The sequence below is a fragment of the Acipenser ruthenus genome, unplaced genomic scaffold (genome assembly GCF_902713425.1).
Source record: "Acipenser ruthenus unplaced genomic scaffold, fAciRut3.2 maternal haplotype, whole genome shotgun sequence".
NCBI lineage: Eukaryota > Metazoa > Chordata > Actinopteri > Acipenseriformes > Acipenseridae > Acipenser > Acipenser ruthenus.
The window spans coordinates 18,011-86,782 of NW_026708105.1; the positions used below are offsets into that span (position 1 = coordinate 18,011).

At 45.1% G+C, this 68,772-nt stretch overlaps 1 protein-coding gene across 1 annotated transcript; it reads right to left on the reverse strand.

The window, feature by feature from the left end:
* Window positions 1-34,425: 34,425 nt before the first annotated feature.
* Window positions 34,426-53,457, reverse strand: LOC117425668 (type 1 phosphatidylinositol 4,5-bisphosphate 4-phosphatase-like). Its single transcript, XM_034042806.3, has 7 exons — window positions 53,150-53,457; window positions 38,611-38,774; window positions 38,100-38,206; window positions 37,774-37,885; window positions 37,601-37,653; window positions 37,309-37,399; window positions 34,426-36,926 (listed from the first exon to the last, which is right to left on the reverse strand). Exons 1-7 carry the CDS (start codon window positions 53,271-53,273, stop codon window positions 36,783-36,785), a joined length of 795 nt encoding a protein of 264 aa, XP_033898697.1. The 5' UTR covers window positions 53,274-53,457; the 3' UTR covers window positions 34,426-36,782.
* Between the last annotated feature and the right edge of the window lie 15,315 nt (window positions 53,458-68,772).

Genomic DNA, 68,772 nt, shown 5'->3' on the forward strand with positions numbered 1-68,772 from the left:
ATGACGCTACAAGGTACTCCCCATACTATTTAATGTTTGGGAGAGAAGCTCGTCTTCCGGTGGACCTCTGTTTTGGTGTGTCACCTGACTGTGAATCGTACACAACATACCAGCAGTACGTCGCCAAGCTGAAATCCGAGTTGAAAGAAGCCTATCGGTTATCCACTAATGCTGCCTGCCAAAATCACTTGAGTAACAAAAGACGTTACGATCAGCATGTGCGTAACCAGACATTAGAAGTAGGTGATCGTGTACTTCTACGCAACCTAGGGATACAAGGAAAGCATAAGTTGGAGGACAGATGGAAATCGGTACCACATGTAGTAGTGGAGAAGATGCCTAACTTACCTGTGTACCCTGTCAAGCCTGAGAAAGGAATGGGTATTGTGAAGACAGTTCACAGAGATCACCTGTTACCCATTGGCTACCTAGTGAGGATGCCTGTCAATTCAGAAGTGAAAAAACCGTCACCTAGACCTGTCACCAGAACACAGGCCAAACGGTACCAGAAGAAGGAGGTGCCTAAGAACGTAACACATGAAGATGAAAGCTATGAAGAACAGGGAGACACTTAATCGGAGTCTGATGATGGAGGAGTGTGCTACCATGACCATCCCACTTTAAATGAGAGCATCAATAAGCCCACTGGTTATGACATGCACCCAGAGCTTGGAACTGACCCTGATGGAGCAGAGCTTGTCTTAGAAGAGAGCATTGCCATCTCTTCCCAAGAGCTTGAAAGTTCTGACGGAGAGACTGCCTTGTAGGAAGAGGACGCCCAACACCCAATTGAAGACCCTGTGGTGGACACAGAGCCTAACGAGGGAGACGTCTCTATATTGGCGGAGGGTGGGGATCCTACAATTGAACGTCGTGCTAAGAGAGAAGTGAAGCCTGTCATCTGTTTAACCTATGTTGAGCCAGGAAAACCTTCTGATGTGCCTTTGACCATAATACATCGGGGAATGGTCATTCAAATCAGTAGCAGCTATCCTGAAGTGCAATGTCAGAGTCAGTGCGCTACGTTATGGTGCAATCCATTAGCAAACTGTCACAATTGTAGCTGTAAATACAACCATCTGGTAAAAAGTTAAGTCTGACATCCAGACATTCTAGAAGGGGGAGGATGTAGCCCTGCTGCAAATTTGCGCTATTCCTTTAAATAAAAATGTTGTATTTCTTGTAACATAGTTAGAATGAACCAGAATCACATTTACTAGCTTGCTACACCTAAACACAATTCTATTGGACAGGTTTCCCCTCTGAACCAATTAGCCAACAGGTAGTGGAATTTGGGGGTGTGACTTAGCCTTTTGATTGGGTTTGTGCGAAAGAGAGAAAGAAGGTTCGAGAGAGTGTGAGGAGAGACAGACGCAACGTGAGGGAGTGAAAGAAAAGGTTTATAGTAAAAGAAATATCATCTAAACTATATATTTTGTACTTTACTAGCAGAGTATAAGAGGCTAATATATTTCAGTAAACCAAACGTTTGCTGTAGACAGTCACCATTTTATGGTATAGTCTTTTTTGTTTATTATTAATTTACTTTTCTGCTGGCGTTTGGAACTGTTGCTGAGACCCAGATAGCACTCGGGGTGACCAGGAGAAAGCCCCGAGTACCTCTGGCCACGCTGGAAAAGAAGATTTTTCAGCTGTCGTTGTGTTTATTGTGTCCTTCTACGAACCTACCTTGGAAGCAAGAAACGGAACGGTGTTGCTGGTCGTGAGTACTGCTTGCATTCAAAACAACGTTTTTTGAAAGTATAATTTTGTTGCTTATTTGACATAAATAAGTGAAGGGGCATTTTTTTTTTTTTTTTTATTATTGCCACTACGTACCCGAGCGACGGTTCAGGCCTGCAACGTGATATTTCTTTTATATTGGTGCACATGTTCAGTACACGTGAGTACACGTGTGTGCATGTGTGTGTGGGCCCACTGTAGTGCAAGAGTTTAATTATTTTGCATAGCAACGCATATTATTTAAGAGTAAATATATTATTTGTAATATTGATTGTATGTTATTTATTTTAATACCTAGCCTTTGTTTATTGTGTGTTTATGTTATTATTGAAAATACCTTATTATTGCGCATTTATTTGAGTAAATTGTTTACTTATTTCTATTGGTGTGTGTTGTGTGAGTGGATACTGGGGTTAGTATTTGATAATAATTCCTATTAAGGGGTTGTGGCAAAGTGGTAAAGACGTGCAGGTGAGTGCAGGGCAGAATAATCACACAGACAACGTTGGTACAGGTGCAAGGGTGTTTATTTAATTTAATAAATGTCCAGAGCCTTAAGGCAAACCTGTAAATAATAATAGTGTTGGAAGTGGCACAGCGGCGTGTATCACTTCTGATTATAATCCCACGGGTTTGACCCGTAACCCAAAGTCCCGTTCTTTTCCCCACACAAAACACAAACACAGACACAATTCCGACAGTGCGTGATTTTAGTGCTAGTGGTGCAAAAAGACAGTTCCTGTAGTGGAAAGGTGAGTGGTGATGTCCGGGTTTTTAGCTGGCCTGCGGCTGCAGCTCCGGATCGTGCTCAGTATTCTTGGTGAGAAACGACACACAAGACAAACAGTGTAAATACACAGACAAGCAAAACACTCACGGTTTTTAGTACAAACAAGACGGGCTCCTTCTAGGTTATTTGGTTTAACCATCTGCAAAGGAACAGATCACTCAAGCCATGCCCCCTATTTATACCCTCGCCCATGACCCCGAGGTTAACGAGCGCATCCGCTCCTCCAGTCCTCGGATGCCACGCCGCTTACCGTCTGGGTCACTGAGCTCGGGTGCCATGGCTCCGCCCCCTTCCGAACTGACCGACTTCCATCTACCCTACGGAATAAATTGTCGTGCCATTTCATTAAGGGTACTCTGTTCCTCGTATACCGTGCTCTCACAGGTCGAGAGGGAGATCTAACACTAAGACTCATTCGATCTCTGTCACATATCCCACCGCTCAGAGTGGAGCCGAAGGAACACTCGGCTAAACCTACCTTTCCCATTACTCCCCCCTCCCGGGAAAAATAATCCGCATTTTGGTGGTCTTTCCCTGCACGGTGTACCATATGGTACATGAAGGGCTGCAATGCCAGATACCACCGAGTTATCCGGGCATTGCTGTCCTTCATTGTGCTTAACCACTTGAGTGGGGCGTGGTCAGTGACAAGATCAAATGAGTGTCCCAGCAGGTAGTCTCTTAAAGAGTGAGTAGCCCATTTAATGGCCAAACACTCTTTTTCGACGACGGAGTAGTTGCGCTCCCGAGGGAGCATTTTTTTACTTATATATAGAACAGGATGTTCTACTCCGCCTACCATTTGAGACAGGACTGCACCCAACCCGACATCCGAAGCATCGGTGTGGAGGATGAATCTCTTAGTGAAGTCTGGCGTGATGAGAGCAGGGGCCTGGCAAAGTCTCTGCTTAACAGTATTAAACGCCCCCTGACATTCTTCTGACCATTTAATTAAATTTGGTGCGCTCTTTTTGGTGAGGTCAACTAAGGGATTAACCACTGTGGCATACTCGGGGATAAAGCGGCGGTAATAACCGGCTAACCCCATTAGCGACCGCACTTGAGCCTTGGTTTTGGGGATTGCCGCGTCTACCAAGGCCTGGACCTTGGAGACAACGGGTTTCACCCTGCCATTCCCCATTACAAATCCCAAATATTGTGTTTCTCTTTTGGCAAACGCACATTTTCGCAAGTTAGCTGTCAGCCGGGCTGCCCTTAGAGACTGAAGGACGGCTGTGATCCTAGCCAAATGCTCTCGCCAGGTGGAGCTGTAAATGACCACATCATCAATATACGCTGCCGCATATTCACGATGTGGGTGTAAAACCTGGTCCATCAGTCTCTGGAAGGCGGCGGGCGCACCATGTAACCCAAACGGCATGGTTGTAAAATGAAACAGCCCCTCTGGTGTTGAAAATGCGGTTTTCTCTCTAGAACTACGAGTTAACGGGATCTGCCAATATCCCTTCGTCAGATCCAGAGTGGAGATAAACCTCGCCGTCCCCAGTCTATCTAGGAGTTCGTCGACCCGAGGCATGGGATACGCATCAAACTTGGCAATAGCGTTTACCTTGCGGAAATCAACGCAGAAGCGGTTGGTGCCGTCCTTTTTGGCCACTATCACAATTGGACTGCACCACTCGCTCCTGGAAGGCTCAATCACCCCAAGTTCGAGCATGTCCCATACCTCTTTGCGAACGCCACTCCGTCGACTTTCCGGGATCCGGTAAGGTCTCTCTCGCACTGTGACACCTGGGGGAGAGATAATGTCATATTCAGCAAGGTTAGTTCTACCGGGCGTGTTAGAAAAAACATCGCTAAATTCCTCAATTAACCTGCGTAGTTCACGTTGCTGATCAGGAAGTAACTGTTCCCCCATCGAAATGTTCTTTGTGCCAGAGGGTTCTGGCTCGGGCCCTAAATCATCCTCTATATTGCCTGGGGCTATGAATAAAACCTCTCTTGCCTGCCAGGGCTTTAATAAATTTATGTGATAAATTTCTTTTTTATTACGGCGATCGGGCTGTCTAATTTCGTAATTCACCTTTCCTATAGCCCGAATCACCTCATATGGCCCTTGCCATTTAGCACATAGTTTGGATTCCGCTGAGGGAAGTAGCAGCATTACCTTGTCTCCAGGTCGAAAAGTTCGGATTAATGCATTTTGATTGTAATGCTGCTGTTGTCGATGCTGAGCCGATCTGAGATTGTCTTGGGCCAAACGACCGACCAAATCTAGGCGATCTCTCAGTAGGAGCACATGCTGCACTACATTTTTGGACGAGCCTTTGTGCTCCTCCCACCCCTCTCTCAACAGATCGAGAATGCCGCGAGGCTGTCGGCCGTACAAGAGCTCGAAGGGGGAGAACCCTGTCGAACTCTGCGGCACCTCTCTCACTGCAAAAAGGAGGTAGGGAAGAAGCGATGCCCAATGTTTTTGCTCTTGATTCACAAATCGTCTCAGCATCGCCTTTAGAGTCTGATTAAAACGTTCCACCAAACCGTCCGTCTGTGGATGGTAAACCGACGTTCTGATGGGACGTATTTTTAGTAATTTATATACCTGCTGTAGCGTATTTGACAAGAAATTAGTTCCATGATCAGTCAATATCTCGTTGGGGATCCCTACTCTTGCCATAATCTGCACTAGTTCTTTGGCTATCGCAGCAGCACTAGTGGACCTCAATGGAACTGCCTCTGGGTATCGCGTTGCGTAATCTACCACCACTAATATATGCGTATACCCGGAGTCAGAAGGTAGCAAAGGGCCGACTATGTCCACTGCGATGCGTTCAAAGGGGGTGGAAATAATCGGCAGTGGGACCAAAGGGGCGGGGCGCACTCGACCCGGCGCTACTCTCTGGCAGTCTGGGCATGTGGCTACATATTTCGACACTTCTTTATAAACACCTGGCCAAAAGAATCAAGCCAATATCCGTTCCCTTGTCTTGTCAACTCCGAGGTGCCCCGCAAAAGGGATATCATGCGCCAGCCTCATGACCTCCAGCCGACAAGACGGGGGAACCAATAATTGTGTTACAGGATGTCCTGTGCCCGCGGCCAGGTTTACCCTATATAGTAATTGCCCCTTGATAATGAAGTGTGGAAATACTAGTGCCCCAGCGCCTTCAACATCCTTACCTTCAATAGACCGGACCTGTCCCCGAATGTGCACCAGTGATGGGTCATTGTCCTGCTCCCACACTAGGTTCACATTCGAGTGCCACATGTCCGGTATATTGAGCGGGGCGGGAGTAACATCTGCCCTTAATGGCCCAGTAACCTCGCCCTCTCGGTCACACTGCGTTCCGACCCCCTTCGACTGACGTTTTTCACCGTTATAACAGGCTCCCACCAGCCCCCAGCCTTGTCTCATTAACGCTCCCTCCCATTTCCGCAGCCTTCTCTCTTTGTTTGTTTTTTTCGGCCGGAACAGGGAAGAGAACATTTCCGCTTGAAAGGGAAAAACATTACCAATCATTTCCCCTTCTACTTTTTCTGCCACATTTGCGTGTGTGGCCGGGACTGCCCTTAATTTCAATAAATCTTTATAGTTGGGCCAGTCCCGACCCAGAATAATGGGATGTGGTAACCTTTCCGCTACCCCAACTACCAGGGAACGTTTCATCGGACCGACCGATAAATATGCTTTTACTGTGGGGTATGTTGCCGTGTCTCCATGGATACAGGAGATCGCCACCTGACCTTGTGGCTGCCACACCATACCGCCCAAGAGAGATGCTCTAATTAAGGTCTGACCACACCCTGTGTCCACTAATGCATGGGTCTTCACATTTCCAAAAATCACCTTAACAATACAAGGCCCCTCCCGACCATTTTTCCCTCGCTTACCCGCTTCAGATGCCAGATTACAGACGGCCACGTCACACTCCATCGCAGATGGGCATGACCTAGCCTGATGTCCCGGCTGGCGGCACCTAAAACAGGTAGGGGGAAAGGAGGGCACAGTATTAAATGGTCTGTCCCGCTGCTGGTATGGCAACGGGGCAGGGGCAGCACCTCTACCCCAGCTGGGGGCCAACCTTGGTCTCCATGAAGAGGAGGCAAGGTCGCCCATTGGGGTTGGTGCTCTCGGAGGTCGTTGACCCGGTCCTGGTGGTGGGGCTGATGGAGCAGAGAGAGGAGGTGGGGCTCGGCTGCTCCGTTGATGTAGCGGGGTGAGTAGCCCGGTCTGGGCGGATACCAGGGAGTCCTCGAAGTCCTCAGCGAGCTTGACTGCCTGTTCCAGGGTGTCGGGGTTGTGGCGCCGTATCCATCCTTGGGTCTCGGCGCAGACCACATGACAAAACTGCTCAATAACGATGGCCTCCCCCATCTGGGCAGTTGTTTTTAGCGCCGGGGTGAGCCAGTGTATCATGTGGTCACAGAGTTTCTGCGCGACCACCCTGGGGCGTACGTTCGGGGACCTCCTGTACTCCCTGAACCTCACTCGGTGCGTTTCCTCCGTAATATTCAGACGGCGGAGAATAGCCAGTTTCACCAGGTCATATTGAGCGGCGTCGTCATCCCCCATCGCCTGGTAGGCTGCCTGCGCTTCCCCAATCAGGCAGGGTCCCAGCTGGCTTGCCCAGAACTGTCGGGGCCATGACGCGGTGGTAGCCAGCCGCTCAAATGCCACCAGGTATGCTTCTGGGTCATCATCCGCCGTCATTTTGTGCGTCCTCGCTTTGGGCGCTACAAAGCCGCGTTCTGCTGACGCTGTGGGAGGTATTGCCAGCCCGACCCTCTCGATCAGCGCGGTGTACCTCTCCTCTCTCCGTCTCTCCTCTACCTCCCGTCTGCTGTCCAGCTGCTCCAGCAGCGCCGACAGTGTTGCGTAATCCATCCCTCACTTCTGACAACCACGTGTGGCAAAGTGGTAAAGACGTGCAGGTGAGTGCAGGGCAGAATAATCACACAGACAACGTTGGTACAGGTGCAAGGGTGTTTATTTAATTTAATAAATGTCCAGAGCCTTAAGGCAAACCTGTAAATAATAATAGTGTTGGAAGTGGCACAGCGGCGTGTATCACTTCTGATTATAATCCCACGGGTTTGACCCGTAACCCAAAGTCCCGTTCTTTTCCCCACACAAAACACAAACACAGACACAATTCCGACAGTGCGTGATTTTAGTGCTAGTGGTGCAAAAAGACAGTTCCTGTAGTGGAAAGGTGAGTGGTGATGTCCGGGTTTTTAGCTGGCCTGCGGCTGCAGCTCCGGATCGTGCTCAGTATTCTTGGTGAGAAACGACACACAAGACAAACAGTGTAAATACACAGACAAGCAAAACACTCACGGTTTTTAGTACAAACAAGACGGGCTCCTTCTAGGTTATTTGGTTTAACCATCTGCAAAGGAACAGATCACTCAAGCCATGCCCCCTATTTATACCCTCGCCCATGACCCCGAGGTTAACGAGTGCATCCGCTCCTCCAGTCCTCGGATGCCACGCCGCTTACCGTCTGGGTCACTGAGCTCGGGTGCCATGGCTCCGCCCCCTTCCGAACTGACCGACTTCCATCTACCCTACGGAATAAATTGTCGTGCCATTTCATTAAGGGTACTCTGTTCCTCGTATACCGTGCTCTCACAGGTCGAGAGGGAGATCTAACACTAAGACTCATTCGATCTCTGTCACAGGGGTGCACGTGTATTGAGATGTCCCTTACATAGGTGGAGGCACCGCATTAAAGAAAGAGTACACATATATTTCTAACAGACCAATTATAATTTAAATAAGTATTGGGAACCCATTCCTCGCCACTTACAGTGAGTTAGGTGTTGTTTACTCAATACACTAACAGGAGTGGGAGGGGCATTACATAAATGGAGGCTCCGCTGGGATACTATTTGTCATTTTGTTAGAGAATAGAGTGTCAGTATTCACTCAATAAGCCCTATTTTGAATGCCAGTGCATCATGAATCAGTCAGCCAGTACAGCTGAGCGAGCACAACTGCTTAATTGGTGCAGAGGTGAAGAAATAGACTCTGCCCATGCAGTATTAGTGATTGGTATACCGGAAGGTACCGATATAGCCTTTATTGAAGAAACCATGCACACTATTAAGCTGCTTGGACGCATGAGAGTAAGAGGGAAAACATTTAATGCCCTTACAAAGAGTTTAATGGTATTGTGTGAGTGCTCTTGAATAGAGGACCCAGATCAGGTCCCTAATGAAGTACTGCCACCTGGTGATCTTGCAGCCTGGACGCTAGTGGTAGCTAATGGAGCAACTATTGATCCTGGTGAAGGTGTTCCAACCTCAAGCTTTCAGGAGAAGCTTACAAAGCTGCTGCAGGAAGAAGGGAAGACGTTGCGTGAGGCCCAGGCTCTATACCCAGCTGAAGCATTGCAAACCACGTCCCCTGAAGCCATAATTCGTGCAGTTGGAGACGTTTTAGAGAAAACGGCGAAATCACACAACGAGACTAATGCGTATCGGCGGTTACGAACATTCTCAGGAAGCATTCCTACTCCCTCGGGAGAGGAGGGTTTTGATAGTTGGATGGATCAAGCCCGTCTCATGGTTCAAGAGTGTTACTGCTCCAGTAGAGAGAAAAGGAAGAGAATCGGGGAGAGCTTGAAAGGACCTGCTTTGGAGATTATTCAAGCAGTGAGGGACGCCAACCCTGATGCTAGCCCGATGGACTACCTGGAAGCACTTGAACGCACGTTTGGAACCCCCGAGTCTGGTGAGGATCTTTATTTTGCATTCAGATCATTAAGACAACAGCCTGGAGAAAAGCTGTCTGATTTTTTGAGGAGGCTAGAGAGGTCTTTCAAGAAAGTAGTGCTGAAAGGAGGCATTGCGTCAAGCCGCATTGATCTTGTGCGCATTGAACAGCTTATACGAGGTGCTACTGAGTCTGAGCTGATGCTGATACAGGTGAGATTAAGGGAAAGGAAGGATAACCCCCTTGCGTTCCTGACTCTCCTGAATGAAATCCGCAAAGAGGAGGAGCAAGAAGCTGCTCGTCATAAACTGAGCACCAGTGTAAAGCGGATACAAGTCAGAGATGACGAGAACCTGAAACGGTCTGTTTCATGAACTGAAAGCTCAAGTTAAAGAGTTGCAAACTGGCTTTGTTGCCATGATGATGCAGCATAGTCAGTCAAAGGAATCAAGTGTTACTGGAAGTCAAGCAAAGAAGGTTAAGCCTGTTACATTGCAGCCTGATCAAGACTGTGAGATAGAAGCATTGATGCATCAGGTACAAGACTTGCAAAAGAAGGTCACTGTATTGAATATGACACCAGTACCATCAATTGTGGACGGGCAAATGCTGAGAACCACTGGAGCAGCTCGTGCCCACAACAGCAGTAGGCCTCAGGCAGCTAAAGAGTCTGGGCACCATGTCGTGCTCTGCTAGATAGTGGTTCACAAGTGACCATTATCTTTGATAAGTGGTACTCTCGGTTTCTACCACACCTGCCCATTCACCCAGTCGAAGGATTGGCCATCTGGGGCCTGAGTGACACCAGCTATCCCTATAGAGGATACGTAGTATTAGATTTAGAATTTCCCAAAGATGTTGCAGGAATTCAAGTCTATCTCTGTTTTGGCTTTGATCTGCCCAGAACCACGTAGCGCTGAGCAGGTACCTGTCATAATTGGGACTAATGCAAGTATGTTTCTGCGTCTAGCCAAACTCTGTGAAGAGACAGCTGGCCCTGACTTTGTTACCTCTCTGCATATCCACCCTTTGTGTTCTCAAGCTTACAGAAAACAGTGGGAACCAAGGAGTAAACTGCAAGACGACTGCATCGGTCAAGTGAAGTGGTTGGGCTCGGGACCACTGACTATTGTGCCCAGAAGCGAGTGTAATGTTATCTGTGGAGTCCGCAGTCCCCTGCTGTTGGAAAAGGGCATCTTCATGATTGAGACACCGCCTAACATAGCACTGCCAAAGGGGGTGTTAGTACAACCTGGAATCCTACCAGCCTCGGCCATTGATGTCAACAGGCTTACTGTTAGATTGAGGAATGAATCGATGAAAGAAACCACATTGCCTAGTGGGACAGTGCTGGCCCACCTATACAAGACGGACACAGTAGCTCAGGCTCAAAGACAGGACCAACAGATACCTGCCCTTGATCCCCAGCTGTTTGATTTTGGGACATCTCCCATTCCAGAGACGTGGAAGGAGAGACTGAGCAGAAAACTGGCTGAACGAGCCAATGTATTCTCAACTCATGAGTGGGACGTGGGACTGGCTGCAGGAGTTGAACACCCCATCCGGCTTAGTGACTCAAGACCTTTCAGGGAGAGGTCACGAAGACTTGTTGGCAGCAGGCATTATTAAGGAGTCTCGTAGCCCATATGCCTCACCCATAGTTGTAGCCAGGAAGAAGAACGGATCAGTACGAATGTGCATAGACTATCGCACTTTGAACAGCAGGACCATACCAGACCAGTACACCATGCCGCGCATTGATGACGCGTTGGACTGTTTGTCTGGTAGCAAGTGGTTTTCAGTACTAGATCTGCGCAGCGGATATTACCAGATACCTATGGCAGAGGAAGACAAGGAGAAGACAGCATTCATTTGTCCTCTTGGTTTCTACCAATTCGAACGTATGCTGCAGGGTATCACGGGTGCCCCAGCCACTTTTAAGAACATAAGAACATAAGAAAGTTTACAAACGAGAGGAGGCCATTCAGCCCATCTTGCTCGTTTGGTTGTTAGTAGCTTATTGATCCCAGAATCTCATCAAGCAGTTTCTTGAAGGATCCCAGGGTGTCAGCTTCCACAACATTACAGGGGAGTTGGTTCCAGACCCTCACAATTCTCTGTGTAAAAAAGTGCCTCCTATTTTGTGTTCTGAATGCCCCTTTATCTAATCTCCATTTATGACCCCTGGTCCTTTTTTCTTTTTTCAAGTCAAATAAGTCCCCCGGGTTGACATTGTCTATACCTTTTAGGATTTTGAATGTATGAATCAGATCGCCGCGTAGTCTTCTTTGTTCAAGACTGAATAGATTCAATTCTTTTAGCCTGTCTGCATACGACATGCCTTTTAAACCTGGGATAATTCTGGTTGCTCTTCTTTGCACTCTTTCTAGAGCAGCAATATCCTTTTTGTAACGAGGTGACCAGAACTGAACACAATATTCTAGGTGAGGTCTTACTAATGCATTGTAGAGTTTTAACATTACTTCCCTTGATTTAAATTCAACACTTCTCACAATATATCCAAGCATCTTGTTAGCCTTTTTTAAAAATTCACCACATTGTCTAGATGAAGACATTTCTGAGTCAACATAAACTCCTAGGTCTTTTTCATAGTTCCCTTCTTCAATTTCACTATCTCCGATATGATATTTATAATGCACATTTTTATTGCCCGCATGCAATACTTTACACTTTTCTCTATTAAATTTAATTTGCCATGTGTCTGCCCAATTTTGAATGCTGTCTAGATCATTTTGATTGACATTTGCTGCTTCAACAGTGTCTGCCACTCCTCCTATTTTTGTGTCATCTGCAAATTTAACGAGTTTGCTTACTATATCAGAGTCTAAATCATTAATGTAGATTAGGAATAGCAGAGGACCTAATACTGATCCATGTGGTACACCACTGGTTACCTCACTCCATTTCGAGGTTTCTCCTCTAATCAGTACTTTCCTTCAGTGGCTAATGGAGAAAGCCATGGGGGATATGAACCTTCTCCAAGTGTTAGTCTACCTTGATGACATAATCGTATTTGGTAAGACGTTGGAAGAACACAAAGAGCGACTTTTGAAAGTTCTTGATCGGCTGGAAGAATGCGGCCTGAAAGTGTCAATAGACAAGTGCCAATTCTGTCAGCCTCAGGTCAAATATGTTGGCCATACTGTCTCTGAACACGGTGTAGCAACTGACCCTGCAAAAGTTGAAGCCGTGGTCAATTGGGAGCAACCTACGAACCTGAAGTCATTAAGATCCTTTCTGGGATTCTGTGGCTATTACCGTAGATTTGTGGCAAACTACTCAGCCATTGTCAGACCATTGACAGAACTTACCAAAGGCTATCCACCAGTACAGCGTGGAAAGAAGACCTCCAAAGACAGTGAAAAGTCCTACTTTAAAGAGTCGGAGCCCTTTGGAGACCGTTGGAATGATCAGTGCACCGAAGCATTCCAGAAGATCATTCGCTGCCTTACCAATGCACCGGTATTGGCTTTTGCTGACAGTACTAAGCCCTACATCTTACATGTAGATGCTAGCATGAATGGGTTGGGTGCTGTATTAATCCAGGAATACCCCGAAGGATTGAGACCAGTAGCTTTTGCTAGCCAGAAGTTATCCATGTCCGAACAGCGATACCCAGTACACCAACTTGAGTTCTTGGCACTTAAATGGGTCGTCGTGGATAAATTTCACAATTGTCTTTATGGAGCCAAGTTCACAGTGAGAACGGCTAATAATCCTCTCACCTATGATTTGACAACTGCAAAGCTGAATGCTACAGGTCATAGATGGCTTGCAGCTCTTGCCACCTATGATTTTAATATCCAGTACAGACCTGGACAAAACAACGTCGATGCTGACTTACTGTCGCGAAGATTGCATTCTAGTAATCTGACCAGTGAATGGAAAGAAAGAAATCTCGCCTTCAGGTATAAAAGCTGTATGCCATTGGGTGGAAGTAACTGAGTCTCCTGAATTCAACACACGTGTGGTGGATCAATTGGGAGCATCACCTATAGCTATACCCGACTGCTATGCATTTCCAGCCCTTCTGCAATTGAGCCCACTAGAACAGCCATTATCCATTATGGATTTCCTGCCCGAATCCATTCCGACCAGGGTTGCGATTTCGAGAGTTGGTTAATAAAGGAACTCTTAAGTATGCTGGGAATACGGAAGTCCAGAACTACTCCGCATCATCCTCAAGGGGACCCACAACCTGAGAGATTTAATCGGACTCTACTATCCATGTTAGGAACCCTTGACTCGTCCAAGAAGCAGAGATGGAGCCAACATGTCAGTCAGTTAGTGCACGCCTATAACTGCACCAAGAATGACGCTACAGGGTATTCCCCATACTATTTAATGTTTGGAAGAGAAGCTCGTCTTCCGGTGGACCTCTGTTTTGGTGTGTCACCTGACCGTGAATCGTACGCAACATACCAGCAGTACGTCGCCAAGCTGAAATCCGAGTTGAAAGAAGCCTATCGGTTATCCACTAATGCTGCCTGCCAAAATCACTTGAGTAACAAAAGACGTTACGATCAGCATGTGCGTAACCAGCCATTAGAAGTAGGTGATCGTGTACTTCTACGCAACCTAGGGATACAAGGAAAGCATAAGTTGGAGGACAGATGGAAATCGGTACCACATGTAGTAGTGGAGAAGTTGCCTAACTTACCTGTGTACCGGGTCAAGCCTGAGAAAGGAATGGGTATTGTGAAGACAGTTCAGAGAGATCACCTGTTACCCATTGGCTACCTAGTGAGGATGCCTGTCAATTCAGAAGTGAAAAAACCGTCACCTAGACCTGTCACCAGAACACAGGCCAAACGGTACCAGAAGAAGGAGGTGCCTAAGAACGTAACACATGAAGATGAAAGCTATGAAGAACAGGGAGACACTTAATCGGAGTCTGAAGATGGAGGAGTGTGCTACCATGACCATCCCACTTTAAATGAGAGCATCAATAAGCCCACTGGTTCTGACATGCACCCAGAGCTTGGAACTGACCCTGATGGAGCAGAGCTTGTCTTAGAAGAGAGCATTGCCATCTCTTCCCAAGAGCTTGAAAGTTCTGACGGAGTGACTGCCTTGGAGGAAGAGGACGCCCAACACCCAATTGAAGACCCTGTGGTGGGCACAGAGCCTAACGAGGGAGACTTTTCTGCTGGCGTTTGGAACTGTTGCTGAGACCCAGATAGCACTCGGGGTGACCAGGAGAAAGCCCCGAGTACCTCTGGCCACGCTGGAAAAGAAGATTTTTCAGCTGTCGTTGTGTTTATTGTGTCCTTCTACGAACCTACCTTGGAAGCAAGAAATGGAACGGTGTTGCTGGTCGTGAGTACTGCTTGCATTCAAAAAAACGTTTTTTGAAAGTATAATTTTGTTGCTTATTTGACATAAATAAGTGAAGGGGCATTTTGTTTTTTTTTATTATTGCCACTACGTACCCGAGCGACGGTTCAGGCCTACAACGTGATATTTCTTTTATATTGGTGCACGTGTTCAGTACACGTGAGTACACGTGTGTGCATGTGTGTGTGGGCCCACTGTAGTGCAAGAGTTTAATTATTTTGCATAGCAACGCATATTATTTAAGAGTAAATATATTATTTGTAATATTGATTGTATGTTATTTATTTTAATACCTAGCCTTTGTTTATTGTGTGTTTATGTTATTATTGAAAATACCTTATTATTGCGCATTTATTTGAGTAAATTGTTTACTTATTTCTATTGGTGTGTGTTGTGTGAGTGGATACTGGGGTTAGTATTTGATAATAATTCCTATTAAGGGGTGCACGTGTATTGAGATGTCCCTTACATAGGTGGAGGCACCGCATTAAAGAAAGAGTACACATATATTTCTAACAGACAAATTATAATTTAAATAAGTATTGGTAACCCATTCCTCGCCACTTACAGTGAGTTAGGTGTTGTTTACTCAATACACTAACAGGAGTGGGAGGGGCGTTACATACCTATATGGTAACAATATCCTGGGAGACAACCAGCATGGTTTTAGGAAAGGGAGATCATGTCTAACTAACCTACATGACTTTTTTGAGGATGCAACATTGAAAATGGATCACTGCAAAGCATACGACATGGTTTATTTGGCTTTCCAGAAAGCTTTTGACAAAGTCCCGCACAAAGATTAATTCTCAAACTGAACTAATTCTCAGCCAGCCAGCATGGTTTTAGGAAAGGGAGATCGTGTCTAACTAACCTACTTGACTTTTTTGAGGATGCAACATTGAAAATGGATAACTGCGGGGCTCCCGAGTGGCGCATCCAGTAAAGGCGCTCCTCGCAGGATGTGCCCTATAGCCTGGAGATCGCAGGTTAGAATCCAGGCTATGTCACAGCTGACCGTGACCGAGAGTTCCTAGGGGGCGGTGCACAATTGGCTGAGTGCTGCCCGGGTAGGGAGGGCTTAGGTCGGCAGGGGAATCCACGGCTCACCGCGCATCAGCGACCCCTGTGGCCGATAGGGCGCCTGTTGCTCTACAGCGGAGCCGCCAGATCTGTGTTGTCCTCCGGCACTATAGGTCTGGTGGCATTGCTGTGGATCTGCAGTGCGAAAAATGACGGCTTGGAAGGAGCACGTTCCGGAGGACGCGTGTTCCAGCCTCCGTTTCCTGAGTCGGCGGGGGGGTTGCGAGCGGTGAGCCGGGGATACAGATAATAATTGGGCATGCTAAATTGGGGTGAAAACCGGGGTAAAAATAATTGGCGACGACTAAATTTAAAAAAAAAAAAAAAATGGATAACTGCAAAGCATACGACATGGTTTATTTAGCTTTCCAGAAAGCTTTTGACAAAGTCCCGCACAAAGATTCATTCTCAAACTGAACTAATTCTCAGCCAGCCAGCATGGTTTTAGGAAAGAGAGATCGTGTCTAACTAACCTACTTGACTTTTTTGAGGATGCAACATTGAAAATGGATAACTGCAAAGCATACGACATGGTTTATTTAGCTTTCCAGAAAGCTTTTGACAAAGTCCCGCACAAAGATTAATTCTCAAACTGAACGCAGTATGGATTCAAGGAAATGCATGCACATGGATTAGGGAGTGGTTAACAGGTAGAAAACAGAAAGTATTGATTAGAGGAGAAACCTCAAAATGGAGTGAGGTAACCAGTGGTGTACTTCAGGGATCAGTATTAGGTCCTCTGCTATTCCTAATCTACATTAATGATTTAGATTCTGGTATAGTAAGCAAACTCGTTAAATTTGCAGACGACACAAAAATAAGAGGAGTGGCAAACACTGTTGAAGCAGCAAAAGTCATTCAAAATGATCTAGACAGTATTCAGAATTGGGCAGGCACATGGCAAATGAAATTTAATAGAGAAAAGTGTAAATTATTGCATGCGGGCAATAAAAATGTGCATTATAAATATCATATGGGAGATAGTGAAATTGAAGAAGGGAACTATGAAAAAGACCTAGGAGTTTATGTTGACTCAGAAATGTCTTCATCTAGACAATGTGGGGAAGCTATAAAAAAGGCTAACAAGATGCTCGGATATATTGTGAGAAGTGTTGAATTTAAATCAAGGGAAGTAATGTTAAAACTCTACAATGCATTATTAAGACCTCACCTAGAATATTGTGTTCAGTTCTGGTCACCTCGTTACAAAAAGGATATTGCTGCTCTAGAAAGAGTGCAAAGAAGAGCAACCAGAATTATCCCAGGTTTAAAAGGCATGTCGTATGCAGACAGGCTAAAAGAATTGAATCTATTCAGTCTTGAACAAAGAAGACTACACGGCGATCTGATTCAAACATTCAAAATCCTAAAAGGTATAGACAATGTCAACCTGGGGGACTTCTTTGACTAGGGGTCATAAATGGAGATTAGATAAAGGGGCATTCAGAACAGAAAATAGGAGGCACTTTTTTACACAGAGAGTTGTGAGGGTCTGGAACCAACTCCCCAGTAATGTTGTTGAAGCTGACACCCTGGGATCCTTCAAGAAGCTGCTTGATGAGATTCTGGGATCAATAAGCTACTAACAACCAAACGAGCAAGATGGGCTGAATGGCCTCCTCTCGTTTGTAAACTTTCTTATGTTCTTCTTATGTTCTTATGTTGCTGGGCCCTGTGAGCGCGCTGTGTAGGGACACTGGGCCCCGTGAGTGTGCTGGGGAGGTGCCAGGGATCGTTTGGTGTGCCGCTGGGACCCTGCAAGGGTTCGCTGGGGCCCGTGCCGTTGCTGTGGAGGTCCCAGGGACAGTTTGGCGAGCCACTGGGAACCCGCGCGGAGTCACTGGGGCCTGTGCGTGCGCTGGGGAGGTGCCAGGGACAGTTTTGCGAGCCGTTGGGACCCCGCGTGGGGTCGCTGGTGCATGTGCGCGCTAGGGAGGTGCTTGGGACCATTCGGCGAGCTGCTGTGACCCAGGGCGGAGTCGCTGGGTCCCCTGAGCGTGCTGTGTAGGTGCCAGGGACCATTTGATGAGCCGCTTGGACCCCGCACAGGGTCGCTGGGGCTCATGCGCGTTCTGGGGAGGTGCCAGGGACCGCTTGGCGTGCCGCTGGGACCCTGCGCAAAGTCGCTGTGGCCCGTGCACACGCTGGGGATGTGCCAGGGAACATTTGGCGAGCTGCTGGGACCCCACGCGGGGTCGCTGGGCCCAGTGCGTGCGCTGGGGATGTACCAGGGACCATTTGGCTAGCCGCTGTGACCCCGCGCGTGCTGGGGAGGTGCCAGGGACCGTTTGGCAAGCCGTACAAAACCCGCGCAGGGTCTCTGGGGCCCGTGCGCGCGCTGGGGAGGTGCCAGGGACCGTTTGGCGAGCCGCTGTAACTCCACGCCTGGTCTCTGGGGCCCGTGCGCGTGCTGGGGAGGTGCCAGGGACCCTTTGGCAAACCGCTGGGGCCCCTCCCGGGGTCCCTGGTCCCTGTGCACTTGCTGGGGAGGTGCTAGTGCAGTTTGGCATGCCACTGGGACACTGCGTGGGGTCGCTAGGGCCCGTGTGCGCGCTGGTGAGGGGCCAGGTATCATTTGGCAAGCCGCTGGGACCCCGTGCGAAGTCGCTGGGGCCCGTGCGTGCTAGGGTTGTGCCAGGGAACATTTGGCGAGCCGCTGGGACACCACGCGAAGTCGCTGGGGCTCGTTCATGTGCTGGGGAGGTGCCAGGGACCGTTTGGTGAGCCGCACGAATCCCGTGCAGGGTCTCTGGGGTCAGTGCGTGCGCTGGGGAGGGGCCACAGACCATTTGGCGAGCCGCGGGGACACTGGGCCCCGTGAGTGTGCTGGGGAGGTGCCAGGGACCGTTTGGCGTGCCGCTGGGACCCCGCGTGGGTTCGCTAAGCCCAGTGTGCGTGGTGGTGAGGTGCCAGGGACCGTTTGGCGAGCCGCTGGGACCCCGCGCGGGTTGCTGGGGCCCGTGCACGGGCTGGGGAGGTGCAAGGGACAATTTGGCGAGCTGCTGGGACACCGCGCGGGGTCGCTGGGGCCCGTGCGTGTGCTGGGGAGGTGCTAGGGACCGCTTGGCGTGCCGCTGGGACCCCGCGCGGGGTTGCTGGGGCCTGTGTGCGCGCTGGTGAGGCGCCATGGACGGTTTGGCGAGCCGTTGGAACCCGGCGCGAAGTCGCTGGGGCCTTGTGCATGTGCTGGGGAGGTGCCAATGATTGTTTGACGAGCCGCTGGGACACCGCGCGTGATCGATGGTGCCCGTGTGCATGCTGGTGAGGTGCCAAGGCACCATTTGGCGAGCCGCTGGGCCCCGTGCGCACACTGGGGAGGAGCCAGGTACCATTTGGCGAGCCGCTGGGACCCCGCACGAAGTCGCTGGGGCCGTGTGCGCGCTGGGCACGTGCCAGGGATGATTTGGCGAACTGCTGGGAACGCGCGCGCGGTCGCTGGGCCCAGTACGTGTGCGTGTGCTGTGGAGGTGCCAGGGACCGTTTGGCTTGCCGCTGGGACCCCGCGTGGGGTTGCTGGGGCCCGTGCGCGTGCTGGGGAGGTGCAAGGGACAATTTGGCGAGCCGCTTGGACCATGCACGGGGTCGCTGGGGCCCGTGCGCGTGCTTGTGAGGTGCTAGGGACCATTTGGCGTGCCGCTGGGAGCCTGCGCGGGGTCGCTGGGGCCTGTGCGCGCGCTGGGGAGGTGCCACGGATGGTTTGGCGAGCTGTTGGGACCCCACGCGAAGTCGCTAGGCTCTGTGCATTTGCTGGGGAGGTGCCAATGATCGTTTGGCGAGCCGCTGGGACACCGCGCGTGATCGCTGGTGCCCGTGTGCATGCTGGTGAGGTGCCAGGGACCGTTTGGCGAGCCGCTGTAACTCCACGCCTGGTCTCTGGGGCCCGTGCACGTGCTGGGGAGGTGCCAGGGACCCTTTGGCAAACCGCTGGGGCCCCTCCCGGGGTCCCTGGTCCCTGTGCACTTGCTGGGGAGGTGCTAGTGCAGTTTGACATGCCACTGGGACACTGCGTGGGGTCGCTGGGGCCCGTGTGCGCGCTGGTGAGGGGCCAGGTATCATTTGGCAAGCCGCTTGGACCCCGTGCGAAGTCGCTGGGGCCCGTGCGTGCTAGGGTTGTGCCAGGGAACATTTGGCGAGCCGCTGGGACACCACGCGAAGTCGCTGGGGAGGTGCCAGGGACCGTTTGGTGAGCCGCACTAATCCCGTGCAGGGTCTCTGCTGGGGAGGTGCCAATGAATGTTTGGCGAGCCGCTGGGACACCGCGCGTGATCGCTGGTGCCCGTGTGCATGCTGGTGAGGTGCCAGGGACCATTTGGCGAGCCGCTGGGACCCTGCGTGGGGACGCTGGGCCCCGTGTGCGGGCTGGGGAGGTGTCAGGGACCTTTTGGGGAGCCGCTTGACTCCATGCGGGGTCGCTGGGCCCCGTGCGCGGGCTGGGGAGTTGCCAGGGACCTTTTGGCGAGCCGCTGTGACTCCATGCGGGGTCGATAGGCCCAGTACGCATGCTGGGAGGTGCCAGGGACCATTTGGCGAGCCGCTGGGACTCCACGCCTGGTTGATGGGCCCCGTGCATGTGCTGGGGAGGTGCCAGGGACCGTTTGGCGAGCCGTTGGGACCCCACATGGGGTAGCTGGGGCCCGTGCGCGTGCTGGGGAGGTGCAAGGGACAATTTGGCGAGCCGCTTGGACCATGCACGGGGTCGCTGGGGCCCGTGCGCGTGCTTGGGAGGTGCCAGGGACTGTTTGGCGAGCTGCTGGGACCCCGCGCGAGGTCCCTGGGCCCCGTGCGTGTGCTGGGGAGGTGCTAGGGACCGTTTGGCATGCCGCTGGGAGCCCGCGCGGGGTCACTGGTGCCAGTGTGCGTGGTGGTGAGGTGCCAGGGACCGTTTGGCGAGCCGCTGGGACCCCGCGCGGGTTGCTGGGGCCCGTGCACGGGCTGGGGAGGTGCAAGGGACAATTTGGCGAGCTGCTGGGACACCGCGCGGGGTCGCTGGGGCCCGTGCGTGTGCTGGGGAGGTGCTAGGGACCGCTTGGCGTGCCGCTGGGACCCCGCGCGGGGTTGCTGGGGCCCGTGTGCGCGCTGGTGAGGCGCCATGGACGGTTTGGCGAGCCGTTGGGACCCCACGTGAAGTCGCTAGGCCCTGTGCCCGTGCTGGGGAGGTGCCAATGATTGTTTGGCGAGCCGCTGGGACACCGCGCGTGATAGCTGGTGCCCGTGTGCATGCTGGTGAGGTGCCAGGGACCATTTGGCGTTCCAGGTGTTGCTTGGCGAGCCGCTGGCACCCCCGCGCTAGGTCAATGGGGCCCGTGAATGCCCTAGGAAGGTTGCAGGTGTAGTTTGGCGAGCCTCTGGGAACCTGTATGGGGTCGCTGGGGCATGTGCGTGCGCTGGGAAGGCGCCAAGTGTCGTTTGGCGAGCCGTTGGGACCCGTGCGCGCGCTGGGAAGGTGCCAGGTGTCGTTTGGCAAGTCACTTGGACCGTGTGGGGTCGCTGGAGCACGTGCGTGCACTGAGAAGGTGCCAGGTGTTGCTTGGCGAGCAGCTGGCACCTCGCGCTAGGTCGATGGGGCCTGTGAACGCCCTAAGAAGGTGGCAGTTGTCCTTAGGCGAGTCGCTGGGATCCCGCGCGTGGTCGCTGAGGCCCCTGCGCGCACTGACAAGCTGCCAGGTGTCGTTTGGCGAGCCACTGGGACCCCGCACGGGGTCTCTGGGGCTCGTGCGTGCGCTGGGAAGGTTCTAGGTGTTGCTTGGCGAGCAGCTGGCACTGGGGCCCGTGAACGCAGGGGAAGGTTGCAGGTGTCGTTTGGCGAGACGCTGGGAACCTGTGTGGGGTCGCTGGGGCATGTGCGTGCTCTGGGAAGTTGCCAAGTGTCGTTTGGCGAGCCGCTTGGACCGAGCGGGGTCACTGGGGCACGTGCGCACACTGGGAAGTTGGTAGATGTTGCTTGGCAAGCCACTGAGCCCCGCGCGGGGTCTCTGGGGCCCATGCGCGGCGCTGAAAAGGTGCCAACTGTTGTTTGGCAAGCCGCTGGGATGCCGCGCGAGGTCTCTGGGGCCCGTGCTTGCGCTGGAAAGGTGTCAGGTCTCGTTTGGCGAGCCGCTGGGACCACCCGCTGGGTGGCGGGTTTGGTCGCTGGGATGGTGCCAGGTGCCGTTTGAAAAGCTGCTGGGACACCGCGCGTGGTCGCTAGGGCCCGTGTGCACGCTTTGAAGGTGCCATGTGTCGTTTGGCGAGCCGATGGGACCCCGCGCGGGGTCGCTGGGGCCTGTGCGCATTCTGACAAGGTGTCAGGTGTCATTTGGCGAGCCGCTGGGACGCCGCTCCGGGTCTAAGAGGACCGTGCGCGTGCTGGGAAAGTGCCAGGTATCGTTTGGCGTGCCGCTGGGATCGTGCGGGGTCGCTGGGGCCCGTGCTTGCGCTGGGAAGGTGCCAGGTGTCATTTGGCAAGCCGCTGGGGCCCGTGCGCGTGCTGACAAGGTGCCAGGTGTTATTTGGCGAGCCACTGGGACCCCACGCGGGGTCGCTGGGGCATGTGCACCCGCTGGGAAGGTGCCAGGTGTCGTTTGGCGAGCCGCTGGGACCCTGTGTGGCGTTGCTGGGGCCCGTGCGCACGCTGGGAAGGTGCCAGGTGTCGTTTGGCGAGCCGCTGGGACCCCGCGTGCTGGGAAGGTGGCAGGTCTCGTTTGGCGAGCAGCTGGGTCCACTGTGCAGGGTCTCTGTGGTGCGTCCGGTCGCTGGGAAGCTGCCAGGTGCCGTTTGAAAAGCTGCTGGGACACCGCGCGTGGTCGCTGGGGCCTGTGTGCGTGCTTTGAAGGTGCCAGGTGTCGTTTGGCAAGCCGCTGGGACCCCGCACGGGGTCGCTGGGGGCTGTGCGCACTCTGACAAGGTGTCAGGTGTCATTTGGCGAGCGCTGGGACCCCGCGCCGGGTCTAAGGGGCCCGTGTGCATGCTGGGAAAGTGCCAGGTATCGTTTGGCGAGCCGCTCGGACCGTGCGGGGTCGCTGGGGCCCTTTGTGCACGCTGGGAAGGAGCCAGGTGTCGTTTGGCAAGCCGCTGGGACCGTGCGCGCGCTGGGAAGGTGCCAGGTGTCGTTTGGCAAGTCACTTGGACCGTGTGGGGTCGCTGGAGCACGTGCGTGCACTGAGAAGGTGCCAGGTGTTGCTTGGCGAGCAGCTGGCACCTCGCGCTAGGTCGATGGGGCCTGTGAACGCCCTAAGAAGGTGGCAGGTGTCCTTAGGCGAGTCGCTGGGATCCCGCGCATGGTCGCTGAGGCCCCTGCGCGCACTGACAAGCTGCCAGGTGTCGTTTGGCGAGCCGCTGGGACCCTGCACGGGGTCTCTGGGGCTCGTGCGTGCGCTGGGAAGGTTCTAGGTGTTGCTTGGCGAGCAGCTGGCACTGGGGCCCGTGAACGCAGGGGAAGGTTGCAGGTGTCGTTTGGCGAGACGCTGGGAACCTTTGTGGGGTCGCTGGGGCATGTGCGTGCGCTGGGAAGTTGCCAAGTGTCGTTTGGCGAGCCGCTTGGACCGAGCGGGGTCACTGGGGCACGTGCGCACACTGGGAAGTTGGTAGGTGTTGCTTGGCAAGCCACTGAGCCCCGCGCGGGGTCTCTGGGGCCCATGCGAGGTGCTGAAAAGGTGCCAACTGTCGTTTGGCAAGCCGCTGGGACGCCGCGCGAGGTCTCTGGGGCCCGTGCTTGCGCTGGAAAGGTGGCAGGTCTCGTTTGGCGAGCCGCTGGGACCACCCGCTGGGTCTCTGTGGCGGGTTTGGTCGCTGGGAAGGTGCCAGGTGCCGTTTGAAAAGCTGCTGGGACACCGCGCGTGGTCGCTAGGGCCCGTGTGCATGCTTTGAAGGTGCCATGTGTCGTTTGGCGAGCCGATGGGACCCCGCGCGGGGTCGCTGGGGCCTGTGCGCATTCTGACAAGGTGTCAGGTGTCATTTGGCGAGCCGCTGGGACGCCGCTCCGGGTCTAAGAGGACCGTGCGCGTGCTGGGAAAGTGCCAGGTATCGTTTGGCATGCCGCTGGGATCGTGCGGGGTCGCTGGGGCCCGTGCTTGCACTGGGAAGGTGCCAGGTGTCATTTGGCGAGCCGCTGGGGCCCGTGCGCGTGCTGACAAGGTGCCAGGTGTCATTTGGCGAGCCGCTGGGACCCCACGCGGGGTCGCTGGGGCATGTGCACCTGCTGGGAATGTGCCAGGTGTCGTTTGGCGAGCCGCTGGGACCGTGCAGGGTCGCTGGAGGATGTGCGTGCACTGGGAAGGTGCCAGGTGTCGTTTGGCGAGCCGCTGGGACCCTGTGTGGCGTTGCTGGGGCCCGTGCGCACGCTGGGAAGGTGCCAGGTGTCGTTTGGCGAGCCGCTGGGACCCCGCGTGCTGGGAAGGTGGCAGGTCTCGTTTGGCGAGCAGCTGAGTCCACTGCGCAGGGTCTCTGTGGTGCGTCCGGTCGCTGGGAAGCTGCCAGGTGCCGTTTGAAAAGCTGCTGGGACACCGCGCGTGGTCGCTGGGGCCTGTGTGCGCGCGCTTTGAAGGTGCCAGGTGTCGTTTGGCAAGCCGCTGGGACCGTGCAGGGTAGCTGCGGCACGCCCTTGGAAGGTGCCAGGTGTCGTTTGGCGAGGTGCTGGGACCGTACGGGGTCGCTGGGGCCCTTGCGCGCGCTGGGAAGGTGCCAGGTGTCGTTTAGTGAGCTGCTGGGACCGTGCAGGGTCGCTGGGGCCCTTGCGCGCGCTGGGAAGGTGCCAGATGTCGTTTGGCGAGCCGCTGGGACCGTGCAGGGTCGCTGGGGCCCTTGCGCGCGCTGGGAAGGAGCCAGGTGTCGTTTGGCAAGCCGCTGGGACCGTGCGGGGTCGCTGGAGGACGTGCGTGCACTGGGAAGGTGCCAGGTGGCGTTTGGCGAGCATTCAGAACTGGGCAGACACATGGCAAATGAAATTTAATAGAGAAAAGTGTAAAGTACTGCAGGCAGGCAATAAAAATGTACATTATAAATATCATATGGAAGGTACTGAAATTGAAGAAGGGAACTATGAAAAAGACCTAGGAGTTTATGTTGACTCAGAAATGTCTTCATCTAGACAATGTGGGGAAGCTATAAAAAAGGCCAGCAAGATGCTCGGATATATTGTGAGAAGTGTTGAATTTAAATCAAGGGAAGTAATGTTAAAACTTTACATAAGAAAGTTTACAAACGAGGAGGCCATTCATTCCAGGACCTGCTGGAATGAACATTGAAAAATTCAATATTAGTATAGTTAAGTGACTGACATTAAAGTTCTATACGTTGGACAACACGGTTAACGACTTAGGAACGGAAACGGATATGAGTATGGAGAGTACTTCACAAAAGACTACTTCAAGATCTGCAGTTAACAAAGACATGGAACTCCAGGTTTGTGTCTGCGGCTGGAGCAAGGCGACAACGGTCAGGGGTTTGAAGATTCATCAAGGGAGAATGAAATGCTTGAGGGAGAAGGGACAAGGGCCTCGCATTGATCAGTACTTCTTACGAAGTCAGTCAAGTCAGTCGAATGAAATCCAGCGACAGGAAGCAAACCACAGTTCGCAGGACATCAGCACCCCTGTCATAGATGTGAGGAGGACTTGCATGGACACAGTTAGTGATGAACCTAATGATCCTTGTGAACCCGGTCAGACAAACCAGCATAAGAGAGAAAAGAACCTCAACGGGCACAAGCCTGGAGTTAAATGGCCAAGAGCTTGTGAGAAAACTGCATGGGACACAGTAAACACAGATCTCTGCGTTGCATTGGAAAGATTAAGTGGAACAGTTGAAAAGAAGCTGGATAAATTTGGGGACATCATCTACGCATATGGAAGTGAGAGGTTTGGAGTTGAAAAAAGGAAGGAAAAAGTACAAACTATTCCTGGAAAGTCTAGACGGCAGCAAGAGATTGAACGCTTAGTTAGAGAAAGGAGACAGCTGAGGAACCAATGGAGAAGAGCAGAACAAAGTCAGAAGGAGGGACTCAATCTCTTACAAAGGGTCATAAAAGATAAGCTTGCAACATTGCGCAGAGCTGAGCGCCTACGGAAACGCTACAAAAAGAAGGAGCGTGCGAGAGCTAACTTTTATAAAGACCCATTCAAATTTGTAAAGAAGTTATTCACCAGTGAGAAGAATGGCACACTAAAAGCATCTAAGGTTGAGCTGGAGAGATATTTGGAGGAAACACATACAGATTCAAAAAGGCAGGAGCCTATGTCAATTCCGTCAGACATCCCACCTATCAATCCACCAGAATACCAAATGGAGGACTGTGCACCTAAGTGGAAAGAAATAGAGCAAGCTGTGAAAAAAGCAAGGGCTTCATCATCTCCAGGGCCTAATGGAGTTCCGTACAGAGTGTACAAGAGTGCTTCAGGAGTTCTACGAATTCTGTGGAAATTGATGAAAGTGGCATGGGAAAAACAGGTTGTACCAAGAGCATGGCGCCGAGCAGGTGGAGTCTTTATACCTAAAGAAAAAGATTCTACAAGCATCAGTCAGTTTCGTCCCATTTCCCTATTAAACGTAGAAGGCAAGATTTTCTTCAGCATTATTGCTCAGAGATTGTCAGCTTACCTATTAAAGAACTGCTTCATTGACACTTCAATACAAAAAGCGGGCATTCCAGGTTTCCCAGGTTGCTTAGAACACATCAATGTGATCTGGCAACAAATTCAATCAGCTAAAAAGGAGAGGAAGGAGCTCCATGTGACATTCCTGGATTTGGCTAATGCATATGGTTCAGTGCCACATGAACTACTTTGGGCAGCATTTGATTTTTTCAGTGTACCGATGACAATAACAAATTTAGTGAAAGCCTATTTTGGAGATTTGCAATTCAGTTTTTCAACTTCAGAATTCAGCACTACATGGCAATGCCTAGAGGTTGGAATAATGGCAGGATGCACCATTTCTCCACTGGCTTTTACCATGGCAATGGAAGTAATCATTAGGGCATCAAAATGGGTAGTAGGAGGAGAGCGCTTGGCTTCTGGAATGCGACTACCACCAATTCGAGCATACATGGATGACATGACAACCATGACTACAACAGTAGCCTGCACTAATCGATTATTGGGCAAATTAACCAATAACATTGAATGGGCACGAATGCAATTCAAGCCCACTAAATCAAGGAGCATCTCTATAATTAAAGGCAAAGTAGTAGATAAAACATTCTTCATTAATGGTGAGGCAATACCAACAGTGTCTGAGAAGCCAGTGAAGAGTCTTGGGAGATGGTACGACGGGGATCTAAAGGACACAGTTCGTGTGGGAGAAGTTAGACAACAAGCATTGGAAGGGTTGAAGAGCATAGACAGCTGCGCTCTACCAGGTAAACTAAAACTCTGGTGCTTTCAGTTTGGTCTACTGCCGAGGTTGCTGTGGCCACTGACTGTGTACGAGGTTTCTTTGACAACAGTAGAGAAGCTGGAAGCTTTAATCAGTTCATACATCAGGAAATGGTTGGGAGTTCCACGCTGCCTCAGCAGAGTGGGACTTTATGGTAAAGGAATACTGCAGCTACCAGTCTCTGCTCTAACCGAGGAGTTTAAGTGCGCCAAGGTCAGACTGGAAATGACTTTAGTAGAGTCACGCGATAAATGCGTAAGGGAGGCAGCACCTGTGTTGAAAACTGGAAGAAAGTGGGCGGCAAAGAAAGCTGTGGAAGATGCAAAGGCTGCCCTTCGAATTGGTGATATCATGGGGCAAGTTCAGCATGGAAGAGGGGGTCTTGGTTTCAGTTCAACTCCTCCTACATGGCACAAGGCGGCCCCAGCTCAAAGGAGGAAGCTGGTAGTCAACGAGGTGCAAAAGCAGGAGGAGAGGATGAGGTGTATAAAGGCCATTTCCCAGGCCAAGCAGGGAGAATGGATGAGATGGGAGAGTGTGGAACAACGCAAGATTGGCTGGAAAGACCTATGGTCAATGGAACAGAGCAGGATCAGTTTCCTCATCAGGTCAACATATGATGTTCTCCCATCACCACAGAACCTAAACCTCTGGGTAGGAGAGGATCCCTCATGTCCTTTGTGTTCATCACCTGCAACATTAAGGCACATTTTGACAGGATGTAAGGTGGCTCTTAGCCAAGGACGGTTTACTTGGCGCCATGACCAGGTGCTGCGATGTTTGGCCTTAGCATTGGAAGACAAGCGTAACATGACCAATAAGTTGTCACCTGTTCCATCAAAACATTACACACAAAAGACAACATTCCTCCGCCCAGGAGAGCAACCACCAAGAAAAGGTGTTAAAACCAATTCTCGCCCAGGACAACTGGAAGCTGCTAGAGACTGGAAAATGCTGGCAGATGTTGGTCAACGGCTTATTTTTCCACCTGAGATTGCCACCACTAACCTTCGACCAGATATTGTCTTGTGGTCTGGATCAGCACGCCTTGTTCACCTGGTAGAGTTAACAGTGCCATGGGAGGATGCTGTAGATGAGGCGTATGAGAGGAAGAAACTGCGGTATGCTCAACTAGCCACTGAAGCGGAACAGCGAGGATGGAGAGTTCGGGTTTACCCAGTGGAAGTGGGTTGTCGAGGATTTGTGGCACACTCTACAACCCGGTTTCTCAGAGACGTCGGATTCAGTGGCCAAGAGTTGCGTCGCACAGTGAAGAACTTATCTGAAGCAGCAGAAAGGAGCAGCAACTGGCTGTGGTTGAGACGGAAAGATTCTGGCTGGGGACAGGTAAGTAAGCTGGGCTGAGTTGAGTGGGGGACGGAGGGGGGTGATGCTGGGACGCCAGAATCACCGTCGAGCCCTCTTGAGGTGTCGTGGGCTAGTCGACGAAACACTGAGGATGGAAGGTGCCCACTTGAAAACCCCAGAGATGTACCCTACTTAGCTCAATCCAGACGGTTGTCATGCTGATGCGCTGGGGAGGCCGCACTTTGGTTGATCCCCGGAGCCAGCATCGCAGCCGTTGTGTGTGCTGATGCGCCAGGGAGGCAAAATAAGCTGATCCCTGGAGCCAGCATTACACTTCAGCCATTAACACCAGACAGAAGGATATCTACATCATCATATGGAAGGAAACGTAAATGGATGGAGACACATATGGATCACATTAGTTTACTGTAAAGCTACGTCTTAGTTGGTGCTTATCTTGGCGAGAGCCGAGTTCAAATCAGCATGAAGTTTTAACATCTACTCTCGTGTAATGGAAATCAAATAATAATTTTAGAGTGTTTACCAACAAAATATAATGAAAAAAGCATTACTCAAGAAATGAGTTTAAGCATTTTATCTATTTATTTATTTATTTTCATTTTAAATTTTGTAACATTAATAGGGTTTTTTCTTTGGAGTAAAATGCTTTGCAAATCCCCACCTACATATTTGGGTACTCCTAACTATTCTTTTTTGTCTTAAAAGTGTGAGGTGACCGTGTATGTTTAATGTATTATAGATTCAAATGTGTGTCTGTTTGGAATGTATGCATACAGAAAAATAAAACTGAATATGTGTATTTTATTTTCCACCTATCACTTAACGTTTTAACAGTAATGTCACACCCAGCCCCTTTCACTTTAAATGTACACTACTATATTACTATAATTGGATGTTACTGGCAAGTGAAGCAGTGTTACCTAAAAACACAAAACATTTCCAAAGAAATCGCACAGGGTTACCTATCAGTGTACTTGCCATGATTCACAATGTAATTACATTCAGTATTTTCTTTTATTACATGGTAACAAAGAGTCACTTCAAAATACAGTACACTGCCAAAGGAATCACATTGAATTATATTTGTTTTATTGCAATTATCATGATTCACAATGCAATTAAATTCATTATTTCTTTTATTACAAGATAACAAGGAGTCACTTCAAAATACAATACACTGCCAAAGGAATTACATTTAATTATGTTTGTTTTATAATTACCATGATTCATAATGTTGTTACATTTACCATGTCCTGTTATCACCAGGTAACAAGGGGTCATTTCACAATCAGTAATACTGTAATTAAGGTCAGACTATGTTTTAACTTAGTTACATATGTAACTAAATAGAACTACATGTTGTTATTTTATGGAATTCCATAATGTAGTTACTGGTCCACTTATAGGATTTATGAGGAATTACATGTATTATATACTGTAATTACAGTGTAACTACATTGTAGTTAATGTACCTGTATTTTGAAGTGTATATATATATATATATATATATATATATATATATATATATATATATGGATACAGTATATATACAGTACTGTGCAAAAGTTTTAGGCAGGTGTGAAAAAATGCTGTAAAGTAAGAATGCTTTCAAAAATAGACATGTTAATAGATTACATTTATCAATTAACTAAATGCAAAGTGAGTGAACAGAAGAAAAATCTACATCAAATCAGTATTTGGTGTGACCACCCTTTGCCTTCAAAACAGCATCAATTCTTCTAGGTACACTTGCACAAAGTCAGGGATTTTGTAGGCATATAGTCAGGTGTATGATTAAACGATTATACCAAACAGGTGCTATTGATCATCAATTCAATATGTAGGTTGAAACACAATCATTAACTGAAACAGAAACAGCTGTGTAGGAGGAATAAAACTGGGTGAGGAACAGCCAAACTCAGCTAACAAGGTGAGGTTGCTGAAGACAGTTTACTGTCAAAAGTCATACACCATGGCAAGACTGAGCACAGCAACAAGACACAAGGTAGTTATACTGCATCAGCAAGGTCTCTCCCAGGCAGAAATTTCAAGGCAGACAGGGGTTTCCAGATGTGCTGTCCAAGCTCTTTTGAAGAAGCACAAAGAAACGGGCAACGTTGAGGACCGTAGACGCAGTGGTCGGCCAAGGAAACTTACTGCAGCAGATGAAAGACACATCATGCTTACTTCCCTTCGCAATCGGAAGATGTCCAGCAGTGCCATCAGCTCAGAATTGGCAGAAAACAGTGGGACCCTGGTACACCCATCTACTGTCCGGAGAAGACTTGCGGCCAAAAAGCCATACCTCCGACGTGGAAACAAGGCCAAGCGACTCAACTATGCACGAAAACACAGGAACTGGGGTGCAGAAAAATGGCAGCAGGTGCTCTGGACTGATGAGTCAAAATTTGAAATATTTGGCTGTAGCAGAAGGCAGTTTGTTCGCCGAAGGGCTGGAGAGCGGTACACGAATGAGTGTCTGCAGGCAACAGTGAAGCATGGTGGAGATTCCTTGCAAGTTTGGGGCTGCATTTCTGCAAATGGAGTTGGGGATTTGATCAGAATTAATGGTCTCCTCAATGCTGAGAAGTACAGGCAGATACTTATCCATCATGCAATACCATCAGGGAGGCATCCGATTGGCCCCAAATTTATTCTGCAGCATGACAACGACCCCAAACATACAACGAAAGTCATTAAGAACTATCTTCAGCGTAAAGAAGAACAAGGAGTCCTGGAAGTGATGGTATGGCCCCCACAGAGCCCTGATCTCAACATCATCGAGTCTGTCTGGGATTACATGAAGAGAGAGAAGCAACTGAGGGTGCCTAAATCCACAGAAGAACGTGGTTACTTCTCCAAGATGTTTGGGCCAACCTACCTGCCGAGTTCCTTCAAAAACTGTGTGCAAGTGTACCTAGAAGAATTGATGCTGTTTTGAAGGCAAAGGGTGGTCACACCAAATACTGTTTTGATGTAGATTTTTCTTCTGTTCACTCACTTTGCATTTTGTTAATTGATAAATATAAACTATTAACATGTCTATTTTTGAAAGCATTCTTACTTTACAGCATTTTTTCACACCTGCCTAAAACTTTTGCACAGTACTGTATATATACAGACGTGCTCAAATTTGTTGGTACCCCTCCACAAAAAACAAAGAATGCACAATTTTCTCTGAAATAACTTGAAACTGACAAAAGTAATTGGCATCCACCATTGTTTATTCCATATTTAATAGAAATCAGACTTTGCTTTTGATTTTTTATTCAACATAATATTGTAAATAAGAAAACAAATGAAAATGGCATGGACAAAAATGATGGGACTGCTAACCTAATGTTTTGTTGCACAACCTTTAGAGGCAATCACTGCAATCAAACGCTTTCTGTAGCTCTCAATGAGACTTCTGCACCTGTTAACAGGTAGTTTGGCCCACTCCTCCTGAGCAAACTGCTCCAGCTGTCCCAGGTTTGATGGGTGCCTTCTCCACTGCAAGTTTCAGCTCTTTCCATAGATGTTCGATAGGATTCAGATCAGGACTCATAGAAGGCCACTTCAGAATAGTCCAATGTTTTGTTCTTATCCATTCTTGGGTGCTTTTAGCTGTGTGTTTTGGGTCATTATCCTGTTGGAGGACCCATGACCTGCGACTGAGACAGAACTTTCTGACACTGGGCAGTACGTTTCGCTCCAGAATGCCTTGATAGTCTTGAGATTTCATTGTGCCCTGCACAGATTCAAGGCACCCTGTGCCAGGCGCAGCAAAGCAGCCCCAAAACATAACCGAGCCTCCTCCATGTTTCACTGTAGGTATGGTGTTCTTTTCTTTGAAAGCTTCATTTTTTCATCTGTGAACATAGAGCTGATGTGACTTGCCAAAAAGCTCCAGTTTTGACTCATCTGTCAAAAGGACATTCTCCCAGAAGGATTGTGGCTTGTCAATATGCATTTTAGCATATTCCAGTCTGGCTTTTTTATGTTTTTCTTTCAAAAGTGGAGTCCTCCTGGGTCTTCTTCCATGGAGCCCACTTTCGCTCAAAAAGTGACGGATGGTGCGATCAGAAACTGACGTACCTTCACCTTGGAGTTCAGCTTGTATCTCTTTGGCAGTTATCCTTGGTTCTTTTTCTACCATTCGCACTATCCTTCTGTTCACTCTGGGGTCGATTTTCCTCTTGCGGCCGCGCCCAGGGAGGTTGGCTACAGTTCCATGGACCTTAAACTTCTTAATAATATTTGCAACTGTTTTCACAGGAACATCAAGCTGCTTGGAGATGGTCTTGTAGCCTTTACCTTTACCATGCTTGTCTATTATTTTCTTTCTGATCTCCTCAGACAACTCTCTCCTTTGCTTTCTCTGGTCCATATTCAGTGTGGTGCACACAATGATACCAAACAGCACAGTGACTACTTTTCTCCATTTAAATAGGCTGAATGACTGATTACAAGATTTGAGACATGTGTGATACCAATTAAAGAAACTAATTAGTTTGGAATATCACTATAATCCAATTATTTATTACCTTTTCTAAGGGGTACCAACAAATGTGTCCAGGCCATTTTAGAATATCTTTGTAGAATAAGCAATAATCCATCTCTTTTCACAGCTTATTTGCTTTATTCTATGACATACCAAAGGCATGCAAGTATACATGATAAAATAGCTTTTAATTTCATCACTTTTCAGGAGGAATGAAGCATTATTTTAATGAGCTGTAAGGGTACCAACAAATTTGAGCATGTCTGTATATATATATATATATATATATATAAAACCAGGGTAAATATAACACACAGATATATTGACAGTAAGAGTCGAAATAGAGCAGAAATAGAATAAAAATCACAGGACTTTTACAGGAATGTTTACACAATGGAAATAAAACATTATTAAAATAAAACATTATCGTCACGTTTGGATTTAAGAGATGAATTCGTACAGCATTCCAGCAATTCACACATGCACGCAGACTTGTGTGTGCGGAGTGTGTGGATTGCTGTGGAGAATAAGCTAATTCTTAAAAATAAACAAAGACCAAAATGAATACATTTTCAAAGAGAGGAAGTGATTTCGGAGATCTCAGGATGCTGTGCACAGCTGCCACGTGTCCCTCTGACCCACCCTGAGCACCCAGCACCTGTACCACAGGGTCCACATCAACCAGCAGGGCCTCCAAGTCTGCCAAGATCCTGAAAGAATGTGCCCTGGGCCGGGACCCATCTAGCCCGTCCCACAATGCACGAGCCAGGGAGGAGAGCCCCTAGGGGAAACTCCCACACAGTCTAGACTGCAGCCCACCAGCCAACCACGTTACTGCCCTCGCCCAGCCAGCCAGCCCTGCCCTCACTGAGCTGGGGAGATCAAGCAGCTCCTAAACTCATCTGCACATGGCTGATGAGCTGAGAAACCCGGATGCACACTGGTAATGTACATCAAGCCTACTGGCGATTCAGCAAAACACTGAAAAAAACCCACGCACATATAAAGACATGAACGGCTTAAATTCACTTTGTTTCATTCTACATAAAAAGGTAACCTAGAAAAAATATGTATCTATATCTATATATATATCTATATATCTATATCTATATATATATATATATATATATCTATATATATATATATATATATATATATATATATATATCTATATCTATATATCTATATATATCTATATCTATATCTATATCTATATCTATATCTATATCTATATATCTATATCTATATCTATATCTATATCTATATCTATATCTATATCTATATCTATCTATCTATCTATCTATCTATCTATCTATCTATCTATCTATCTATCTATCTATCTATCTATCTATCTATCTATCTATCTATCTATCTATCTATCTATATATATATATATATATATATATATATATATATATATTTATATAAAAATGAGATCTCTTTCAATTAGTATCTGGAACATTCAGGGCCTGTATTCCTCAACTTTAGGGCTGAACAGCACAGACCCGGAATTTCTTATCAACATAAAACACATTATTGTTCTACAAGAGACATGGTGCCGTCACGTCAATCAATCAGGAATGGTAGAGACTGAGGCCCAGATTTATAAAAGGATTGCACAAAGGATGTTTTACGACTGTATAAAATGGCATTGAGGGTTCTCAATTTTTGGTTTGGATTTATAAAAGGCACGCAATGCATAAACACGCAATTAAGATGTAATTTCCGGGAGTGGTGTCTCTTTGCACTTTAGCCCTTGATACATATGTAATTGTGCATATGCATATGTAATTCTGGGGTTTCTGAGAGATTTTGCAAATGAGGTCTATCAAATATGTTCTTATGTTCTAATATTCCAACTAATTTATTAAAGCTGTCAGTAATTGCGGGCCTCATATTTTCGTGATTATTTTAAGAACTCTGAAAAGCAGACATAAAATTGCCACAATCAGACAGTGGCGACCCCTTACAACCGTAGATCCTGACGCCTGTACTGAGCCCAAACTCACCTACAGATGAAAACATCAACCAGACATACTTCAGGGGTGTGAATGAGCGCACATTCAGCAAGCTGCCTGGATCGCAGTGCTGGAGGTTTAGTTTTTATGAATTATAATTCACACAAGAGGGCAAACTGAAGTGTTTACCAGTGAATAGTACACATATTTGCCCCTTCCCGCTTCCCTTTCAAATACTTTTATAAATCATTATCACTCACATACAAACACCATTACTTTCTTGGAATATATATATATATGAATAAATAAAAGTAGGAAAGGCCAAAACAAATTAGTAATACTCTCCTATAATAAACTCCTAACACTAACGGCACCCTTACCCATGGAAACAGATCTCAACATTATAATTGTACAGGTCTGTGAGCCATCACATTTTGTAACATTTACAGATGAAAGATGTTTTTCAGGTGAAGAATGTGTTTTTGTGTTTCTCTGATTATCAAGTGTTCTGGGTAACAGCAAAGCTCAAACCTGAGCAAAAGTTTGACAAATTGCACTCTCAGGGAATTCTGTGTGCTAAGTGTGAGGTGGGCTATAGTGTCTGGGTGAGTTAGCTATTATTAAATATTTACCTGGTAAAGTGCAGATGGCCAGCCATAAACCTTGTGCCACGATAAGATCTGGCATAGCAAATATTTACAATGGGAATAAGTCTTTAACCAATCAAATGAATATGTGTACTTTTTTGTTTTCTTGTACTTTGTAACCTAATGCTGATTTGCTGTAGGGAGAGAACTGTATAAAGGGACAGGGAAGATGTATCTCACTAAGTATCCTTGAGAGGAGCTTCCAGTTCTGTGGTCGTTGTGACCAAAAGACAATAAACTTGTCAAACTGTTTAAGCTTGACCTCTATTGTATTGTTTCCGTGTTCTAAAAATATTTCTTACAGAATTGGCGTCACAAACAGGATTCCTGATTGCTCGCTCACCTGACTGCTGAGACAGGCTAGAGTATGCTGTGGCTTACATACTTACTGTGCTTAGGGTAAGGAAATGGAACACATTTTGTCTTATACGGTTTTATACGGCTTATAAGTGTTGCTTGCTGACTTAGATAAAAGCGGATCGACATATCCTGTAAGGGAAGTGTTTATATGTATGTATATGCATGTGTGCAGTGGACTCTGGGACTGTTCATGCACTTGATACAATGTAACTGAAAGTTTTGGTGGAAGATGCAGGTGTGCGTTCGGTGTTTGTAGCATGGATAGATTGGGCATGAGGAATTGTGGGGGCATGTTTGTCTGGGATAACTGCATTTTAATTTAAAGGGTGTGAAGAGGTTTGAACGTCGTGTTTTCAGATATTTCTTGGCAGTGTCCAGTGCCGATGGTCTTGAAGCTTTCATGCGGACAGTCTTGGGAGAGCGCTTGCATTTATTTTGCTCAAACCAGTTGCAGTGTATTGGGGGTATGAATGATCCTGGAGGCTGCTGTATATGTGTGTGTGTATATATATATATATATATATATATATATATATATATATATATTTATGTGCACTGCATTTTCTTTATTTATTTGTATATATTGTTGTTGTTTGTGCCATGTATGTGCTTTGACAACACTTATTTTTTCATGCTAATAAAGTCAATTTGAATTTAATGACAGAACAATTATTATTATTGAGATTGGCTAATTAACATCTCTCTCTCTCTCTCTCTTTTGCTCCATCCCTCCTCTCTCTCACTCACTCTGGATTTTTACTGTAAGGCACATTTGTAGCAATAGGCGGGTGTGTTGCCTTACTTTTGAATTCTCCTTTAACAAGAAACTTTTTATAATAATGTCTGTCTCTGTACCCCCCCCCCCCCCCCCGCTCCTCTAACTCTCACTCTCTCCAGTTTAATCAGTATAGTTATAAATCAGCTCCTCTCTCTCCTTTTCTCCCACCCCTCTCCCTTCCACCCCTCTCCTTCCTCTTCCTCCTCCTCTCCTCCCTCTTTCCCTCTATGTGTAGTTCTGTACAGGCTCGCTGATTTTAATGCAGGCCCAGTAAACCGCCCAACCCAGACAAACCACACACAGAACCAGAACCACAGCCCAGATGGCATAGATCGCTCCGTACTGTTCAGCCTCCTGCCAAGTGCCAGCCTGAGAGAGAGAGAGAGAGAGAGAGAGAATAATATTTGCAAATATTATTATTCAATTACATTCTCTTTTTACTCCTGCTTCATCAGATGAAGGCTGTGAGCTGAAACATATTAAAAGCTGAAAGATATTAAAAAGAAACCATGAAAAGTGTTTTTGAAAACAGAGTTTGAGTGAGTTGCTCTATTTGAGTGCGGACCTTTCTTGACCTGTTTGGTCTTAATTCCTTGATATTTTTTGGGAGGTGACGCACCAATTCATTTGAAAAAGACTGAACTTGAGTCTGATGGTACACACCATTTAAACACATTCTAGAATGAAAAGATTTTTGGGTGTGGCCATGTAGCTCCCCCTGCCCCCCCATCCCTCCCTTCCTCCATCTCACCATTAGTCCTCCAGCGATGACAGCAAAGAAGAGACCCAGCATGAAAAAGTAAACACAGCGTTGCCAGGGGTAACGCCGCCCAATAAAGGACCTGAGAGAAAGACAGGGAGAGGGCAAAAGAGACAGTTATACATGATAACATGATTGCATTATGATAAAATGTGAGGCTCAATTCTGGACTGTGTAAGTGGCAGGGTCAATGTGTGTGTGTGTGTGTGTGTGTGTGTGTGAGAGACAGACAGACAGACAGACAGACAGACAGACAGACAGACAGACAGACACACAGACTTACACTTTCCGACAGTGAGGGCATCTGGCGAGTTTCTTCTTTGTAAAGTCAGTCCACTGAGACAGAGAGAGAATTATTATCAATCTTATTGATTCTTATTCTGATTATTATTACAGTACTTGTGATTATTAATTAGGATGATGAATATGAAGATGAAGATGAATTGTGAATCGCACCAGGAATGTGTGAGCGCAGTGTCCACAGCTCACTCTGGCTCCACAAGGCTGCAGCTCTGGGCTGACAGGACCTGAATCTGACTCCACTGGACCCAAGTTTATAATTCTCTTACTGAGACAGATAGAGAGAAAAGGAGCGGCAGAGAGGGAGAGAGAGCAGAAGAGAGACATAATTACATATGTGTGTGTTTGTGTGTGGGCCTGAATCTCCCTTTCTCCCCTCCCCTCTCCCCTCCCCTCCCCTCCCCTCCCCTCCCCCCTCCTCCTCCTTCTCCTCTCCCCTATCCCCCCTCCTCTTTCTCCCCCATCCCCCCTCCTTCTCTCACCAGTAAGGACGGGGACAGGCCATTCTCTGTGAAGTTGCTTTGCAGATCAAGAGACAGTTACAAGGACAGCGCACATACTTCTTACCAGGAGGAGGGTTCTTAATGGGCTGAGAGAGAGGGGGGGAAGGGAGGGGGGAGAATGAGGTATGGGAGAAAGAGAGACGGGGAGAGAGAGAGAGGGAGGGGTTGAAAGGGGGAGAGAGAGAGAAAGAAGGGAGGTTAACACAGATACACTGACTACTTTTCAGTACAGTAATAATTATAATAATTATTATTATTATTATTTATTTCTTAGCAGACGCCCTTATCCAGGGCGACTTACAATCGTAAGCAAAAACATTTCAAGCGTTACAATACAAGTAATACAATAAGAGCAAGAAATACAATAACACAGAAATACAATAATACAGACCTAGCTTCACACACTCATGCACACGTACACGCATACATACTTAGACACATGTTGAGACACGCACACGCACACAGATGCAAAAACACACACTCTCCTCACCGTTGCCTCGTTGCAGACCCCACACTTAACAAGGTGCTGGTGGCTGTCTGCCTTCACACTAATGAGGGACTGACATACACGACAGTTGATCTTGGAAGTGCTGCCCGACATCATTAGGGAGTAAGGAGGAAGGTCTTCCTCGATCGGGAGAACTGAGGGGAGGTCTGGAGAGAAGGGGAGGGAGACGGACAGAGAGAGGTTAATAGAGAGACAGAGGGAATGAGAAAGAGAGAGGGAACGAGAAAGACAGGTTAATAGAGTGTGCGATAGAAAGAGAGGGAGGGTGAGGGGGGAGAGAGAGAGAGAGAGGGGTAAACCAAACAATTCTGCACAGACCAGATTGGCTGTGTGGTCACTGTGAGACAGAAGAACTGGAAACAGAGATGCACTTTCTCCTAAATTGCCATATACTCCCAACCCAAGATCATTTACTTGAAAAAATGTAAATTTTCCTCCCCCATTTCCCAAAAAGCCAGAAAAAATGGCAGTCCTCCTGGGAGAGGGACACACAGCCCCACTGGCTGCCCAGTGTGTGTGTGCCTGTCATGCAAAACTGAAAGATCATAATTGGATAAGTCTTCACCCCCCTGAGTTAATACTTGGTGGAGGCACCTTTGGCAGCAATTACAGCTGTGAGTCTGTTGGGATAGGTCTCTGCCAACTTTGCACACCTAGATTTGGCAATATTTGACCATTCTTCTTTACAAAACTGTTCAAGCTCTGTCAAGTTCCTTGGGGAGCGTTGATAGACAGCAATCTTCAAATCATGCCACAAATTTGCGATTGGATTTAGGTCGGGACTCTGACTGAGCCACTCAAGGACATTTACTTTGTTGTTCCTTAGCCACTCCAGTGTAGCTTTGGCTGTGTGCTTTGGGTTGTTGTCATGCTGAAAGGTGAACTTCTGTCCCAATTTCAGCTTTCTTGGAGAGGGCAGCAGGTTTTCCTCAATGACTTCTTTGTACTTTGCTCCATTAATTTTCCCTTCTATCCTGACAAGTGCCCCGGTCCCTGCTGATGAGAAACATCCCTGTAACATGATGCTGCCACCACCATTCTTCACAGTAGGCATGGTGTTCTTTGGGTGATGCGCTATGCTGGGTTTGCGCCAAACATGACACTTTGTATTTAGGCCAAAAAGTTCCATTTTAGTTTCGTCATACCACAAAACTTTTTGCCACATGGCTACAGAATCTCCCAAGTGTTTTTTTTGCATACTTCAAACGGGATTCAAGGTGGGCTTTCTTGAGTAATGGCTTCCTTCTTGCCACCCTACCATACAGGCCAGATTTGTGGAGTGCTTGGGATATTGTTGTCACATGCACACTTTGACCAGTCTTGGCCATAAAAGCCTGTAGCTCTTGCAAAGTTGCCATTGGCCTCTTGGTAGCCTCTCTGATTAGTCTCCTTCTTGCTCGGTCATCCAGTTTGGAGGGACGGCCTGATCTAGGCAGGGTCTTGGTGGTGCCATACACCTTCCACTTCTTAATAAACGTCTTGACCGTGCTCCAAGGGATATTCAAGGCCTTTGATATTTTTTTATACCCATCCCCTGATCTGTACCTTTCAACAACTTTGTCCCGGAGTTCTTTTGAAAGCGCCTTGGTGCTCATGGTTGAGTCTTTGCTTTGAAATGCACTACCCAGCAGAGGGAACCTACAGGAACTGCTGAATTTATCTTGAAATCATGTGAATCACTACAATTTAACAAAGGTGGAGGCCATTTAACTTGGTGTGTGATTTTGAAGGCGAATGGTTACACCTGAGCTAATTTAGGATTGCTATTACAAGGGGGGTGGACACTTATCCAACCAAGCTATTTGAGTTTTTATTTTTAATTAATTTTCTACAAATTTCTAGAATATTTTTTTCACTTGGAAGTTGTGGGGTAGGATGTGTAGATAAATGAAAAAAAAACTATTTTAATGCATTTTAATTCCAGGCTATAAGGCAACAAAAGGTGAACATTTTGAAAGGGGGTGTAGACTTTCTATAGGCACTGTATATATATATATATATATAATTATTATTATTTAGCAGACGCCTTTATCCAAGGCGACTTACAGAGACTAGGATGTGTGAACTCTGCATCAGCTGCAGAGTCACTTACAACTATGTCTCACCCGAAAGACGGAGCACAAGGAGGTGAAGTGACTTGCTCAGGGTCACACAATGAGTCAGTGGCTGAGGTGGGATTTGAACCGGGGACCTCCTGGTTACAAGCCCCTTTCTTTAACCACTGGACCACACAGCCTCCTTGGGTCATTCCTTGTCAATTCAACCAGCCAATGTCACCATACGTTACACATTTGGTTAAAAATCGGCAAAAAGTTAGTAAAAGTGTTTGTTAGAAACTTTGTGAAATTTGAGCGGTCAACTCTTTATAGTTCCTGAGATTTTCGTGTTGATACCTAGGGGGTACCACCCTGCCAATGTTCTGTGAAAACACACACACACTGCTTTTAAAGGCTAATAATGTTTGAAATAAACATGTTAGATACCCAAATTCACCCCCATATAGATTTTTGGTCAAAAATAAAATAAATAAGATCTGTTCCTCTCCTGCCCCCAGAGCAGGTCTGTTCCCTCATTCCCCCAGAGCAGGCCTGTTCCCTCATTCCCCAAGGGCAGGCCTGTGCCCTCATTCCCCAAGGGCAGGCCTGTGCCCTCATTCCCCAAGGGCAGGCCTGTGCCCTCATTGCCCAAGGGCAGGCCTGTGCCCCTGCCCCCAGAGCAGGTCTGTATCCTTTTTGCCCTAAAAGCAGACAGGTCTGAGCCCCTCCTGTCGAAAGAACAAGTTTGCCCTTGCATCAATGGCAGATATTCTCTCATCTCTGCCCCTAACCCAGTCTTATTTCCTTTTACCATGATGTCTAGAAACCAAAAGATTGTTAGGTTAACATAATGAACAACATTAATATAACCTGGCCTAGAATAACAGAATATTACCCATTTAAACAAAGTATAAATTTCAATGTGAAAAAGGCAGACATGCCCTAGCGAGGGGCATGGGGCTCTGTTAGGGGCAGATATGAGACACAGATCTGCTCTCGGGGCAGGGGCACAGGACTGCTCTCGGGGCAGGGGTACAGGCCTTCTCTCGGGACAGGAGTGACAGTCCTGCTCTCAGGACAGGAGGGAAACAGATCTGCTTGTCCTTTGGGGAAGAATTACACTGACAAGCCTCATTCTGTATCAGCAACATTAAATAGCTTACTATGCATGATTAAAAAGCATGTCTGGGGCTTCCGAGTGGCGCATCCAGTAAAGGCGCTCCACGTGGAGTGCAGGATGCGCTCTATAGTCTGGACGTCATGAGTTCGAGTCCAGGCTATTCCTTTGCCGACCAAGGATGGAAGCTTCCAGGGGGGCGGCGCTCAATTGGCCGAGCGCTGCCCGGGGGGAGGGAGGGCTAGGTCGGCCAGGGTGTCCTCGGCTCACCACGCACCAGCGACCCCTGTAGTTTGGCCGGGCACCTGCGGGCTTGCCTGTAAGCTGCCCGAGAGCTGCGTTGTCCTCCGACGTTGTAGCTCTTGGGTGGCTGCATGGTGAGTCCACAGTGTGAAAAAAAGCGGTCGGCTGACGGCACACGCTTCGGAGGACAGCGTGTGTTCGGCTTCGCCCTCCCGAGTCAGCATAGGAGTGGTAGCGGTGAGCTGAGCATAATAAAATAATTGGCGATTCCAAATTGGGAGAAAATAATAAAAATAATTGGCAACAACTAAATTTAAATAAATAAAAAAAAAAGTATGTCTAAAACCATCTTGACAAAAAAGAACCACTAGCAGCATTGTTTTTCATGCATTTAAAAATGAACTGTTTTAGTGCTCCAATATTTTCCCTTGTCATTGCACCTGATAAATCCCATGTTTCATAATGGAATTCTTGACAACTCCTATAATCGAATTATGTAAATATATTCTGCTACGTATATTTTTTAGACGATACAGGTCATGTTCTATCTAAGCCTTTTAGTCCCGCCTTTGGCAAAAATCAAGTAACCAATCCGACGCGACACATTAGTTCTGCCCCCAGGGCTGATCTGCCCTCAGAGCAAAGTTCATTTCCAAAAACTCAACTGAGCTGCTTGAACGGACAAACTGCACGTGCACGTCACAACAGAACACCCAGCGTGGGCATGAACATGAGCACAGCGTCATCGGTGAAGAAATAAAACAAACTGGCATTTAAATGAAATTATTATTATCCTTTCGACAAATATTACCTACAAAATCCCTCATATATAACAACATGTACCAGAAGCTCTCTGCGTACAACAATAAATATATCAATATAGACCTGCTGAATAACCTAGCTATATGAATAATCAATTAAAATAAACCCCCAATTTTAACGTTAGCTGTCTTTTAACACACTATTATGTTTCACTTTTTGTACCACGCACCCAAGCGAGGCAGTCAGCTACTGTAGCCTCCTCTCGAACCATGCACAGCTTCACTGCTTTCAAAACGTAGCTACTGCTGTTGCATAGTATTTAAATGCGAACCCCGAAAACGTTCCGTTAGCATGCCTCCTTCTTCTTCTTCTTATTACTAATAAACAGCGAAGTGCAATAGATTATACAGAACAACCCATCCAATACTGTAATAAACTGTAGTACAGCATTATAAACTCTGGTACGGTATAAGGTTACTACACTAGATTCTGGTATCAGTTTACAACACTAACCCCGATGCTATACCTCCTACAAAAAGAAGGGAGGTCATGATTGTTGGGGACTCCATACTGAGAAACACAGCAAGTTCAGTTTGCAGTTTGGACCCCCTTACTACAACAGTGTGCTGCCTTCCAGGAGCCTCAGTCAAGCACATCACTGATAATGTGGACAGGCTCCTAGAACGAACAGGAGATGACCCGGTAGTAGTCGTCCACATTGGTACAAACAACATTGGAAGAGACAGGCCAAGATCCCTGCAAAACAAATTCAGAGAGCTAGGAAGGAAATTAAAAGACAAGACCAAAACTGTGGTATTTTCTGGGATACTGCCGGCGCCTTGCAAAGGACCATATGGGCAGCTGGAAATACAAAATCAAAATGCATGGGTGAAATCGTGGTGCACACAGGAAGGCTTCACCTTTCTTGAACATTGGAGCACTTTCTACAACAAGGACTAGCTATACAGGTGGGACGGACTGCACTTAAACAGAAAGGGAACCAATCTACTCGGAGAAAGGATCCTTCAGGCGGTACAGAAGCATTTAAACTAGAAAGGAAAGGGGGAGAAAACAAAAAAACAGAAGGGTGACTACATCAAAACAAGGGCAACAACTCAGGTAAGACCACTATCTTAATGCTAGAAGTCCGAGAAACAAAATGTTAGAACTTGAAGCTACTGCACTAACAAATAACTACGATGTGATAGGTGTTACAGAAACTTGGTTGTCTGAGAGTGATGGAGACAAATATAATATTAGTGGGTACACACTGTATAGGAAAGACAGGCAGGACAGAAGAGGCGGAGGGGTAGCGCTATATATAAGAAATAGCCTTGAAGCCCAGGTGTTAAATCAGGACAAAGAAAACAATGCAGAATCAATATGGGTCAGAATAATGGACACAAATTCAAAGGGCATAATAATAGGAGCATTTTTATTATTATTATTTATTTCTTAGCAGACGCCCTTATCCAGGGCGACTTACAATTGCTACAGACCGCCAAATTCAGACGCTGAGCAAAATAATCTGTTGTACAATGACATTCGAAATGCGTGTAGAAAAGGAGAAGCCATACTAATGGGGGATTTCAACTTCCCCTGTATAAAATGGGAAAACTCAATGGGGGGCACGACGGATGAAATTGCAATGGTGGAAATGACAAATGACTGCTTCCTAACGGAATTTGTCAAGGCACCGACTAGAGGGGAGGCATGCCTTAATTTAGTCTTTTCAAATAATGAAGACAGAATAACTAAAACAGAGGTCAGAGAGCCATTGGCAAACTCAGACCACAACATGGTCTCATTTGAAATATTTTTTAAAACCCGAAAAGTAATGACTAAAGCTAAGGTTTACAATTTTAGAAAAGCAAACTACGAAGGTATGAAACAGAGACTAACAGAAGTAGATTGGAGTAAAATAGAGAAAACATCCACAGAAAAAGGGTGGCTGTTTTTTAAAAATGTAGTACTAGAGGCACAAAACAATTACATCCCAAAAGCAGACAAATCTAAATCTAAAACAAAATGGCCAAAATGGTTTAATAGATCAATTAAAAAAAATATTCAGCGAAAAAAGGCACTTTACAGAGCTTTTAAAAGGGACCAAAAACAAAGCACACAGAAAGAGTACTTGGAACTGCAAACACAAGTCAAAAAGGAAGTTAGAAAGGCCAAGAGAGAGATAGAAATCAATATTGCTAAGGGGGCTAAAACCAATTCCAAAATGTTTTTCCAATATTATAACAGCAAGAGAACATTCAAAGAGGAGGTTAAATGTCTAAAAATAGCAAATATATTAAATGATTACTTTTCACAGGTTTTTACAAAGGAGGACACGGACAACATGCCCCACATGTTGACCTGTTCCTATCCAATTTTAAATAACTTTAGCATAACAGAGGCAGAAGTGTTAAAGGGACTAGGAGCTCTTAAAATAAACAAATCCCCTGGGCCGGATGAGATCCTCCCAATAGTACTCAAAGAAATGAAAGAAGTTATTTACAAACCGCTAACCAAGATCATGCAACAGTCTGGAAAAATAGCAAACGTAATACCGATCCACAAAAAAGGAGACAAAACCGAATCAGGTAACTACAGACCAATAAGCCTGACTTCTATTATATGTAAACTTATGGAAACTATAATAAGATCCAAAATGGAAAATTACCTATATGGTAACAATATCCTGGGAGACAGTCAGCATTGTGTTAGGAAAGGGAGATCGTGTCTAACTAACCTACTTGACTTTTTTGAGGATGCAACATTGAAAATGGATAACTGCAAAGCATACGACATGGTTTATTTAGATTTCCAGAAAGCTTTTGACAAAGTCCCGCATAAAAGATTAATTCTCAAACTGAACACAGTAGGGATTCAAGGAAATGCATGCACATGGATTAGGGAGTGGTTAACAGGTAGAAAACAGAAAGTACTGATTAGAGGAGAAACCTCGAAATGGAGTGAGGTAACCAGTGGTGTACCACAGGGATCAGTATTAGGTCCTCTGCTATTCCTAATCTACATTAATGAGTTAGACTCTGATATAGTAAGCAAACTCGTTAAATTTGCAGACGACACAAAAATAGGAGGAGTGGCAAACACTGTTGAAGCAGCAAAGGTCATTCAAAATGATCTAGACAGCATTCAAAATTGGGCAGACACATGGCAAATTAAATTTAATAGAGAAAAGTGTAAAGTATTGCATGCGGGCAATAAAAATGTGCATTATAAATATCATATGGGAGATAGTGATATTGAAGAAGGGATCTATGAAAAAGACCTAGGAGTTTATGTTGACTCAGAAATGTCTTCATCTAGACAATGTGGGGAAGCTATAAAAAAGGCCAACAAGATGCTCAGATATATTGTGAGAAGTGTTGAATTTAAATCAAGGGAAGTAATGTTAAAACTTTACAATGCATTAGTAAGACCTCACCTAGAATATTGTGTTCAGTTCTGGTCACCTCGTTACAAAAAGGATATTGCTGCTCTAGAAAGAGTGCAAAGAAGAGCGACCAGAATTATCCCGGGTTTAAAAGGCATGTCGTATGCAGACAGGCTAAAAGAATTGAATCTATTCAGTCTTGAACAAAGAAGACTACGCGGCGATCTGATTCAAACATTCAAAATCCTAAAAGGTATAGACAATGTCAACCCGGGGGACTTCTTTGACTTGAAAAAAGAAACAAGGACCAGGGGTCACAAATGGAGATTAGATAAAGGGGCATTCAGAACAGAAAATAGGAGGCACTTTTTTACACAGAGAATTGTGAGGGTCTGGAACCAACTCCCCAGTAATGTTGTTGAAGCTGACACCCTGGGATCCTTCAAGAAGCTGCTTGATGAGATTCTGGGATCAATAAGCTACTAACAACCAAACGAGCAAGATGGGCTGAATGGCCTCCTCTCGTTTGTAAACTTTCTTATGTTCTTCTTATGTTCTTAATACACCCTGATAAACTGGTACACTGATATCAATATGAATTACTTGTATATTTGTAATACATTTTGATAATGTATTGCAAGAAGTATTTTTTTTCTCGGTCAGGGGCAGCGGCTGTGTAAATGTTTCTGGAAACATTCGTCACAACACTGTACTTGGACTCATTACAATGTCCTGCTTTGGGTGAGTAAAAATGTCTGTGTGTGTGTGTCAATGTGTGTGTGTGTCACTATGTCATTGTGTGTGTGACAGTGTGTCACTATGTGTGTGTGTCAGTTTGCATGTGTCAGTGTGTCACTATGTGTGTGTGTCAGTTTGCGTGCATCAGTGCATGAGTGTATCTGTGTGCAGGGTTAGAAACTAACAATACTGTGCTGCTAGTCCAAAGGACCAGTACCTTTTAAACTTTTAAACCAGTAAACTTGGTAGGCCTGGTGTAAACTTACTAGTCCTTATGTGAAGTGCCGAACAACAGTTGGGGTCTGTGGCAATGTGCTCCGCCCCTGTGTGCATTTCTGTGTTGTATGTTGCGTGTGGTGTGTTAATGTTGGTGTATAGGCATTGGTACACGGGATATAAACGGGTCTGTGTTTCACGTGTGATTTAAAATGTATAGTTGTATTTATGCACGTTTTACTCACTCGGGGTTGGGTGTTCGGTGAGTAGTGAACGAGAGAGAGAGGAGAAATAAAGTTAAAGATAAATATTTATAACAATTGCTATCGCGTGCTGGTAGGACCAGCACGATACTTGTTTGTTTATTTACTCACCGTGTTTGTGTGTCTGTCCGTCCACCGTTTGTTTAAGTGTTAGTCCATTTTGTTTGTCGATTTATTTTGGAGCAAGTGCCGTGTCCTGTCTTCTGTTTGTTTAAACCTTTTATTTATAATAAACCGCGCAACAGCGCTTTCATCATTTCACCTCATTTCTCTGTGTATTCATTTCCTGGTTCTGACGGCACCACTCAGCTAGCCGTGTGACAGGGTCCCAAAAACAGGCTTAGATTTTATTTTGCTAAAAAACAAAACACCGTTATAAATTTAGACTAACATTTTTTTTTTAACAAAGCACCTTCGTAAACATTCATACAGATCGATCAGTCACCTATTTGCACCTCGTTTCTTGTGTGCTGAGAAACTGACACTGACAGCACCAGACGGGATGACAGAGGAAAACATTCTCTCAGCTGTGTCACCCTGCCGACCATGAAGCTCTGCCTGAAACTGACAGCGTTGACACAATGTTTATCTGATTGTACATTACGTGTTGCTATTTACAAAAATGCTGGCTGGCTATGAATTACTATCTATAATGCACGTACACATGCGGTCTTCACTAAAGTCCCAATTTAAAGACAGTACGTTTCACTGTAGCCCTCGGGATGAAATTGTTAGGTGGCTATTTAATTATTATTATTTTATTAATTAGCAGTGGGAGAAAACCGCTTCAGCAAGTACAGTAGAATCTGCCAGAACTGACGGACGCTGAATCTACTACAGATACTAATGAGAGCATAACAAAAACAAAAGAAAAACGAGGGAAACGCAGAACATTTCAAGAAAGCTGGGAGACTTTGTATAAATTGATTTTATATTTTTAAATGCTGCAGTAACAGTTCTGCTTTTGAAGCATCCACTATAATTTGACAGAACAGGTGATTTATTTGCACTGTGCAGAACCTTATTTTCCCCCGTTGGTGCTTGAGCCCCGGAGAGCTCACAGAATAACCACCTGCACCTATTGTTAGCGATTAAAGCCTGCGTTTAGAACGAACTGATTACCGCTCAGCAGTACTATATTGGTATAAGAAAAGTGTGTTTTAAAAAAGTAATTTCAGCTTCCAATCACTTAAAATATGCTGACGATAATGTAAACAACACCAAGCTACAGACAGCGAGTCCCAAGCTTTAAACGTGTTACTGTTTATAAATAAGAACTTAACTTTATTATGAATATACTGTGTTATTATGTTTTAACCAACATAATATGATAATGTTCTGTGACAGGGTGACTAAACGGTGACGTCACGGCAGAAGCAGGAACGCAAAAATACTGACACCGGGCACTGCAGTTCAAAAGAAAGAAATCGGCTGGCCGCCTTTTTTATTAAATAACAAAAATAAATAAAAAGGTTGAACAAAATAAAATCACCAACACAAAATATATAAACAAAGGTCAGGCTGGGCAAATAGCTGTCACTGATCCTTTTACTTTCGTTTTAGTTTCATTTTTGTTTTCACTCTTGCTCTCCTCGCTCTCTCTCATACACTCCTCTAAAACACCCACCCCGAGATGGAGAGCTGCAGGCTTTTTATATTCAGGTGACCATCTCCCGATTAGCAACAAAATTAATGTAAAAAACAAAACAATGTACAGGGCACCTCGCCCTGTTACATGTTCCCTATGGTATTTGTTTGTTTATTTGTTTTAAAAGGTTTAGTAAAACATGGCCTATTGTTTGACCTTGTTAGTACAACCGGCCCGCTTTGCTAATGACACCAGTCAGGGTCGTAACCCAGTATAAATCTCCACATTACTGTAAAATGACTTTACACTTACTTCAAAAGATGCAACGTGTTTCAGTAAATTCAAACGATAAACTTTGCATCCCGCGCAGAGGGAGAACACAAATGTAAAACATCATTAAGTGGGGTTGGCATTGCAGGGGAGATGAAGGGAGGTTTCAGTTCCGAGTGACTGTTTTCTAAGCATTACTTGTGAATTTTTATTCACCACTGCTACACCCCTTTAGAAAATTGACTTTCCTGCATGTTTTTTTTTTTTTTTTTAATGTAAGATTGAACGTGAGAGTATATGTGTACATTTGTTTTAAGTACTCGCCCAGAGGACTACTGAGACACAGACATCAACTAGTCCTCATCAGATTTAATTTAAAGCGGAAGTTTCTAACCCTGTGTGTGTGTTACTGTGTCAGTGTGTGTGTGTGTATTAGTTAGTGTGTGTGTTTCAGTGTATGTGTTTGTGTGTCAGTGTGTACCTATCTAAGACTGTACAGTACACAAATGGATATATTTGACTGTATACTACAGATCCTATAATACGTGTGTACCGCTACAAGCTACAAGGCTCGAGAGACCCTGTAGAACTGAGTTCAGCAGTTTATGATGGTACATGAACTTGTTAAGTACGTGTCTGCCTGTGCGTCTGTCTTACTGTTAGCAAGACTAGGCCTATACATGAATTACTGTACATTACAGCGCAGGCTGTCTTAACATTATACTAAGTACTGTACTTGCACTGTACTTTACTGTCCTGTGCTACACTCTAGTACACAACAAATTTATTTTGACATTGAATGAGCGCTATTTGTGTTTTTGAATTATACTGTACAATACAATACTGTACTGTAGGCCAGGGGTTCCCAAACTGTGGGCCGTGACTCATCCCTGGGTGGGCCGCGGAAGCAGTGATTATTATTATTTTATATATTAACTTAAAGTCGTGTAAGATGTGATGTTGCAATAATGTGAGCAACATAGCTTAATATAAGACAACATGTGGATGCGACAGCGTGGGAGAAGTACAAGTGGACAAGTACAACGCAGTTAGAAGCAGTTTGAAAGCAGGTTGACAGCTGCAGAAACTAAACTAAACTTCCAAAAAAAAAAATTAACATGGTCTTCAAGCCAGTAATCTGTGACAACTGCATGATGTGGGAAATCCGAGAAAACCCAACAGAGCTCAACCAAGTGTGTGTAAAGTTCTGCACGATCCAGGACTTGCTTAAACGAGTAAGTGTGTTAGAAATGGAGCTGCAGAAAATAAGACAGCAACAGGAGCTTGAGGTGGCATACCCACAATTCATGGAAGTCTGCACCCCTAGCAGACTGAAAGCCACCAGGGAGATGGAAAAGGGTCGAAACAGCTGGGTTCAGATAGGCAGAAGCAGGGGAAAAAAAGAAACTTCGTCAAACACGACCACCAGAAATCCAAACATCCAACAAATTTGAACCAATTTAGATGACCAAAACTAACATCAAGAAAATGAAAGGAACAACATCCAGGACCCTATAAACAGTGCTGGCCAGGCAGCAAAAAGAAGGGAGGTCATGATTGTTGGGGACTCATTGAGAAACACAGCAAGTTCAGTTTCCAGTCTGGACCCCCTTACAACAACAGTGTGCTGCCTTCCAGGAGCCTCTGTCATGCACATCACTGAGAACATGGACAGGCTCCTAGAACGAACAGGAGATGACCTGGTGGTAGTTGACCACATCGATACAATCAACATTGGAATAACAGACCAAGATCCCTGCAAAACAAATTCAGAGAGCTAGGAAGGAAATTAAAAGACAAGACCAAAATTGTGGTATTTTCTTGGATACTGCCAGCACCTTGCAAAGGACCATATGGACAGCTGGAAATACAAAATCAAAATGCATGGCTAAAATCGTGGTGCACACAGAAAGGCTTCACCTTTCTTGAACATTGGAGCACATTCTACAACAAGGACTATCTATATAGGTGGGATGGACTGCACTTAAACAGAAAGGGAACCAATCTACTTGGAGAAAGGATCCTTGAGGAGGTCCAGCAGCATTTAAACTAGAAAGGACGGGGGGAGAAAACAAAAAAACAGAAGGTCAGAGAGCCATTGGCAAACTCAGACCACAACATGGTCTCATTTGAAGTGTTTTTTAAAACCCCAAAAGTAATGACTAAAGATAAGGTTTACAATTTTAGAAAAGCAAACTATGAAGGCATGAAACAGAGACTAACAGAAGTAGATTGGAGTAAAATAGAGAAAACATCCACAGAAAAAGGGTGGCTGTTTTTTTAAAAATGTAGTACTACAGGTGCAAAACAATTACATCCCAAAAGTAGACAAATCTAAATCTAAAACAAAACGGCCAAAAATGTGCACTATAAATATCATATGGGAGTTTATGTTGACTCAGAAATGTCTTCATCTAGACAATGTGGGGAAGCTATAAAAAAAGGTCAACAAGATGCTTGGATATGTTGCGAGAAGTGTTGAATTTAAATCAAGGGAAGTAATGTTAAAACTTTACAATGCATTAGTAAGACCTCATCTAGAATATTATGTTCAGCTCTGGTCACCTCATTACAAAAAGGATATTGCTGCACTAGAAAGAGTGCAAAGAAGAGCAACCAGAATTATCCTGGGTTTAAAAGGAATGTCGTATGCAGACAGGCTAAAAGAATTGAATCTATTCAGTCTTGAACAAAGAAGACTACACGGTGATCTGATTCAAGCATTCAAAATCCTAAAAGGTACTGACAATGTCAACCCAGGGGGCTTTTTTTTTACCTAAAAAACGACCTAATTTGCATCTGCGCTGTACAGAGTGGTAGAAAAAAAGTAGCAATACAAGGCTCTCTTTTCCCTTTGTAGGTATTAGTTTATATTTAAAAAAAAAAAAAAAAAAAAACGTTTATTCATAACATGCAAGGTTATGGGTGCATCAGACAAACCAGAGGAAATACAAAAACAAAGCAGTTATGAATAACACTTTGAATTATAAATGGATCGATGTTTTGGAATTATTTTTTTCTTCACAACGTATATATACATTTTTACAAGTATTTGCAATTACAGCATCTGAGAAGGAAAATACGTATTTGATGTAGGACAGTTTTTAAGCAGCAAGTAAAATTAACATTTTAAAAACAAGATTCATACACACTCATAAGAATTTTATATAAATTAATGCTAGACTCGCATCAAGCTTGGGTTGAGTTTCTGTGTAACTATGCACTTTAATTCTAATAAAATGAAAGCCGTGTGTGTGTAGTTTGCGAGGCACAGCTACAGTAGCTGCTTTAAAACAGCGTTTTTTACGAGGCTTTGGCAATTAGGGCGCATACTCGAGTTCTGTGGAAACGAGGTATTGTTTTACTCAGAAGGAATTACTGTTCAGATATTTATGAATGGGGAAAATAAGAAACGTTTCCTTCTTTTTTTTGTTTGATGACGATGAAAATAGCTGCATTTCTAATGATGTTTAGTTGGACAGGTTCCTAATGTAACAACATAATAATAATAATCTAAAAATAAAGGTTTGGTTTTGGAATTCATTTTATTACTAAAACAAAAAAAAAAAAAAAAAAAAAAAAAAATCCCACTACATATTCATTGTTATTTTCTAAGTATTTAGAAAATGTGAAATATTTTCAAATAAAATAAGAATTTACATTACGTTTATTGACAGTATTGACAGCTATTGATGTGCCGCAGTACCTAATACAACTGATCAGGTGGGCCTGGCCCCAGTGAAAAAGTTTGGGAACCCCTGCTGTAAGCTGCTGTGCTGTAACCATTACCCTAGTTTTATCGTGGTTAGTTAACAACCCAGCATCAGCTACACGGTACCAATATAATATTTAGGCGCTATATAAATGCATGACACAACAACTATTATTATTATCACTCACTCTGCGGCTGGCAGGGCAGCCCGTACGCCGCCGCCGCTGGCCCGGGCAACACTGCGCCGCTTCCGCCGATAGCTAAGTCGCTTGGTTCGTAGGAGAGGAGCGGGGATTTCTCGCCGTCCGCCATGCCTGACACCGGGACCCGCCGCCGCGGCAATAATAATAAAATAAACAATAAAAATGATAGTGTTACAAGCGGCGGATCAGGAGACCGCAGGAGCAACCAGGAAACAACAAGCTAGCCTTGTCATGTGATTGTATGTGTCTGTCTGGGAGAGCTGGAGGCGTTCACGGCGATCATTCTGCGCAGATCCTGAACTTTGGGTGCGTTCTTATAGCGCAGATTTCCTCAGTTCTGCACTGATATGCGCAGTTCACATAATAGTCCACAATGTGTACAATTGGGCAGATCTGTGCAGAACGCACTCATTCTTACAAGAATATTGGCTAAACAAGGCAGAATCCGCGCAGAATGATCTCTGAACACAGGGAACGCCAACAGTGTACTTGCAAGACGGACGACACACGCCTCACACCCCAAGCCGCACAGGGGAGAAGTTTGCCCCGAACTTAGACTGGCAGGCAGGCAGCACTATTTTGCCCACGAAAGGGCTTTTGTGCACAAAATACATTACAACATGTATTTCGTCCCACAAAACGAAAAAACAAATGTATATAATATTGTCCACAAAAGGCAAAAGAGAGTTTTCATTTTGTGGACAAAATGAAATAAAATGTTTTCATTTTGTGCACAAAATACATTTTTTCTTAGATCATTTTGTGGACATAATGAACAGTCAAGTATACATTCTGTCTACGAAAAGCAAAATAAGTTTTCAGTTTTGTCCACAAAATAATTTAACATACAATTATCATTTTGTGGGACAAAATGTATATTTTGTGGGGCTAAAACTAATTTTGTGGGACGAAATACACATTGTGTAGCACAAAATGCAAATTCTGTGCACAAAACAACATTTTATGGGACGAAATACACATTCTGTGGGACAAAATGCTAATTCTGTGCATAAAATAGACATTCTGTGGAATGAAATACACATTTTGTAGCACACAGTGCTAATTATGTCCACAAAATACAATTTTGTGGGACGAAATGATAATTATGTGCACAAAATACTCATTATGTCGGATAAAATTCTGTGCCACAAATACAACGCGCAGTTTTCAGTTTGAATGTGGCAGCTTTTGCCCTTAGAAGGCATGTTTCCTTTGTGATGTAACTGAGGAGGCGGGTTTTCGCGGAGAGGTGTTTTATTATCTGCCTAATAGGCAGACCTGCCTGCCAGTCAAAGTTCAGGGCAAACTTCTCCCCTGTGCCCCCAAGCCCGGTACGCTTATAACTCCGCCTCTACACGGACGCAATTTCCAAGTCCTCACATTGATGCACTGATCCCGACCATGTGAAGTCGTTTTTTTTTGTTTACAGAATCTAGTTTTCTCTGTATTGTCAATGTCGTAACATGTAATACGCCCATTTTATTTATGTTTTTCAAATAATGAATACATCGACATTGCCGACATTGCGTTCTAAATAAACCATTTAATCATCATTACATTTATAAAGGCAGTATTAATGAATGCGCTTACGTTTCCATATAATATATACAAAAGCGGTAATCGTTAACTATTTGCGGTATGTAATGTATGTAAAAAAAAAAAAAAAAGACAATCTGCAAGCATTGTTGGGAATGGTCTTGATGTCAACGTATTTTAAAAATATTGCTTGATACTCTCTGATTAATATACTGCCCTCCGCTTCTTTGGAAACTGTTCAATTATCCGTTTGTTTCTATTGCAACAATACTGTTAGAACGGAACCCTATAAAAATGTACCACTGGATTTTGGAACAAGGTACGATGGTATCTGTGAAAGTCCAGTTGTATTGTATAATAAATGTATCCTACACCATCAATGTACAATTCCCTGTGTTACAATAATGCAGTACAACCATAATAATAATAGTATAGCTACACTATAGAACCGTGGTACATTTTTATAGGGGTGTAGCGTCACACAATCTACATTTACTTAATCGTATTAAAGTAAGAATTATGTGTGTCATTCTCATCTTATTTACAATGTAAAATTGACATGCTTACATGTCTGTATAGGTTAGCCTAGGTATATGCAATAAAATATAGGAAGCTGAAGTTCAGGTTGTCACTCATATTATTTGCATCCCAGTTTTTGTTCTGTCCTTTAAGCTCATATGCCAATTGATTTATCAAAGTTGAATGATGATCCCTTTGTTTAAGTCCCTTTGGTCATATCATGTTGACCTGCTTTGAAATACAAACTGAAATTAGAATTTCAATGTAGATGTAAAATAAAAATACAGGCCTGCGTAAACCATTGTGCAATCAGTTTTTAATATATATATATATATATATATATATATATATATATATATATATATATATATATATATATATATATATATATATATATATTCTATAACTGTTAATTTGCAGTCTGTGTGGAGTTTGCATGTTCTCCCCCTGTTCGCCGGGTCTCCGGTTTCCTCCCACAGTCCAAAGACATGCTGCCCAGGTTGAAGGTCACTCTGAATTGCGTAGAGAGGGAGACACAAGAACAGCAAAGGATTAGATATAAACACTTTCCGCCGGGTCAGGCAGCATCCTCCGACTGCTGGGTGACATAAAAGTGAGAGAGAAAGAGCAAAGTTTAGACACATAACATACAACAAATCTGACTCTCGCTCCCGACGGGTCAGGCAGCATCCTCTGGCTGCTGGGTGTTTAATGGAGCAAGAGACAGGAAGGGGACGAACAGGACAAAAGGACAGATCCTTCGCAACTCAGTGCAGCATCCTCAGGCAGCAAAGCTGGCAGCTGGGCGGCGTGGAGAGCTTAGGAAAAGTGTCTCGGGTCCGTTTAGGAGAGACGAAAACAGAGAACCCCCCCCCCTTGGCCGGGGCCCGCTCGGCAGGTGGAGGCACGGCCTACTGTATAAGGGGGCTGAAATGGTTCTGGACCTGAAACGGAAGAGAGGAGATGGGACAGCAAGGTTGAGGCTTAGGCTTAGCGCATAAGCAGCAGAAGAATAGGATGTGGCCGGGGGTCCCCTCAGGCCGGCGAGGAACAGCCAGGCTGCAGTGGTTGAGACGAGAGGCCGACCCGGACAGCCGGGGGAGTGAGACTCACTTCCCCCCCTGAGGAAGCACTGTGCGGACAGTGCGATATAGAAAGGAGCAGAGGAGGGCAGGAGGAGGAACAAAAAACAAACACAGACAAGGAAGCGAAAATAGTGCTGGGTTAAAATAGAATGAGAGCGAGAGATAGACAGGAGGGGCAGCCAATAACATACATGGGGCAGCGCTGGCCATGCCCTAATAATCGACGTGGCGAGTGCTGCATTGTGATTGGCTGAAAAAGCTAAATGAGGCTGAACTGGGATCAGCTTCCGCCCGGGAAGAGAACGGCTGATGCTTACGGGGCAGAACGCTACGGAGGGAAGGTAAGACTAGCTAAAGAAAAGGACTTAGGATGAGAAAAAAGCAGCGCGAAGCGGGAGAGAGCCCTCTACGGCATCCCCTGAATTACGCCTTAAGGCTAACATTAAAAGCATCAGCTAAAAAATTATCAACAGCAATTTATGTCCATTTGTGAAACACACACACACACACACACACACACACAAAATACAGCAATTTATCATGTAGTCACATAGAGGTGGTGATTAAAAGGGTCTCTTAGCAAGGTGCAGTTGTATTGAAGTGAAAGTGGTTGTCTATAGGTACAGTTAGTGGCTAAAAGTGGAACTGAAGACAAACCAACCCTAGCCCCAAACCCTAAATAGTGGGGCAGCAGTGTGGAGTATTGGTTAGGGCTCTGGACTCTTGACCGGAGGGTCGTGGGTTCAGTGCTGCTGTACCCTTGAGCAAGGTACTTTACCTCGATTGCTCCAGTAAAAACCCAACTGTATAAATGGGTAATTGTATGTAAACAATAATGTGATACCATGGATAAGGGCGTCTACTAATAAATAAATAATAACAATAATAAATAACAAGCTGTGATGCAAATAAAAATCCAACTACAGCCTCGTAATAAAGATTATAATCATTGAACACATCTGTGATGTTTGTTGGTATAGAAATGAATTAGTAGAAAGGGAGTGGATTTTATCTGTTCCTATTAAAATTGGACGATTTTTTTGATTACATACACAACATACACATAGGGTAGCAGTGGAGAGTAGAGGTTAGGGCTCTGGATTCTTGACCGGAGGGTTGTGGATTCAATCCCAGGTAGGGGACACTGCTGTTGTACCCTTGAGCAAGGTACTTTGCCTACATTGCTCCAGTAAAACCCCAACTGTATAACTGGGTAATTGTATGTAAAAAATAATGTGATATCTTGTAACAAGTGTAAGTCACCCTGGCTTAGGGCATCTGCTAAGAAAGAAATAATAATAATAATAACGAAGAACTTGATTACAATCTTTGCTCTTATGATTTATCATGTATATTAGGTTATAGTTTGTGGCATGGTGGTGTGGTGGTTAGCGCTGCTGCCTCACAGCTCCAGGGTCCCAGGTTTGATTCCCGTTTTAGGGGAGTTTGCATGTTCTCCCCGTGTTCGTGTTGGTTTTCACCAGGCACACTGGTTTCCCCACCTCAACCAAAAACATACTGGTCAGGTTGATTGGTCACTCTAAATTGCCCTCTGTGTGCATGCTTGTGTGAGTGTGAGAGTTGGACTGGTGTCCAATCCTGGGTGTAGTCCTGCCTTGCACCGTGTCTGCCGGGTTAAGCTCCAGCTCACCGTGACCCTGTATTGGATGAAGTGGTTATTGATGATGGATGGATGGTTAATATTTGTAATAATGCATTTACTGACATCCACATGTTCTCCGATTAATAAACATTTGGACTGAACGTGTTTAATTTTCCCACAGATAAATTGTCAAAATCCCACAACAAGTATAATATATACATTTAGTGGTCCACAATTCTGCTCCTCTAGAGTCGCAGTCAGTCCAGCAGGTTTTTGTAGCTGTCTGTAAATCTCCAACTGCTTAAGAGCAAATAAAAGGGTAAACTTGTCCAATTAAGCAAATTAATTCAAATCAGGTAATGAAGGCCTCAGGGGGATCAAAAAATGAAAACCTTCTTGGCCCAGAGTTCTGCACCCCTGACAAAGGAGATGTTAACACAGTCATTCATTCACAGTTGTCTGAAGAGTTTTTTTTTATTATTATTTAAAGCACTTATTTATCTGTTTTGATTGAAGTCCTGCTTTCCTGTCAAAAGTACTATGAAAACAAACAAGGGGATCAAAATTGCAAACAAAGAACTTTATTACAAATATATAATGCAGTTTGGATATTAAAAATTAAAATGCAGTTATTTTTGACAGATATGTTTTTTATGATATAGCAATAAATAATGAATGTAAACTAATTCCCCCATTTCATTTACACTGAATAAAGGGTATGAATAATTATGTAGCCTACTGTATTTGCAAGTGAGTATTCCTGAGCATTCTCTATAAACATTTAAATAAACATATGTAAACAATAAGTATTAATGACTTTATGCACAATATTTTACTTGAAATGCATATCGTTCACTAAATATATTAAACAACCTTCAACAATGTTACATGTAAAAACCATTAAATAACAAACCATCACACTGCACTGCACCCTTTAGATGGACATCCAAGTGCTTTTTTAAATGGTGGCGTTTATTGGGTTTATATTTGCTTGGCTGGCAAAATGGACAGTGGTACAAAGTGCAGCATTGGGTACACCGTTTCACCTCAGGCAACACTCCTCCTTTCACTGCTGTTATATGTAACTGAAATACAAAGAGCAAATTACAACATGATTAATAACTTACAATTAATATACATCAGTGTATCTACATTGAGATTGGATGAAAATAATGTGTAAAAAAAAAAGTTTTTATTGTATGTAAAAATAATGTGATATCTTGTAACAATTGTAAGTCGCCCTGGATAGGGCGTCTGCTAAGAAATAAATAATAATAAATGATCTGTAGCTAATGTGAAATTCAGAAAACATTGATGTATGTTGGTACAGTGAGGTATATTCAATGGCCTCTTACTCAAAGCATTTTTTGCACATTCTATTATCATCATTTTTTTTTTTTAGAGCTGTAAATGTTGACATAAAATGCAAGTTATGAAGTATGATTTCCTCATACACAACATCTATACGTATTAAGAATATGTGCTTTGACTTTATTTTATTCCTTTTAGAGTAAGTGTCAATAATAGCAAATTTGTGTAAAATGCTTTGAGTAGAGAGACCAGTGTTTCTGTAATTGATGCATTGTTAGGGTGTTTTACTATATATATATATATATATATATATATATATATATATATATATATATATATATATATATATATATATATATATTACAATGCAAAATGTAAGTTTTAACTTTTGTTTTCTGGGTACACAAGCCTGGTGTAACCTGAGCTGTTGCAGTCAGATAGATCAAGGCAGTACAAACTAGTTTATGCAGGGAATGCTGAGTGCTTGGCTAGATGAAAAACTGGTCCTGCAGCTTTTGGATTCTCCATTTCAGGCTACTAAGTTGTCACAATTATCTTTTCAAACACACTTAAAGTCTGAGCCTTGTTTACTCCTGATCATTTATAGTAGGAAAGTCAAGAGAAAATACAGATTTTTAGATACAGAAGTTTTATTTCCAGATATCAGAGTCCAGAGTCAGTTTGATTTTTTTTTTGGATTAATTTCAATCTATATTTTCTCTTGACTTCTCTACTGTCAACATAGATATACACATAAAATTATAACATAATGTAACCTCAATGATAAAAGGCCACTGTCTGCTGTAAGTCCAGAGTAATTTATAGGGGGAGAAATATATATATCTTCTTTACGCTGAAGATAGTTCTTAATGACTTTCGCTGTATGTTTGGGGTCGTTGTCATGCTGCAGAATAAATTTGGGGCCAATTAGATGCCTCCCTGATGGTATTGCATGATGGATAAGTATCTGCCTGTACTTCTCAGCATTGAGGAGACCATTAATTCTGACCAAATCCCCAACTCCATTTGCAGAAATGCAGCCCCAAACTTGCAAGGAACCTCCAGCATGCTTCACTGTTGCCTGCAGACACTCATTCGTGTACCGCTCTCCAGCCCTTCGGCGAACAAACTGCCTTCTGCTACAGCCAAATATTTCAAATTTTGACTCATCAGTCCAGACCTGCTGCCATTTTTTCTGGACCCCAGTTCCTGTGTTTTCGTGCATAGTTGAGTCGCTTGGCCTTGTTTCCACGTCGGAGGTATGGCTTTTTGGCCGCAAGTCTTCCATGAAGGCCACTTCTGACCAGACTTCTCTGGACAGTAGATGGGTGTACCAGGATCCCACTGTTTTCTGCCAATTCTGAGCTGATGGCACTGCTGGACATCTTCCGATTGTGAAGGGAAGTAAGCATGATGTGTCTTTCATCTGCTGCAGTAAGTTTCCTTGGCCGACCACTGCGTCTACGGTCCTCAACGTTGCCCGTTTCTTTGTGCTTCTTCAAAAGAGCTTGGACAGCACATCTGGAAACCCCTGTCTGCCTTGAAATTTCTGCCTGGAAAAGACCTTGCTGATGCAGTATAACTACCTTGTGTCTTGTTGCTGTGCTCAGTCTTGCCATGGTGTATGACTTTTGACAGTGAACTGTCTTCAGCAAACCTCACCTTGTTAGCTGAGTTTGGCTGTTCCTCACCCAGTTTTATTCCTCCTACACAGCTGTTTCTGTTTCAGTTAATGATTGTGTTTCAACCTACATATTGAATTGATGATCATTAGCACCTGTTTGGTATAATTGTTTAATCATACACCTGACTATATGCCTACAAAATCCCTGACTTTGTGCAAGTGTACCTAGAAGAATTGATGCTGTTTTGAAGGCAAAGGGTGGTCACACCAAATATGGATTTGATTTAGATTTTTCTTCTGTTCACTCACTTTGCATTTAGTTAATTGATAAATATAATCTATTAACATGTCTATTTTTGAAAGCATTCTTACTTTACAGCATTTTTTCACACCTGCCTAAAACTTTTGCACAGTACTGTATATATATATACATATACATATATATATATATTAACCACAGATGACAAATGAATACACATATTAATTATAACTTTTATAAGTATTTGAAAATAAATCACATTAAAAAATATATGCGATTTAAGTAATTTCAGCGGACACTAACAAATGTTTCTAATGTATATAGATATCTATAACAAAAACATTGTCAATGTAAAAAAACAAAGTTAGAAAAACGCAACAGCTGTTTAAAGGGGTGACATCAGACACAAAAGCCCAAGTTAGGAGAAGCAATTAAGCCAATCTTGTCAAGCATCAAGCAAATAGGCACAATTGGAAAGGTGCTGGGGCCCAAGATTCACACAATTCTTGCTTCTAACTTGGCGCCTTTTTTTGATCGCTTCGCTCCACTTTATCGCTCCACTTGAAATGCACAGTGGCGCAGCGGGCTAAGGTCATGTGCTCTTCAAGAACATCATGTTGCAAGTTCAAACCACTTGAAATTCTCTTTGTATGACTTGAAGTGACTGAAACACACACTCACACACACTGAGACTGTGTGTGTTATAGTGTGTGTGTTTCTCAGTGTATGTGTGTGCCCCAGCACCTTTCCAATTGTGCCTATTTGCTTGATGCTTGACAAGACTGGCCTAACTGCTTCTCCTAACTTGGGCTTTTGTGTATGATATCACCCCTTTAAACGGCTGTTGTGTTTTTCTAACTTGTTTTTTTTTTTACATTTTTGTTATAGATATCACTTCCTTTTTTACTTCATCAAATAATGAACAAAGCGAGGGAAAGATATTCGAGAATGTGTATGGTAAATAGACAGACAGACATTACAAGAGAATAATAAGTAGAGTAATATAAGAGAAATGAGAAAATATTTGAAAGTAAAATAATGGTAGAAGGGACTTTTGGACAGTATTGAAAGTGTAAACATTATATTCTTATAGTTGCATGAGAGGTGAAAACAATATGTCTATTTTGGTAGGTATTGATATATTGATATTTACGTAGGTACAATACTACAATGTTATAAATGGTTCAAAAGGTACATGTGCATGTCCGTGCTAAAGGGTAGTATACTAACACATTTTAATGCTGGAAAAAAAAACATTATTCTCCTTGATATAGTGGTCTTATGAACTTAGGCTAAGGCATTTGTAAAGCATTAGATTTCTTCATAAAAGGACATATTCATTTTGTTTGCATTTCTTGACCATGGTTTGACTTCAATAAGTGCATCATTTGCATGCACCATTTTCCAGTAGCTCCCACAGCAAGAACAGACACATAGTGTCCTAAAGTAGCATCCTGTCCTTGGTGTATGATAATGGAATCTAATTGGTAATTCCTGTTGTCCACAGTAATTGTGCTCTTCTGCACAGCAGTAAACTTAGCATTGTGTCATTTTGTAACGGTCCCGTCTGGTTTGGTTTCCCAAAGCATAAGTTGGACTGCAATCAGTCTCCCTGCTGATTGAATAAGTTCACGTTTCATGATTGGAGAAATGTTGCATTGCCTACATTTGCTACCAGGAATCATTGCCCATTTGTCATTTCTATAAATGAGTTCTTCCAAACAAATGGAATCTGTACCAGCAGGTACATGTAGAGGATAAATATACAACACCTCTCGGTTTGATGAGCAGTAGTTATATGTAGTACATAGAATGCCATGACTTATTGTGACTGAAACCATGCAAGATACTTCAGGACAAATTTCAGACAATTTGGTGAGAAACTCTGCAACATGTTGCTGCTCACCTCTATTGAAAGGTTCTCCTAAGAAGTGACAAATATCCACAGTAGTTAGAGACGCAGTGGATGGCAAGTGATCCTATTTGTGAACAGAGCTCCTGATAGCCTCTTGTTGACTGTGTTTTAATGAATCCTTCAGAGGTTGAAAGTGAAGGCGGCACTGCAATGCTGCATTTGCATAGCATGAGGTGAAATTGGGGTTGCTCAAGCCTCTGAATGGATGTGTAAGTGCAATGTTCTCTTAGAAGACTGAGACTTTTGCTGTTCCTGAACATTAATGATGGCTCGGTGAATGGAATGCACACAATCTTTTCCCTTGTGCGTGTTAGTCTCCTTCAAGCTTGTCAACTTTGGACAATAAATCCCTCTGAGCCGATGGTACTCTTCAACTGCAGTTTGACATGCGTAGATGCAGGTGGGGTCAAAGTTGATAAGGTGGATACTGCTTAAGTAACTGTGGAAAGTGCAACAAAACTTTGTCCATAGGAGAAAATTGAGTTACCATGATCCATCCTAACTGTTTTTAGAGTCATCCCCTGGCATTTGTGAATGGTGATTGTATGAGCACCAATGACTGGGAACTGCTCTTGAACAATGTCGACTTTATACATGATTTCAAACTTTGAGCATACATGTTGAAAGGTATGGGTGACTCCATTGTTAAATGTGATGGTTATGGTTTTGAGCATACTTGTGTTTTCCAGATAGTAGGAAATTGATGAGACCAGTGGCAATGTCAATGTTCTTGCGAATTTGCTTAATACAAATGCAAATGTGATACATTTACTACCAAACTAAATACAAATATTATTATTATTATTATTTATTTCTTAGCAGACGCCCTTATCCAGGGCGACTTACAATCATAAGCAAATACATTTCAAGTGTTACAGTACAAGTAATAATACAATAAGAGCAAGATAAATACAAGACAAATACAATGACTTTGGTTCAAGCAAATACAAGTGTGACAAAATACAATTCAATAATACAGCAGATAACAGTGACAGTGATAGTTACATCAGGATATGATTAACTACAAAATACTACAGATTAAACACTAGGCAGATTACAGTACTCTGAAGTACAGGATTAAATGCAGTAAAATAGGGGGCAGATAAGAGCAAATAAAGCTCATTTAAGGAAAGGTGATAGTGTCCCAGGGGAAAAACAGAGGAGTTCTACAGGTGCTGTCTGAAGAGGTGAGTCTTAAGGAGGCACCGGAATGTGGTCAGGGACTGGGCGGTCCTGACATCTGTAGGAAGGTCATTCCACCACTGCGGAGCGAGGGTGGAGAAGGAGCGGGCTCTTGAGGCAGGGGAGCGTAGAGGAGGTAGAGCCAGCGGAGAGGTCAAGTGGGTGTGTAGGGAGAGATGAGGGTCTGGAGGTAGCTGGGTGCAGTCTGGTCAAGGCATCTGTAGGCTTGTACAAGAGTCTTGAACTGGATGCGAGCGGTGATTGGGAGCTAGTGGAGTGAGCGGAGTAGTGGAGTTGCGTGGGAGAAGCGAGGCAGAGAGAACACCAGGCGGGCAGCAGAGTTCTGGATGAGCTGGAGCGGACGGGTGGCGGACGCAGGGAGGCCAGCCAGGAGGGAGTTGCAGTAGTCTAGGCGGGAGAGTACCAAGGCCTGGACCAGGAGCTGGGTGGCGTAGTTGGTGAGGAAGGGTCGGATTCTTCGGATGTTGCTCAGGAAGAATCGACAAGTGCGTGCCAGAGTGGAGATGTGCTGGGAATAAGAGAGGCAGGGGTCCAGGGTGACTCCCGAGGTTCTTAGCAGAGGAAGAGGGAGAGAGTGTAGTAGATTCCAGAGGAACAGAGATAGAGAGAGATCAGAGGAGGGGGAGGAGGAGGGAAAGAAAAGGAGGTCAGATTTAGAGAGGTTGAGTTTAAGGTGATGCGAGTGCATCCAGGAGGAAATAGCAGACAGACAGGTAGAGATACGGGAGGAGATGGTGGAGTCAGAGGTGGGGAAGGAGAGGAAAATCTGAGCATCATCAGCATATAAATGGTATGAGAAACCATAGGATGCGATGAGGGGGCCCAGGGAGCGGGTGTAGAGAGAGAACAGGAGAGGACCCAAGACTGACCCTTGGGGGACTCCTGTTAAGAGAGGGTGAGGTGTGGAGGTTGCTCCATGCCAGGTTACCTGGTAAGTGCGGTTGGAGAGGTAAGAGGAGAACCAGGCCAGAGCAGTGCCAGAGATCCCCAGGTCAGCGAGAGATGATAGTAGAATGGAGTGATCAACAGTGTCAAAGGCAGCAGAGAGGTCGAGGAGAATTAGGACAGAGGAGAGACTTAAGTGAGTTGGGGCAGACTTAAGTGAGTTGGTGACAGACAGGAGGGCAGTTTCAGTGGAGTGAGCAGAGCGGAAGCCAGATTGGAGAGGGTCGAGCAGAGAGTGGTTGGACAGGAAAGCAGAGAGCTGGCGGCGTACAGTCCGCTCGAGGGTTTTGGAGAGGAAGGGTAGGAGGGAGACAGGACGGTAGCTCTGGAGGGAGGTGGGGTCGAGGGTAGGTTTTTGAGGAGGGGAGTGATAGAGGCTTTTTTGAAGGCAGAGGGAAAGAGACCAGAAAGTAGAGAGGTGTTGAGAAGGGAGGAGATGAAGGGAAGTAGAGCAGGAGCAGCTGTTTGAAAGAGGTGAGTGGGGAGGGGGTCCAGGGCACACGTGGTGGGTTTGTGACCCTGGAGCAGGGAGGAGAGGTCAGAGTCTGAGAGGGGCGAGAAGGTGGAGAAGGAGGGTGAGTTAGTAGGGGATGCAGTGGGTGTAGGGGTTGGAGCAGGAGGGGGTGAGGGGGAGGGAGAGGTGTTAAAGAGTTTGCGGATATCTGAGATTTTAGAAGAGAAGAAGGAGGCAAAGTCATCAGGGGAGATAGAGGAGGGAGGAGGAGGGGGGAGGGTTTAGGAGGGAGGAGAAGGTAGAGAATAGTTTACGTGGGTTGTTAGTGGAGGCTTGGATTACAGATTGGAAATAAGTACATTTAGCAGAGGAGAGAGGAGAGGAGAAGGAGGAGAGGAGAGTGCAGACTTCAAATACTTTCCCATACAACAAATGTTAATTTAAGGTGACATACAAGGAAAGCAGTTTATATAATAACAACATAAACACAGTAATCACATAGTTCATAATAATTAACAGGTGTGTACCAACTGAGCTTTAAATTACGAATTGAACCCTCAATTGAATGAATAAAATGTCTAATCAGAGCATTTGAATTATTTGTAGAAATGGCTGGCTGCACAGGCCTCAATTAATACTAATCTAGGACTACCTAATGTTAACTCAGGTAAAGTAGTTCAAGATTAGTGCTGATCAGGGTTTGTGAAAGCAGCCAAAAGAGTTAGATATTTCAAGTTATTTCTAACATTGCATTAAGTCACTAATTGTTAGTTTAACTGGGGGATCAATTTAATAATTGAGAACTCAGTTGGAACACAAACAGCAGACACAGTGGGCCAGCAGGACCAGGTTTGTGAAAAACTGACAAATGATGAGATATATGTATATGTTTATATATGTGTGCATTGCACAATTATTATTTTTACTTGTTTTGTTTGTTATGTTTAATAAACATGAAGTTCACAAAAGTCCTCTTTAGTTTGCATCTTTCAGGTTAATCAACTTTACCAGCAATACTGAAAAGTCTCTACTTTATTATGAGCATTATTATTGAAAAGTGTTTAAAATTGAAATATTTTTGAAGCTTTCCCATGATTTGAAATTCAAATGCAAATTCTTATATTTCAGAATATACAAATACCAAGTCAAATGCAAATAGTTCAGCAGATTGCATTTAAATTACTATTATTTATTTTATAGCAGACACCCTTATCCAGGGCAACTTACAATTGTCACAATTATATCACATTATGTTTACATGCAATTACCAATTTATCCAGTTGTTTATACTGAATCTAGGTAAATTACCTTGCTCAAGGGTACAACAGCAGTGTCCCTCACCCAGGATTGAACCCACAACCCTCCGGTCAAGAGTCCAGGTATAATGAGGTATAAACACTGCTGTTTAGGAATAGAGCACTTTTTTTTTTACTATACACACATTCCATTTACATACAAACGTTTCACATGTCTGTGGTTTTAGAGACAAGGCTGAAGTTGGCTTCTTATTCGCCAGCTTCTCATTCGCTCAGCTTCTTATTCGCTGGCTTTTAGTGCATAAATGTATTTGTCTATGTTGAAGAAGTAGCCTTGAATTTAACTGGTTAAATCACTTTTGGCCACCGATTTCTCTGCCGGTACCTGACAAGGGGCAACCCCTCTGCAAGCCCCACTTCTATTTAGCCCGGCCCAACGTGGTATATTGGGGCAGAACAGAGGGCAATCATGCCACATATGCCAATTGCACAGCTTCTTATTTGCTTTATGTATCTATGTTGAATAGTGTCTTGGGAAAATTACTCTTTACTGTCTGTACACTTTGATGGCTTTGCTAGGTCCGTAGGTCAAACAGAACTTTAGTTATAGAATAATGCGTGTTTTGCTTTTATAAGTATATTAAATAAAATATAGAAATAAAGTATAAAGATGTGTTTGTGGTTTCAGCTGACTAGACTTGTGGGAGCTTGCATATTCAGCTGATGTCACATCAGCTATGTAAGGACCAATCAGTATGTTTGTAAAGGACCAACGTCCCATAGCAACTGACTCAACAAACCAGTAACCAATAGAAGCAGTTGGTAAACAAAACTCAAGATAAACCACAAGTCTAGTCTGGCTGCCTACAGGTGTTGAAGCAGGATGCTTGCATGCGTTTAACTAGCAGATATGTGGCAAAAGTCACGTATGCTCAGAACAACTGTCTATATAAGGAGAAGATAGGAATAGATCTGGGAGCTTCTTTGCGATTGCTTGCGGAGCCTGCGTTGCTCTGTTGAAACTCCAGTCTGCAGACTTAATAAAAGCTTTTGTTTTACTCCACTTTGTCTGCAAGGCCTGAGTCTCTGTTATAGGGTCTGGAAACGAAACTTCCACCACAATTTGGCGACGAGGATGGGATACTGAACTCCGCCCGCTGATTGTCCTGGGAAACAGAGTCAACTGTCGACGGGACCTTAACAAATACTAAGGTCAGGACTACCGCGTTCCGGAAACGGACAGAGGCCGCTCTGGATCTGTCTGAGGGCACCGGCGAGGCGGATAAAGTATCCCGAACAAACTGAGAGACACAGAGACGGTAGGTTAGACTTATTGGATTAATACAATCAGATCTGTCGAGTGTTGGTTGAAAGCCTGTAAGCACTGATTAAACGCGTGGCCTAGCCATATTGTTGGCTATAGGCGAAGTATATAGTGTAGACCCTGGGACGCGTAAACCACTGATTAAAATAGTGTAGGCCAGGAGTCGTAAAGCACTGATTAAAGAAGACAGCTGTAAATACTGTTGGTAATAGGTGCAGTATATAGTGTAGGTTGAGAGCCGTAAAGCACTGATTAAAATAGGCGGACGCATGTTGATGTTGTCGCAACGCCTAAGATAAGACGTCACAAAAGAACTATTAATTGAGTAGAGGTAAATTGACTGATATCATTTATTTTATTTATTATTTTTAAAAAAAAGGCATTTGTCTGTACATTAGATTACATTACAATTCAACTCAGTGTATCAACATTTAGATTGCAATGCAATTCAACTTCTTTTTTTCCTCTCTGTTTGTCTGTCCATGTGCACATTTTGTTCATATTGAATGTGAATGTCAGAATTGTATTTTGAATGCATTTGCTGACTTCCTTTGCGCCGCGTATTAAGGCTTAT

What these genes read in the sequence shown, in the direction of transcription:
- LOC117425668 (XM_034042806.3), bottom strand. Translation starts at nt 53,273, where the DNA reads ATGGCGGACGGCGAGAAATCCCCGCTCCTCTCCTACGAACCAAGCGAC. An exon ending in GGGTCTGCAACGAGGCAACG is followed by an intron (nt 38,207 to 38,610) that starts GTGAGGAGAGTG and finishes CCTCTCTCTCAG; the next exon opens with CCCATTAAGAACCCTCCTCC. An exon ending in GCCTGTCCCCGTCCTTACTG is followed by an intron (nt 37,886 to 38,099) that starts GTGAGAGAAGGA and finishes TATCTGTCTCAG; the next exon opens with TAAGAGAATTATAAACTTGG.